General features: G+C 44.0%; 2 protein-coding genes across 3 annotated transcripts; one reads left to right on the forward strand and one right to left on the reverse strand.

Moving 5' to 3' along the window:
* The first annotated feature begins 18081 nt into the window (after positions 1–18081).
* On the forward strand, positions 18082–53779 carry LOC133450814 (TNF receptor-associated factor 2-like). 2 transcript variants are annotated; one of them, XM_061729716.1, is made up of 11 exons: positions 18082–18140; positions 18240–18479; positions 35662–35740; positions 36535–36633; positions 38299–38460; positions 41811–41885; positions 42027–42101; positions 46372–46962; positions 48725–48902; positions 48980–49128; positions 49552–53779. In XM_061729716.1, exons 2-11 carry the CDS (start codon positions 18292–18294, stop codon positions 49768–49770), a joined length of 1815 nt encoding a protein of 604 aa, XP_061585700.1. In that variant the 5' UTR covers positions 18082–18140; positions 18240–18291; the 3' UTR covers positions 49771–53779. The 2 variants fall into 2 exon arrangements, with proteins under 2 accessions (XP_061585700.1, XP_061585699.1); XM_061729715.1 differs by having other exon boundaries at positions 18086–18163.
* LOC133450815 (zinc finger BED domain-containing protein 4-like) lies at positions 29884–31604 on the reverse strand. Its single transcript, XM_061729717.1, has 2 exons — positions 30976–31604; positions 29884–30811 (listed from the first exon to the last, which is right to left on the reverse strand). The coding sequence occupies exons 1-2, from the start codon at positions 31414–31416 to the stop codon at positions 30440–30442; spliced, it is 813 nt and encodes a 270-aa protein (XP_061585701.1). The 5' UTR covers positions 31417–31604; the 3' UTR covers positions 29884–30439.
* Positions 53780–72089: the final 18310 nt, after the last annotated feature.

A 72089-nucleotide genomic window follows, 5' to 3' on the forward strand; every position in this document is an offset into this window, starting at 1 on the left:
GGTCACTTATATTATTAGCAAAAATGCCTGCCATGGAGTACTTGTGTGGAGCATTGGTCAAGAACAAGTCGATTAGTGAAGATTTATCTGGAAATTTTAGGTTGGGGTGTGTGGGACTCTCAATAAGCTGTGTATAATTCATTGAAACACAGACATCTTTGAAAGCATCAGATGAAGGTTTTAACCAATCCCAATTTAAGTCACCAGTCAAAATGACTTCACTATAGTTCAGGTCAGCTAACAGCTGGGTCAAAGAGGTGAGCGTCTCAGCAACAGCTGAGGGTGGTCTATAGCAACCCACCACAGTTAAAGAAAACCTGGTTGACACCTCAAGATTAATGGCCAGGAACTCAAACTGTTTACAGACTGATTTGGACTGCAATACATTCACAGTGAATTTAGATTTGCAATAAATTGCAACCCCGCCGCCTTTTTTGGGACGGTCGGTCCTGAAAACGTTGTATCCCTTAATAGAAATGGCTTTGTCAGAACATGATTTACTAAGCCAGGTTTCAGACAAGACAATGACGTCTGCGTCAGTTGATTTGGCCCAAATGCGGAGCATATCAATCTTTGGGAGCAAGCTACGAATATTCAGATGGATTACACCTAGCCCAGATCTATCCTTAAACTCAGTAGGGGTGTTACATGTAGCAATATCAGGGCAAGGGTTTGGCTGCAAACCAGAAATCAATAGTAAGAGTAATAGTAAGTATCGTTTTCTAATTACATTGTGATTGCTGAGTGGAACCTTTTTAGAGTGTAACATAGTTGCAAATAAAACAAGAGACTTTCCTGAATGGACAAAGTTAGTCTCCAAAACAGAGATGCAAACAAGACACAACCATTTGTCATAGTTAAAAGAATCTGTGTAAAAGAGAGATGGCGCTTGCACGGTTGGGTCTCTGAATAAAGCAACCATTTGAGAGTTTGGAACAATCAGAGGGGGGTACACCTTCCCTGGTGTACATAACCCAGGAGAGCTGCTAAAGTCCCCGAGAGTCAACGCAGCAACAAGCAAGACCAGGGGAAAACACATTATCTCTGTATAGACTTCACTCCAGAGGGAGAGAATAATGCATGAAGGTCAGTGTGTCTAGTGAGGAGGTGACTATACCTGCAGGGCTGGTAGAGGCTAGCAGTTGCAGGGCTGGTTGAGACCAACTACGGCCGGTAGCCTGGAAGAAGCCAGCTGGCTGCTGAAGGCCGGAGGCCTGGTGGAGGCCGGCTGCTGTAGAGCTGGAGGCTGGTAGCCTGGTGGAGGTTAGCTGTAGCAGAGCTGGAGGCTGGTAGCCTGGTGGAGGTTAGCTGTAGCAGAGCTGGAGGCTGGTAGCCTGGTGGAGATTTAGCTGTAGCAGAGCTGGAGGCTGGTAGCCTGGTGGAGATTTAGCTGTAGCAGAGTTGGAGGCTGGTAGCCTGGTGGAGATTTAGCTGTAGCAGAGCTGGAGGCTGGTAGCCTGGTGGAGGTTAGCTGTAGCAGAGCTGGAGGCTGGTAGCCTGGTGGAGATTTAGCTGTAGCAGAGCTGGAGGCTGGTAGCCTGGTGGAGATTTAGCTGTAGCAGAGCTGGAGGCTGGTAGCCTGGTGGAGATTTAGCTGTAGCAGAGCTGGAGGCTGGTAGCCTGGTGGAGGTTAGCTGTAGCAGAGCTGCTGCCGGAGCCCGGTGGTGTTGAGCTGGGATTAAAGTTTTCCAATGCCCAGGTAGACCAAGATATTATAAATGAGCAATTTAAAAACCTTAGTTAAAATAAGATAAAAAAGTTTCTAGGCCTAAAATGATGCTAACATCCAATAAAAAACTTCAGTAACAAACACACATCAGACAAAGACAAAAGAGCTGCTGCCATCTTGGATTGCTGCTGTCAGGTAGATTGGGGGTTCAGTGGGGTCATGCCAGTCGGTTCGTCTGCCACCCCGGTGCTCGTCGTACGGCGGCCTTCATCCGCAGGCGCTTCTGGTGGCCTTCCCTTGAGGCTGACACAAGGGAGTTTGTAGCTGCCTGCGATGTCTGCTCCCGCAGTAAGGCCTCTCATCAGCCCCCAGCAGGTCTCCTACGCCCCCTCCCAGTCCCCAGTCGGCCATGGTCTCATGTGGGGGTGGATTTTGTGACGGGGCTCCCCTCATCCCAAGGTAACAATACCATCCTCACCATTGTCGACCGGTTCAGTAAAGCTGTTCACCTTGTTGCCCTGCCCAAACTCCCCACAGCTGCTGAGACCGCAGAACTCCTGGTGACCCACGTCGTACGCCTCCACGGGATTCCCCAGGATATTGTCTCGGACCGTGGCCCCTAGTTCACTGCTAAGGTGTGGCGGACTTTCTGCAGTGGAATTGGGGCCACAGCCAGCTTTTTTTCGGGCTACCACCCACAGACCAATGGGCAGACGGAGCGAGCTAACCAGGTTGTGGAAGCGGCCCTACGTTGCGCTACCACCAGCAACCCTGCCTCTTGGAGCAAGTATCTACCTTGGGTGGAGTATGCCATCAACACTCTGGAAAGTTCTGCTACAGGGCTGTCTCCCTTTGAATGCTCCTTGGGTTACCAACCCCCGTTGTTCCCAAGCCAGGAGCTAGAGGTGGCGGTCCCTTCCCCCCAAGCTCATCTCCATCGTTGCCAGCGCATCTGGAGGACTGCACGGAGGGCCATGCTACGGGCCAACGAGCGGTCTCGGCGGACTGCCGATAGACGGAGGAGGCCAGCACCAGACTACAGGCCGGGTCAACAGGTGTACTTGTTGGCCCAGGACTTGCCACTTCCTGCCACCTCCCGGAAGATGGGACCCCGCTATGTTGGCCCATATACCATTGGCCGCATCATCAACCCCATGGCGGTACGCCTCCACCTTCCAGCTTCGCTCAAGGTTCACCCCGTGTTTCATGTGTCACGTCTCAAACCCGTAGTCTCCAGCGTTCTCTCTGCCCCAGTTCCCCCTCCCCCCCTGCCACGGGTCCTGGAAGGGGGTGACCTGGTCTGGGATGTTAAGGAGCTCCTTGCTGTCCGTCGTCGGGGCCGGGGCTATCAATACCTGGTGGACTGGGTAGGGTACGGCCCCGAGCACCGCACCTGGGCCCCTCGCTCGTACCTGGCGGACCCCGCCCTCCTGAAGGACTTCTATCGTGCCCACCCGGATGCCATCGGACGGTCGCCCGGTGTCTCCCGTAGGAGGGGGGGTCCTGTTAGGAGTCCTCCTCCTCTGGCTGGGAGAGCCAGCAGCACAGGTGCTGCTGATCTGCCATCAGCCCCAGCTGCCACTAATCGCCAGCCCAGGCTTAAAAGAAGAACTGGACCTTCACTCAGTGCTTGATTGTACTGAACCCATGCGGTAACTAAATCAGGCCCTTCGTGAAACTTTCTCTAGCTTTTTCAGCCCTCGAGTTTGAACCTTTGTCGTGCTTACTTTAATCCCTTTGTTTTTTGTCCCAAGGCTTTTTGTTCCTGTGTCTTCGTTGCCTCCCTGGAACCCTCCTCGACGCCTCTGTTCCCCTCGCAGCCATTCTCGTGGATCTCTGTGACCCCCCCCCCCCCCCGCTGCCAACTCACGACTGACCCTGGTCTCCTGGACCCCCAACCATCGCTCCCCCGTTTCCTCTGCTTTCCACTCCGGATCAACTCCTGAGTCAGTTTTTTCCCCCTTCAACTTAATAAACAGCCATCTGGCTCTTTATTTAAATCATCTGGTCTCCTGCCTGTTTGTGGTTGGCTACTCGGGTTCACCTCAGGTTTTGGGGTTTAACCCTACACCCTCGTCTCTGTTCATCGTGTATTGTCCATGTTTCCTGATCTCTATGGCATCCATGATCCAGCACTGGAGTCTGTTTTCTTCGGTGCAGACGACTCTGGCTTTGTCCCAGTTCATGACCTGATTCTCTCTTTTGCAGTGGTCCGTTATGGCTGACTTATGGGTCTCTTGCAGTGCCTCTTCTTTTATTGCTATTTTTCCCGTCTCCTTCTCACACTCCTTTTTGTGTTCTTTCCTTCTTGTGCTGAAGCTCCTTCCCGTTTCCCCGATGTATGTTTTATTACATGATTGACAGGGTATTTCGTATATTACATTGCATTTTTTGTTGTGATCTCTTTTGACCTTGTGGTGCACTAACAGCTGTCTGAGTTTTGTGTGGTTTGACCGGTGTGTTGATATCGTGTTTACGCATGGCTCTCTGTATTTTCTCTGTGACTCCTCTGATGAACGGTAGAGTCACCGTCCCTCTGTTCTCCGTCTCGTTGGTGGGTTTCTTCTTCTTCTTTGGTTACGTTTCTTTTTTCCTGACTTGTTCTGCTCCTTTGTTTATGGCCCATTGTGGGTATTGACGTGCTTGCTGAATGTGTTGCTCCTCCATTGCTCTGTCCTCCGGGTCCGTGATTATTGTCACGCGTTCATGTAAAGTTCTGATGACTGACATCTTGTTAGCTGTGGGGTGTTCTAATGTCCATAACAAATATTGATCGGTGTGGGTGGGTTTCCTGTGGATTTTGATATCTCCGCTGTCTGTATGGTGTATTTTTATGTCCAGAAATGCGATGGTGCTGTCTGTCTCTTCCTCATGGGTGTATTGTATGCTTCCAGTGGTGTCTATTGCATTGAGGTGGGCTGTAAGTTGCTGTGTTTGACCGGTTTTTATTTTTTCCAGGATGTCGTCCACGTACCTTTTCCACAGCGTGGGTCTGAGTGCCTCGGGTGCTGATTTGATGGCTTTTTCCTCCAAATCCTCCATAAAAAAGCTGCACATTATGGCTGACAGTGGGTCCCCCATCGCAAAGCCTTCTTTTTGTCTGTATATTTGGTTTCTGAAAGTGAAGTATGTGGATGTGGCAATAAACTGTAGTAGCTGTGTGATGTCCTGGGTGATGAGGCTGGTGCGTTTGTTGAGTGTCCTGTCCTTCTGCAGTCGGTCCTGCATTTCAATTCAATTCAATTCAATTTTATTTATATAGCGTCTAATACAACAGAGTTGTCTCTAGACGCTTTCCAGAGACCCATACCCAGAACATGACCCCCGAGCAGTTATTACATAAACAATGGCAGGTAAAAACTCCCCTAGTGGGAGAAAAACCTTAAGCCAAACAGTGGCAAGGAAAAACTCCCCTTTAGGAGGGAAGAAACCTTGAGCAGGACCAGGCTCGTAAGGGGGGACCCTCCTGCCGAGGGCCAGACTGGTGGGTCAGGGACGGCAACAGCACAGCAGGCAGGTGGAAGCAGCAACGGGATGACCAGGGGTGGGGACCGCAGGCCAGCACACAGCTCCCAAAGCTCCGGCCCAATCATCAAGTCCCAGGTTGGGGTGCAGGGTCGGGGAAAGGTTGAAAAGGGGGCAGGGCCAGGGAGAGGAGTCTTGAGGGACGAACCTTCTCCCCCGCCCAAAAGGGGCCGTTACCCTGCCCCCCTCACTCCCACACTACAGGTTCCGGTGTCCGGCAAAGGATGCTGCAACATGGACAAAAGAGAGAAAAGGGAGGAGAAAGGGGGGCCAGCACAAGAAACTACAGGAGCGACTCTGACACACTAAAGTTTACACTACTTAAAGATTTACCAACACCAGCTAGAGGTTTACTATACACTAACTATAGGCTTTACTAAACAGAAATGTTTTAAGTTTAGTTTTAAAGGTGGAGGTGGTGTCAGCCTCCTTAACCCAGATTGGAAGTTGGTTCCATAGTAGTGGTGCCTGATAGCAGAACGCCCGCCCTCCAAATCTACATTTGGATACTCTAGGAACTACGAGTAAACCTGCACTCTGAGAACGGAGAGCTCTGACAGGAACATAAGGCACTATCAGGTCTTGCAAATAATGCGGAGCTAAGCCGTTTTGGGCTTTATACGCAAGTAATAAAATTTTAAATTGGATTCTGAATTTTACGGGTAACCAATGGAGCGACGCTAACACTGGAGAGACGTGGTCTCTCCTGCTAATTCCTGTCAGTACTCGTGCTGCTGCATTTTGGATCAGCTGGAGCCTATTCAGCAAATTACTTGGACATCCTGCTAACAACACATTACAGTAATCTAGTCTAGAAGATACAAACGCATTAACTAGTTTTTCTGCATCACTCTGCGAGAGGATTTTCCTAATCTTTGCAATATTACGGAGATGGAAAAAGGCTATTTTACAAACCTGATTAACATATGGTTTAAACGACAAATCCTGATCGAAAATAACACCAAGGTTTCTCACAGTTGCACTGGAAGCCATCGCAACACCATCTAATCCCTTCCTAAGATGCTCTGGACCAAGAATGATAACCTCTGTTTTATCTGAATTTAGAAGCAAGAAATTTCTGGACATCCAGTCGTTGATGTCCCTAAGACATGCCTGACGTTTAACTAATGGTTCTGTTTCATCCGGCTTCATAGACAAGTAGAGCTGCGTATCATCAGCATAACAATGAAAGTGTATGCCGTGATTCTGGATTATACTTCCCAATGGCTGCATGTATAAACTGAACAAGATTGGCCCTAGCACTGAACCCTGCGGAACACCATAACAGACCCTTGACTGTTCTGAAGAAACCTCATGTACATGAACAAACTGGAACCTGTCAGATAGATATGATTTTATGGTCCAAATGTTGATGACTCCTCGTTTTTTCACTCTTTTTTCACCTCACTTTCTGCTCACCTAGACAACACAGTCATCATCGGAGGAGACTTCAACATGGTTCTGGACCCTGGAGTGGACAGGCTCAGTAATGCAGGCGGACACAGGAGTTGGCAGTCAGCAAGTATTGTTAAGCAATACATGAATGATCTGGGTCTTTGCGATATATGGCGCTCTTTACACCCAACCCTTAGGAACTACACTTTTTTCTCAGCCGTTCATCACTCATACTCTAGGTTAGATTATTTTTTAGTCAGTAGCTCTCTGATGAGAGATATCTCAGAATCACAAATTCACCCAATCATTATTAGCGATCACGCACCTGTTTCTTTCACTCTGGGGAAGAGGGGGAGCGTATCATCAAGAATGGGATATATTTTTACAAAATAACGACCAGCCGGAAATATCAGCGAGCGTTCTATGGGAAGCAGGAAAAGCAGTAATGCGAGGCAAAATAATTTCCTTTTCCTTAAATAAGAAAAAAAAAGACAACTTAAAAACAAAAGAATTAGAATGTGAAATAAAGACGCTAGAGGAGGCCTTCCAGACCTCTGCAGACGAACGTATCCTTAACAGAATAAGGAAAACTAAAATAGAATTAAATAAAATAATTGACGCAAAAACACAGTTTCTAGTACAAAGGCTTCGCCTGGAAAACTTTGCACATGCTAACAGATAGGGAAAATACTTAGCCAATCAACTAAAAATAAACAAAGAAAAAACAACCATAACATCCATTAAGGACCAGTCAGGGGAAGTTACACATGATCCCTGTTTAATAAATTCAGTCTTTAGAGACTTTTACTATAAATTATACTCGTCACAAATTGAACCATCTGATCAATCCATTAATGAGTTTCTTGGAGACATTAATCTGCCGAAGTTACATCAGGAACAGGTTACGAATTTAGACTCACCGCTCTCAATAGGAGAACTCCATGAAGCTCTTCAACATATGCCCAATAATAAAGCTCCGGGCCCAGATGGTTTCCCAGCTGAATTCTGGAGCATATTAGCACCAACATTTTATAAAATGATTCTAAATGCTAGGGAGAATAAAAGCTTACCCTTAAATATGAACTCTGCTAATATTAGTCTTTTATTAAAACCGGACAAAGATCCCTTGCTCCCATCGAGCTACCGCCCAATTTCATTGATAAATGTAGACCTTAAAATAATTAGCAAGGCCCTTACTGAACGTCTGAAAAGAGTCACCCCTTCTATTATACATCCGGATCAAACAGGCTTCATTAAAGGTAGACATTCCTCTACTAATATTCGCAGATTATTAAATATTATAGACTATTCGAGTATCAATAAACAGGAGACTACTATTATATCCTTAGACGCGGAAAAAGCATTTGATAAGGTAAATTGGAAGTTTCTATTGGCAACTTTGCATAAATTTGGATTTGGCGAATCTTTCATTGACTGGATAAAAATATTATACAGCTCTCCCAAGGCACGTGTAAGGACAAATGATCAAATCTCTACAAGTTTTACCTTGCAAAGAGGCACTAGACAGGGTTGCCCTCTCTCTCCCTCATTATTAGCAATATTTATTGAACCTTTAGCAGCAGCTATTAGACAAAATCAAAATATTAAAGGTATACAATGCAAAATATTAGAGCACAAAATAAGTCTTTATGCGGATGACGTACTCCTCTTCCTCCAGAACTCACGATCTTCACTATCACAGACAATTGCACTTATAGAGGGATTTTCATCTCTGTCTGATTATTCTATTAATTGGTCTAAATCCACTGTTTTGTGTGTTAACTGCAATTTTAGGAATATAACCAATACTCAATTACAATCAGGGAACATTAGATATTTAGGCATAAACATCTCCCCTAGGCTGTCAGAGTTAATAAAATTAAATCATGTTCAGCTTATAAAGAAAATAGAAGATGATCTTTCCAGATGGAGCTCTCTCCCCATTTCACTCATGGGTAGAATAGCCACCATTAAAATGATGGTTTTACCAAAAGTAAATTATTTTTTCTCAATGATACCATGCAAACCCCCTCTTTCTTGGTTTAAATCGTTGGACTCATATGTTTCAAAATTTCTGTGGAAAAATAAAACACCACGTATTAGTTTAAAGACATTGCAAAAATCCAAAGAATATGGAGGTTTAGAGTTACCTAATTTTCAGTATTACTTCATAGCCAATAAATTACAGTATATTGTAAAATGGTCAAAAGATCATCCTTTAGATAGTCAATGGCTGGACTCAGAGCAAGTGTTTTGTAATGAACTAGAAATCTCAGAGTTACCATTCATTAGTCAAAGTATCAAACATCATCAATGTTTCAAAAGCATTAATATTAGCACAACTTTATCAGCTTGGTGGGAATTTCTTAAAGTAGCTAAAATTTCACTTTTTCCATGTGACCGTACACCCATATGGAACAACCCAGACATCGTGAAAAATGATAAAAAGATGGTTAATTTCGTTCAATGGAGAGATCAAGGAATACGGTATTTACAGCACGTAATTGTAGGAGGACAGTTTGTACCTTTCAATACACTTATTGTTCAATACGGAGTAAGCAGGAATACATTTTTAGAGTATCAACAACTTAAGGCCATAATAAATAAAACATACAAAATTAGCCAATTAGATTTACAACTTCCCGCTAAGATAATAGATTTATTGAATCTAAGCACTTTAAAGTTGTTATCAAAACTCTACAGGTTAGTGTCTAAACTGGACGATTCAGTCTCTCTCCCGATCTCCAAGTGGGAGGCGGATCTCTCTCTGAATACCGACCAGTTTTCTTGGTCACAAATATGCTTAAATACGTTTGACTAAATACGTTTGAATTAAATACGTATGACTAAAAACCCAAACTTACAACTTATACAGTACAAAGTTCTTCATAGAATACATTATACTGGACAAAGGATGTTCCAGATGAGCTTTGTCACCTCTAATATCTGTTCACAGTGCACAGAGAACACTCCTGATAATTAGATGCATGCTTTATGGTTCTGTACACCGGTACAGAGGTTCTGGAAGGAGATTTGTGAGGATTTATCCACATGGATCAACCACAGAATCCCAGTGTGCCCCACGGTATGTATATTAGGTCACCTGGGAGACACTCAAATAGAACCTAATTGGACACACCGGGTTCTCACTGCCTTATGTATCGCAAAGAAAACCATTCTAGTAAATTGGAAACAAAAATCCAGTTTATGTATCAACCATTTTAGGAATCTTTTATCAGATCATATTAGTAGTGAGATAATGTCTGCCTCCACTGAACAACATTTGGCTGAATTGCACTCTCTGTGGTCCCCGATTATTGGCTTTGTTACCTAGTGGGGGCGGGGGGGTGGTGATCTCGTAGCCCTTGGGGTTGGGGGTCGGCTTGGGGGGTCTGGGGCGCGGGCCTCCGGTGGCCCCTGGGGGGCGGTGGGGGGGGCCGCGGGGCCCTGTCCCTGGCCGGTGGGGGCCTTGGGGGCCTATGGGGGCCTATGGGGGGTTGCCTCATGGCGATGGGGGGGGTGGCTGGGGGGGCTCGGGCGGGGGGCTGTGGCTTGGGCGTCTCCGGGTCTCCCGGGGGGGGCTGGGCCGTGGACGTGGGGGTCCCACTCGGAGGGCCCGGCCCTGCCTGGGTGGGGGGTGGCTGTCTGCGCTGGGGGGGCATTGCTGCCTTGGTCCTCCGTCGCTGGGCGGGGGCCAAGTGCCCCTGCGAATGTGGGGACTCCGTGACCCTTGGGGTGTCCGCCGGGGTGGCCTCGGGGGGGGGGTGGGGCCGGGCCCGGGGATCGGGCCTCCCCTGACCGGGGGGTGCACGGGCGGGCACGGCGGCGGGGTGGCACCATTCCCAGGTGTCTATGTCTTATGTTGTATTATGATGAATGGGAGGATGTTGGACCGTTTCCCCCTCCGTCTGGGGGCTCCGGCGGCGCCGGGGGCGCCCGTGGAGGTACGGTGGGGCCGGGGCCCGGCTCGGAGGGCCGGCCCCCGTCTACTGGATGGCCGGTGGGGGGGCGCGGGTGTCTTATCAGGGCCGGCTTTGCTGGTCCTGCTTCCTGGCTTCGGCCTCCGCTCCCCCTCCTTCCCCCCCTACACGATTCATACGCACATAGGCGAAGGGCGGGGGGTCCGGGTCGTGGGGGGCACTGTCCCGCGTGGCCCGGCACTCCCCGCCTCACGGTTTTAACAGCAAAATAGACACTGCACATTCAACACTTAATAAATACATTTGACAAGGACACGTAGTTCGGGAGGGGGGGGGGTCGGTGTCAAATCGATACTTGGCCCTCCCCCCTCCCTGTTTTTATGGCATTAATCACATGCACTCAACACCAGGGGCGGGAGGGGGTCCCACATCACCCGCGTTCCCTCACCGGCCTGGGATAGGTGGGTCGGGATACCCGGGCCTGGCGGGGCTCGCCGTGCAGCCTGGGGCGCCTTCTGGCGGTGCTGGACCCCCCCGGGGAGGGGGAAACGGTGTGTGATTGTGTGTCTGTGTCGGTGAGAATGCGGTATGGAAGGGTCCTGCCATGGAGGATTTGGGCCTCCATTGGCAGGACATCAAAACTTAATAATTTATCATTATTATATTATACAAAGATGGTTATTATTATTATTATTATTATTATTATTATTATTATTATTATTATTATTATGTATAGTATATCATATTATTATTAGTATAGATATCGGATAGGTGAATGGACGAATGAATGGGATGCCTGGGTCTAGGGCCCTCCGTTGTCGGGCCTGCACGGGTGTCGCCTTGTTGGGGGGTTCCCTCTCTCCGGGCCCGTCTCCGGTCCCCCCCGCTGCCTCTGCGGCGGGGCGCCCCTCTGGTCTTGGAGGGCCACTTTCGTGGGGGGCGGGTGCGCCTGCCCGCGTCGGCGGCCGGGGCGGCTCTGTCTCTCCGGGCAGGCTGGCCCCCTGCCGGGTGGGGGTCGTTGGCCTGAAGGGTGAGGGCCTCCTGGCCGCGTGTCCGGCCCGGACCGGGTGGCCGGGGATTGCCTGGGTCGCGGTCCGCGGGGGGGGGGGGGGGGGGCCTCGCAGGCGGTGGGTTGCCTCCCTCCTACTTCTCCCCTCTGTGGGGTAGCCGGTGGCCTGGGTTCCGGGCTCTTCCGTGTCGGCCTCTGGTCTCGCGGGTGGCGGGGTTGCTCCCCCCCCTCCCCCACTATAGATACACTTCAGGTGGAACTTTGTTTGGTTTATTACACACACACACACACACACACACACACACACACACACACACACACACACACACACACACACACACACACACACACACACACACACACACACATAGTCACTTAGTCACACGCATATACACACACACACACACACACACACACACACACACACACACACACACACACACATGATCATATACATACACACACACACACATAGACATACACACTGGCTTGTTCACCTGCATGCTGGCTCTCTAGTTTTTGGGTTTAGGTAGCGGTAGCGATAGCTTAGCTTAGACATGCGTTTCCGTGTGTTCCTGCTTCCTGGATTGGCAGTGGATGTCGTCACCCCCCCCCCGGAAAAAAAAATAAAAAATCACTGGGTTTGTATGTGTATGTTTATGTATGTGTACGCATATGTATGCGTATATATATGTATATATATTAAATATAGTAATAATGCACATATATATACTTTTGTCTACCGTCATGGTATCAATCATTAATATGTGTGCAGACAAGGAAGTAAAAAAAAAAAAAAAAGATAGATATGATTTAAACCAACATAGAGCTGTCCCTTTAATCCCAACATTAATTCATTCGTGACTCGAACCAGTGCTGTCTCTGTGCTATGATGCATTCTGAACCCTGACCGAAAGACTTCAAACAGATCATTTCTATACAAATAGTCACATAACTGGCTTGAAACTGCCTTTTCCAGAATTAGATACAAATGGAAGGTTGGAAATTGGTCTATAATTAGCTAAGGTGTCAGGGTCAAGAGAAGGTTTTTTAAGTAAAGGTTTAATTACTGCGACTTTGAAAACCTGTGGTACATATCCTAAACTTAGGGATAGGTTAATTTGGTCCAGTATTGTCGTACCAATGAGAGAAAAAATATGTTTGAATAGTCGAGTCGGGATGGGGTCTAACATACATGTGGTTGACTTAGCTCTATTAACGAGTGAAGTCAGCTCAGGGAGGTCTATCCCGCTCCATCCCAGTTACTGTCGTAGTGTCCTTGGGCAAGACACCTTACCCAGCTTGCCCCGTGTGAATGTGTATGAATGTGTGTGAATGTTGGTGGTGGTCGGAGGGGCCGTTTGGCGCGGAATGGCAGCCACGCTTCTGTCAGTCTGCCCCAGGGCAGCTGTGGCTACAAAACGTAGCTTACCACCACCAGTAAGGATGTGTATGAATGAATAATGGTCTAAGTGTAGCACTTTGAGATTCAGTGAATGGAAAGTGCGTTACAAGTTAAATGCATTATTATTATTATTATTATTGGATAAAAACAGTCTAGAGACAAGTCAGAGCCTAGGGAAGTCGCTAAAGCTGAAGAAACACCTACAACCGGCTGGTTGATTTCTTCTCTAATTCTCGTGATTTTACTGTTAAAGAAGCTCATAAAGTCTTCACTACTGACAGCTGCAGGAATGCACGGCTCAACAGAGTTGTGACTTTGTCAGCCTGGCTACAGTGCTGAACAGAAAACGTGGGTTACTTTTGTTATCCTCTATCAACGTTGAATAATACGCTGTTCTGGCTTTGCGAATGGCTTTTTTATATACTATTAGAATATCTTTCCATTCACGATAAGAGTCTACAGACCTACAAGAGTACCACTTCCTTTCCATTTTGCGCACGTTTTGTTTCAACATGCGGATATCTGAATTATACCAGGGAGTTAAGCTCCTGTGGCTAGAAACCCTCCTTTTCAAAGGAGCAACTTCCTCTAAAGCTGAATGCAACAAATCAGCAGTGTTACTAGCAAGGAAATCAACATCTGCAGAGGTAGAACCCAGGTCACTGGCCTCGACTACATCACTATTTCGCACTGTCGTAAGATAAGCAATGGCCTCCCTAAATTTAACAATAACTGCATCAGACAAACATCTGCTAAAATAATACCTCCTATTTTGCACTTCAACATCAACAAAATTAAATTCAAACGTTATTAAGTAATGGTCGGATAAAAGGGAGACCATCAGACCATCAGTTTCAACACCGTAGGTGAGAACGAGATCGAGAGTATGATTAAAACAGTGCGTCGGTTTATCCACTTTTTGTGAGATACCCATTGATTCTAGAAGAGAATCGAAGGCTAATTTAAGATTATCGCTTTCAACATCCATATGAATGTTAAAATCACCCACTATGATGAATTTATCTGTGCTGATCAATAATCCAGAAAGGAAATCTGAAAATTCAGACAAAAACTCTAGATAAGCGCCAGCACGGGGCCGATACACTACCACTAACACAACTGGCTTCTCTGATTTCCAGCTCGGAAATTTCAGACCAAGCATGAGGCTTTCAAATGTATTATAATTGCACTTAGGTTCAATTTTTGTTTGGAGACCGGAGTTATAAATTGCTACGACTCCTCCGCCTCGGCCCGTGCTTCTAGGAATGTGATGATTAAAGTAGCCGGGCGGAATTGATTCATTCAAACTAACATACTCTTCCTCCTGTAACCATGTTTCTGTTAAGCAGAAAATATCACTCCTGCTCTCTGTAATTATATCATTTACTAACAGAGACTTAGAGCTCAATGATCGTATATTTAGTAATCTGCATCTAATTTTTCGGTCTGTAATTGGTACCATATGTACATTGGTTTTAATTTTTACAAGGTTATTTTGGTTAACGCCTCCAAATCGCCGCCCCTGGTGAACTTTTGGAGGGCGGGGGACTGCAACCACTTCTATTTTGCTAGGCACCTGGCCAGAGTCGCCAATATCATGTAATCCTACAGTTTTAGAGTCGCTAATTACATAATGCAATCCTACAGTCTTATTGGCAAGCGTTGGTCCTCGAGAGACAGCAGAGAAGTGTGTTAAACTGCAGCTCTGCATCCTGGCCTGGACTCTGCATTGTCAGGGGGAGTGTCTAATAACATTGGCCAGATTTCTAGACATAAGAGCTGCACCATCCCGGGTGGGATGAATGCCGTCCCTTCTGATCAGACCAGGCTTTCCCCAGAATGTCTCCCAGTTGTTTTTTTTCTGAACACCACTGAGACAACCAGCGGCGGAGCGAGAGCATGCGACTAAACATGTCATCGCTGGTCAGATTGGGGAGGGGACCAGAAAAACCTACGGAGTCCGACATACTTTTGGCATAGTTACACACCGAGACAATATTTTATAATAATATTTTAATATATTTTAGTTACTTCCGACTGGCGAAGACGGGAGTCATTAGCTCCGACATTGATGATAACTTTACCATATTTACGATTACCCTTTGCCAGCAGCTTCAAATTTGCTTCTATGTCGCCCGCTCTGGCCCCCGGGATGCACCTAACTAAGGTCTCTGGAGTCGGCCTCACATGTCTCACAATAGAGTCTCCAATGCCAAGGGTCGGTTTCTCAACAGGTGTGTCGCTGAGTGGAGAAAAACGGTTAGACACATGAAGCGGGTGGTGGTGTTCCATGAGCCCTTTAAGACTACGCTTCCTCCGAACCGTCACCCACTGGTCCTGACTGGCCGGCTGCTCGGGAGCTGCAGGGGAGCAGCTACGCTCAGCTGCTACGGGCCGGTCCGCCGCTAGCTTAGCCTGGTTAGCTGAGGAGGCTCTCGGACTATGGTTTAGTTGGCCGAACCGGACCTCTAACTGATTGAGCCTTGCCTCCAGTCCTGCAAATAAGCTACACTTTAAGCACTTACCGTCTTCACTAAAGGAGGCAGAGGAATAGCTAAACATTTCACACACTGAGCAGCAAAGAGGTGAAACGGTGGGAGACGGAGAGCCTATGCTAAGATGCTAACGGAGGCTAACGGACAGAAAATGTATCGGTGATTGGTGACAGTGAAAGTTACGGAAGAGAAAATGAGCGAGTGTTGAAATAAAGACAGTAATGTACCAGATATAGTGCTATTTTACCAGAAAACAATCTAAGTTTAGACAAAAAAGTCGGGAGAGATCAGAGCCTGCAAACGCCGTGAGACGGCAGCAGACTGCAACACCAGGAAGTGACGCGATGCGTGACGCAATACGTTACCCAATCAGCAGTCAGGGAAAGACTTGTGCTCCATGATTTTCAATGTTGCTTGTACTGGTGTTTTGGTGAAAAGTGAAATTACGTCGTGTGATATGAGTATTTCCTCCTGGCCCACCTTGATGTTCTTAAGTTCTTTTGCCAGTTCTTTTGAGTTTTTGCAGTGTTGTTCTGTTTGTCCTAACATGGGTTTAATTATTTCTGCAATTGCTTTTGATAAGTTGTATGTGACGGATCCTATACTGTCCACTATTGGGCGTAGTGGTGTTCCTGCTTTGTGGATTTTCGGTGTGCCGTATATGCACGGTGGGATGTTTGCTGTGGGTATGAGATGGTTGTATGTTTGCTTGTTTATTTTGTTATCAGTTAGTAGGGGTTTTAACAGCGCCTTGAGTTTATTTTTCTTTTCTTCTGTTGGGTCTTTCTTGAGGATTTCGTAGGTGTTGGTGTCATTTATCATGTCTTGCATTTGCTTCTCATATTTTTCTGTGTCCATAATCACTGTGGTTCTTCCTTTGTCGGCCGGCTAAATGGTGATTTCCTTGTTTTTTGTTAATGAACTGATGGCTCTTGCTTCCTTCTTTTGTGATGTTACTGGGTGGTGGTCGCGCGGTTTTTAAAATGCCTGCTACCTCGACCTGTCAAATCTGACAGGTTGGTTACGCCCTCATAGTAACAACAGCTGATAAGACGTGTCACATTTACGGTGGCCGACAAGGGCCAAACGCACTGCAACGGCCTAATGCGTCTCAGTTAAGGAACACGGCTTCAATTACAGAAACGATTCAAATTCACAAACTCAAAACGAGGTACAAAAAGAGGAACGTGGTGCAAATGAAAAAAACTGCTGCAAAAAACAAAGACAAATGCAGCATCATCAAACGTGCTGCAAATAGAGAAACGATGCAAAGCACAAAACCATATAAAACAAGAAACCCTCTTCAAAAGAAAAGCGCTTCATAACCCGTCACTACAACCGGAAGTGCTCCAAACCTGCAGGGGGCGCTCTCGGCGTAACAGCTCAATGGACAGAAACACGGGATGTAGAGAGAGACCGAACAGCTGACTGTAACGTTAAAATATAATAACGTCTGCCTGCGCCTGCCTGCTGTGACGACATCTCGGCGCGTCCAATAGGAGAGAAGGTGGTGGAGGGTGAAAAAAACTTGCAGGTTGTAGATCAGAGACAATCAACATGGAAGAATATGATGAAATGATCTTGGCTGTGAGTCTGTGTGAGGAGCTGTGGGTACGAGACTGCAGGCCTATCGTGACCTCAACAAAAAGAGACAAAAGTGTAGAGAAACCCCCCACAATTTGGGAAAACCAGGTGTGTTTAAAAGTGGTAGAAAACTTTTGGTAGTGGTAGTGAGCTTTTGCAAACCGAGCTGTAGCTACTGTATGTCCAAACGAGTGGAGAAACTGACTTTTTTTTTTACTTTTTCTGACAAAAGAAACCAGTCAAAGCTACGACGGAGTATTAGGGCCAAACTAAGACAAAAAAAAAAATGGAAATTACGAAAATAAAGTCATAATAAAATGAGAATAAAGTCGTAAAATTACCAGAATAAAGTCATAATGTTGTGAGAATAAAGTCGTAATATTACGAGAATAAAGTCGTAATATTACGAGAATAAAGTCGTAATATTTTGAGAATAAAGTTGTAATATTTTGAGAATAAAGTCGTAATATTACGAGAATAAAGTCGTAATATTAAATATATTATAAATACATAAATATAACTTCACAAGATGCTCAATATTCCTCATTTTAACACAGGGAGAAGATGCTCTTCCTGTTAGAGTTTTCATAAATTAACACTTTATTCTCGTAATATTACAACTTTATTTTCATAAATTACCACTTTATTCTTGTAATATTACGACTTTATTCTCATAAATTACCACTTTATTCTTGTAATATTACGACTTTATTCTCGTAATGTTACGACTTTATTCTCGTAATGTTACGACTTTTTTCTCGTAATATTACGACTTTATTCTATTACGACTTTATTCTCGCACCATTATGACTTTATTCTCGTAATTTTACGACTTTATTCTCATTATATTATGACTTTATTCTCGTAATTTCCAATTTTCTTTTGTCTTAGTTTGGCCCTAATACTCCGTCGTACAAAGCAGCTGTTGACTATTGACATTTCTATAGGGTCTGACTTTATAAGTTGTACTGTTGTCCAGTACTTTTTGTTCACACTTTCACCACCTGAGCACGCCCGCCTAAGCCCCGGATCTCCTGACATCCTAGATCCGCCCCCAAAAGCTTTTATTTTGGAGGAGCCGATGACTCTACTTCCGTTGTGCTGCCAGTCCGCACAGCCAAGCATCTGCTGTGTGCATGTGAGGAGCAGATATCGTTATGGGTTCGTAACATAAGCATTGTACATGCTGTAATAAATCCGTTAAAGAGCAATGAGTCATTGCTGGCGGTCGTTTCAGGTGTTAGCAGTGTCGCCCCCCCCTGAGCCCCCGGGACCGGTCAGGGGGAATCATGGCTGCGCAGGAGCAGAGTCCAGCATCATCCCTGGAAGACAACAAACCGGGCTTTCCAAAGAAAATTCTGGCCAACAATCTTGAAGACAAGCATTTGTGCAACTCGTGTCAGAAAATCCTGCGAAGACCATTGCAAGCCCAATGCGGTCACCGCTTTTGTTCGTTTTGTTTCAGCAGAATCGTGAGGTGAGTAGTGTCGTGGATGAATGTGGTGAGTATTCACAGCCTGTCACCCATTCACATCTGTTTCACATTTCAACGCGGCCCCGTTCTTTCACGCATACAACGCTGAATACGGTTAGAATTAAGGCGCCCGTAGGCCAGTGTCGTGCCAAAAAGTGATTCCTGCCAGAATCTGATTTGTGGCCGCGGGAGCGCGCACAGCAGCCGCGGGAGCGCGCACAGCAACCCGTTGAGCGACAGCGCTAAAAAATTGTTGAGATTATGAAGCTCAACAATGAGATCAAGTCATATTTAGGCAGAAACAACTTTTCATTACCTGTATTTGGCCTTCAATCCATTTTTGGCAGGTGAAAATGCCTATTTTGTGTTGTAATGGTCCTTTAAAAGAGTTAAAAGCAATCCTGTGAGCTCTAGTGTTTATATTATGAAGCTCAAGAATGACATCAAATCATATTTAGGTACAACAATCTTTCATTAACTGTATTTGGCCTTCAATCAATTTTTGGCAGGTAAAAAGACCCATTTTCAGGGAGAAATCAGATTCGGGCACAACACCGGTTTGACGTGCAGGTAAACCTGGCCCCCTGCAGCCCAGGCTGGTGCAGGTAAACCTGCCCCCTGCAGCCCAGGCTGGTGCAGGTAAACCTGCCCCCTGCAGCCCGGGTTGGTGCAGGTAAACCTGCCCCCTGCAGCCCGGGTTGGGGCAGGTAATCCTGCCCCCTGCAGCCCAGGCTGGTGCAGGTAAACCTACCCCCCTGCAGCCCAGGCTGGTGCAGGTAAACCTACCCCCCTGCAGCCCAGGCTGGTGCAGGTAAACCTACCCCCCTGCAGCCCAGGCTGTTGCAGGTAAACCTGCCCCCCTGCAGCCCGGGTTGGTGCAGGTAAACCTCGCCCCTGCAGCCCAGGCTGGTGCAGGTAAACCTGCCCCCTGCAGCCCAGGCTGGTGCAGGTAAACCTGGCCCCTGCAGCCCAGGCTGGTGCAGGTAAACCTGGCCCCTGCAGCCCGGGTTGGTGCAGGTAAACCTGCCCCTCTGCAGCCCGGGTTAACCTCGGGTGCTGGGTAAACCCTAAATCTGATATTCATACGTCTATACTCTTGTAATGAGTGACAGACCAGGCGGAGACGGCTCGTAGTTTCTACTTGCCAGTTTATTACCGGGCAGGAAAACGAACAGGTTCTCAGTCAAAACCCAACGGCAGACTCTCCCTCCAACGTCTCGGGCAGAACTTAAAACAATACCAAAAAAGAACACCAGAAGAAGATAAACCCGGGGTTCTGCCCCACCTCTCACCCAGTGATAACTGGGATAGACTTCACTGTAAAGCATTGAATAGGATACTGAAAATGGAAACATTTATTAATTATCATAACTTACCTTTTGACAACTGTCCAAAACCTAAAAATAAAATTCAAATTGAAATAATGACCAATTTGTAGATATGGATCAATTTCCCCTCCATCTTAAGACCTGAACATTTGTAGGCATTCCCCCCCAAGTAGTGACTACCATATACAGTTGTGCGAAAAGGTGATTGCCCCCTTCTTGAGTTATTAGTTTTTTGCATGTTTGTCACACTTAAATGTTTCAGATCATCAAGCTAATTTAAATAGTAGACTAAGCTAACACAAGTAAGCACAAAATGCAGTTTTTGAATGAAGGTTTTTATTATTAACCTACATGGCCCTGTGTGAAAAAGTGATTGCGCGCGCGCTGTCACACCTGTTCTCAATCAAGAAATCACTTAAAGCAGCAAAATGTAACTTTCAGCTTTTGTTGAGTTTGGCGGCTCCTTTGGACAAAAGTGGTAGTGCTTTACCAGAAAGAACACTACGTTTCCCATGAGCACCAGCGCGTACTGCCGGAAAACTCCTGTCCCCGTCGCTGCATTTGTTTTGATAGTACGTTCACATGCAGCGATTCAACCTGGTTGCAGATCGGTTGCAGACATCGTTCCGACTTTTAAACTGCATGTAAACACCTCAACCTGGTCAAGTCGGATTCATCAACCAGTTTGGAGCACCTAGATAAGCCAGTCGCAACCAGGTTGTTAACGCCATGTATACGGGGAAATAGATATTGCAGTCTGTGCATGCTCGAGAATTTCCCCCGGGTGGGGTTTTCCCCCGGGGGAGGGGATTCACCCGGAAGTGAAAGGAGACGACGCATGCTCAGTAGTTGAAAAGGAGGCGGCGCGTGTTTAATTCTTTTCATCATCAACACTAAAAGGTACATAATGCAGGAAATGTAGGCTGCTGTAGCCTCGTCGAGGTGCTCGGACGCCGTCTTTCTTTCTTGTTGTTGGTAAGAAGAGGTCAACCGGAAGTGGCTCTTTGTTGAAATGGTTACCTTGGATACAGCGCCACCTAGCGTCACGGAGTCAGCCATGCTCTGGTTACAGTGGCTTATTCAATCTGATTCAGTCTGATCTCAGAACAGCATGTGTAATCAGACAAGTGATCCAATCTTCTGCATGTCATTATGTGATAAGATCTGCAACCAGGTTGAATCGCTGCATGTGTACGTACATGAAATAAGACGGGACAGACTTTAAAAACTACTTTTCTGTTTTCAGCGGTCGTTTGCAGGATGGATAGCGAAGACAATATAAACAATATAATATGACGATGTTGAAAATCACTAAATTCAACTTGGTTTTATTAGTGAAGTCACCCCCGCCCCCTTGTCCTGTTTCAGCCAGATAATGCGCCCCAAACTACAAACTCATACGCTAGTCCAACATAGTTACTGACAAAATAAAAAAATACTTTATAACCTGTGAATAACTGAATGCCCATTCCTTATATTTTGCAGATCAGCCCTGTACAATTTTACAGTTCTCAGGAAAAATACTAGAAATGTTCTATACATTTTCTTTGCATTGCATTATTTCCTCTAGTGCTGTAATTCTATTCAATTGTATTATTATTTTATAAAGCTTCCTCATTGCGAATTACACAATGTTATGATCACTATTATTATTCTATGTGTCTGTTGTTGATATTGTCAGTAATTTTACAATTACCAAAACCACGCCAGCGAGTGAACGCCGGGCCAATGTTTATTCTTGTCCGGGCATTTAGCTTGTTACTCTCCCACTTTCTTTTTTCCGCCTCCTCCGATAAAACTTTTATTTTCTTCTGATTTTTCGCTGCTTCGGCCATGATACCAGCTTCTGCTGAGCTCTGCGCTCCACGTCCCGCCCAGCTTTTGTCTCGACTACGAATCGGGAAGAAGGGGGAAGTGATGTATGCCGTAAAGCAGTCAAAGCCGTAAAAATTTGTAGTTTTTTAGTGTGGAAGGGTTCCTACCATGCTCCTCAAAGTTACATAGTGCCAGTGAAGGTGATACAGACCCCTCAGACCATGACAGAGGTTCATTAAACCTGTTGGAAGTTGATGTACCATCAATGTACCAACAATGATGATGATGAAATATTAGATTAAGCTGGAAAAGTTACATAGTGCTGCTTTAAATAGGACCTGCCTGACAAAGTGAAGTAGACCAAAAGGTCCTCAAAAGCTAGACATAATGCTGCCATCCAAAGACATTCAGGAACACATGAGAAGCAAAGTAATTGAGTTTTATCAGTCTGGAAAAGGTTCCAAAGCCATTTCTAAAGCTTTGAGACTCCAGCGAACCACAGTGAGAGCCTTTATCCACAAATGGAGAAAACATGGAACAGTGGTGAACCTTCCCAGGAGGCCGGCCGACCAAAATGTTCCCAAGAGCAGCGACGGCTCATCCAAGAGTCACAAAAGACCCCAGAACAACATCCAGAGACCTGCAGGCCTCACCTGCCTCAGTTAAGGTCATTGTTCATGACTCCACCATCAGAAAGAGACGGGGCAGAAATGGCTGCATGGCAGAGTTCCAAGACAAAAACCACTGCTGAGCAAAAAGAACATAAAGACTCGTCTCAGTTTTGCCTGAAAACATCTTGATGATCCCCATTGGGGGAAATACTCTGTGGACTGACGAGACAAAAGTTGAACTTTTTGGAAGGTGTATGTCCCATTACATCTGGCGTAAAAGTAACACGGCATTTCAGAAAAGGAACATCCTAGCAACAGTAAAACATGGTGGTACCTGGAAGACTTGCTGTGGTAAATGGAACCATGAATTCTGCTGTCAACCAAAACATCCTGAAGGAGAATGTCCAGCCATCTGTTGGTGACCCCAAGCTGAAGCCACTCTGGTTCTGCAGCAGGACAATGATCCAAAACACAGCAGCAATCTCTGAATGGCTGAAGAAAACTAAATGAAGACTTTGGAGTGGCCTAGTCAAAGTCCCGACCTGAATCCCATTGAGATGCTGAGGCATCACCTTAAAAAGGAGGTACATGCTCCAGAACCCTCCAATGTGGCTGAATTACAACAATTCTGCAAAGATGAGTGGGCCAAAATTCCTCCACAGCCTGTAAAAGACTAATTGCCAGTTATAGCAAATGCTTGATTGCAGTTGTTGCTGCTGAGGGCCCAACCAGTTATTAGGTTTAGGGGGAATCACTTTTTCCCACAGGGCTATTTAGGTTTGGACTTTTCTTTCCCCTTGGTAATAAAAACCTTCATTTAAAAATGGCATTTTCTGTTTACTTGTGTTATCTTTGTTTAATATTTAAATTTGTTTGATGATCTGAAACATTTAAGTGTGACAAACATGCAAACACATAAGAAATCTGGAAGGGGGCAAGCACTTTTTCACACAACTGTAAAATACTGTTTGCTGCAAAACCCTAACCCCAACCCCCACATATGCCTTTGGGTGCAATTGTGGATAATTAGCATGGAGACCTATAATATTGTGACCCTTGGATAATCAACATAGGACGCAGGAGACCAAAAGTATCTTTATTGAGTTTACTGGATCACAGTGGCATGGTAGGCAGACAGACAAAGAGGAAATCACATGACATGGATCTTCCTTATATCACTTCCAGGCTAGCTCCCTCTAGATACACTGTCAGGATACTACATCCCTCCCCTCTTAGGTCTGCCGACAACACTCACTGCAAGAGAAAATAAGACAAATTAAGCAACATTGTACATTTATTAAGGCTTGTAATAATCAGGAGGGCGCCGCTCTCTAAGGGAGCGCCTTAAGGGTGGTGTTACTTGTTCCTGTATTACAGATGGGGACCCGCTCCCCAGCATCGGTGGGTCCCTCTCAGAGTCTTCCACCTGGGTTGGAGAGTCAGAGGCTCGGACCTCAGGGTACACTTGTTCTGGCATCACAGAAGATGGAGTGCTCACAACCTGAGGTGTACTAGGATCTATATCGGGAATGCCACTTAGCTCTCGCCTCCTGATTTGGTCAACATGTCTCCTTACAACCTGTCCATTTCCGATGAGGACTGTGCTGGTAGGGGCCCCGTGCAGCTCTCAATTGTTCCAGGGATCCATTTGGGGCCAAATCCATATTTTTTTGTAAAAACTAGATTCCCGGGGGAAAAACTCCTGAGCTTGGTGTGTATGTCATGATGAACTTTTTGTTTCCACTGTTTCTTTTCCACCTTAGACTTCAAGTCTGGGAGTAACAGGTCAAAGGCAGACCTTGGCCTCCGTGACATCAGCATTTCAGCCGGGGACAAGCCTGTGGTAGAGTGTGGAGTGATTCTGTAACTAAACAGGAATCTAGACACTTTTGCTTCCAAGCTCTCCTTTCCTCCTTGCATCCTCTTCATCCCCTCCTTAAAGGTCCGAACAGCTCTCTCAGCCAATCCGTTCGATGATGGATGAAAAGGGGCTGACGTTACATGCTTTATCCCGTTTTTAGTCATGAAATCAGCAAACTCAGCACTAGTAAAGCAGGTAGCATTATCGCTCACCAACATCTTTGGCAGTCCATGGACACTGAAACTTTGTCTGAGCTTTTCAATGGTTCCATGAGTGGTTGCTGTATTCCCCGGATAAACATCCATCCATTTAGAATGGGAATCAACCAGCACCAGAAACATCTTGCCCAAAAATGGACCAGCATAATCCACATGGAGTCGAGTCCAGGGCTTCTCTGGCCATTCCCAGGGATGTAAGGGTGCTATAGAGGGAGACATGGCATTTTGTTGACATGTAGCACACTGATGTACTTCCCTCTCTACATCCTGATCCATCTGGGGCCACCAGACATATGATCGGGCCAGTCCCTTCATTATAGACATGCCTGGATGGGACTGATGCAGCAACTTTAACAGTGTTTTTCGCCCTTGCTGAGGAATTATGACTCGAGCACCCCACAGAACACATCCATCTCGCACACTAAGCTCTAAGCGTCGAGTGAAGTAAGGCATGCATTCAGGCTCCACTATAGGAGGCCATCCTTGTAACACATATCCATGCACACGTGACAGTGTCACATCCTTAGCTGTCCAATGTCTTACTTGTTCTGTGGTCACTGGTGCATCATCCATTCCATCCAGCATCAACACAAGATCCTCCTCTTCCTCAGCAGGGACTGTTTCTGGCAAGGGAAGTCTACTGAGGGCATCTGCATTCATATGCTGCTTTCCAGGCCTGTATACAATGTGATACTCATTAGCTCTGAGCCATACAGACCAACGTTGCACTCGTGGAGACACCATCTGAGGAACAGGTTTAGTTTCACTGAACAAGGAGATCAGGGGCTTGTGATCCGTTACAATTGTAAAGTTATGGCCATAAAAGTATTTGTGGAACCTTTTTATGCCAAAAATCACAGCCAAACCCTCTTTATCCAGCTGCGAATATTTCTTCTCTGCGGGGGCCAAAGTTCTAGATACAAACCCAATGGGTTTCTCAATTCCCTTTTCCATGCTGTGGGACAACACTGCCCCCACTCCATAGGGTGAGGCATCGCAGGCTAAGATTAAAGGCCTCTCTCCAGAATAATGCACCAAGACATCAGCTGACTTCAACAACTCTTTGGACCTCCTGAAGGCTTCCTCTTGACGGTCCCCCCAGCTCCAAACCACATCTTTCTTCAGCAAATGATGTAAAGGGGCTAGCAATGTGGAGATATTGGGAAGAAAGCGATTATAATAATTCAACAAGCCCAGGTAGGCCTTGAGCTCTGTCACTGAAGTTGGGGTGGGAGCATCAACAACAGCTTTTACCTTGGCTTCCACAGTGTGAACTCCTTTAGCATCCACTTTATGTCCCAGATACTGAACCTCATCAGCCAGCAAAGTGCATTTGCTTCTCTTTAATCTGAGACCAGCATCTTCTAACCGGTTTAACACCTCCTCCAGAGATCTGAGATGCAATTCTCTGGTTGCCCCGGTAACCAGGATATCATCCAGATACACAGCAACTTGGGGTATGCCCTGGAGAACCCCCTCCATGGTTCTCTGGAAGATGGCAGGAGCTGAAGATACACCAAATGGTAGTCTGTTATATGTAAACATTCCACGATGAGTATTTACAGTTAAGTACTTCTTAGACTTATCCTCCATTTGGATTTGTTGATATGCATGACTCATGTCAAGTTTGGTGAACTGTTGCCCTCCAGCTAACACTGCCATCAAATCCTCTACTTTAGGTATGGGGTACTGTTCCAGGGTGGAGACTCGGTTTACAGTCAATTTATAATCTCCACAAAGTCTACAGTCACCATCAGGTTTTAGCAAAGGAACCACAGGAGCTGCCCATTCAGAATACTTAACAGGAGCAATGATGTTTTCTTTTAACAATCTGTCAATCTCCACATCAACTTTGGGCTTCATAGCATAGGGAACAGATCTGGGTCTATAAAAGCGGGGAACAGCATCAGCAGGTACATGAATATTAGCTTTGAAACCTTTTAAAGTTCCCGAACTCCTCTTTAAATACTCCCTCATGCTTTTGTAGCACTTGCTCCAGGGTCAGGGGCTGGGAGTAGTGTGCATTATGCACTGGCTCCAGGTGCAGGGACTGTGGGTGATGTGCCTGGTACTTTATTTCAGCCCAGTCCAGTTTAACATGCTTCATCCACCATCTTCCCAGTAAGTTTGGACCCGTGCCTTTAACTACTATGATGGGCAACATCTTTTCCTGTTGTTTGTAGTTCACTTTCACATACGTTTTCCCCAGCACCTTTTATCTTTTGCTTTGTATATGTTCTCAACTTAAGTCGAGTTTTTTTCAAGGGAGGGGCGTTTTTCACATTTTCTTTAAAAGTTTTCATGTTCAGTATGGTGAGACTACATCCAGTATCCACTTCAAATATCACTGGTTCCTCATTTAGAGTCATGCATACTTTGTAGGGTGGCACACCCTCCTCTTCATCCTCACCCAGGACACTGTATAATGAGAATGCCTGCCCCTCCTCATCACTCCCCTCTGCCACTCTGGGAGAACAATAATGCACTTTTCTCTCCTGAGTGAAAGGTCTTCCTCTTCCTCTGGGTCTTATGTCAGTTCTCTTTTCAGCATTTAACTTATTCTTATTTCGACATGCTCGGGCTATGTGTCCAGTCATCCCACATGCATGACATTTTTCCTTTTTGAACCGACAGTCTTCAGGTGCATGATTACCTTTGCAGCGATAACACTCTCTATCCTTTTCTGCACTCCCCTGGCTCTCTCTCTTCTGCCCCATGCTTCCTCCGGCCCTCACTGCATTACAGGACATGGCTCCTGCTTTTGCCTGCAAATCCTGCACATTTTTGTTGGCAGATTCCATGGCTTGTGCTAGAGACAGGGCACTTTCAAATGTGAGATTGGTCTCTGACAGTAATCTTCTCTGGATTCGGTCATCATTTATTCCACATACCAGCCTGTCCCGTAACATTTGTGAAAGGGTCACTCCATAATTACAATCTTGTGCCAGTTTCCTTAACTCAGCCACATATTCAGCCACAGATTCAGTGGGTCTTCTCATACGTGAATCAAATTTAAACCTCTGGACAATTTCACTTGGTTTGGGGTTAAACTGGCTCTTTAATAAAGCTACTAATTGTGCAAAAGTCTTATCTCCAGGTTTTGCAGGACTTAGGAGGTTTCTCATCAAACTGTAAGTTTGTTCTCCCACCACACTGAGCAATATGGACTTCATTTTATCTTCATCAGTGATATAATTTGCAGTAAAGAAGTGTTTCATTATTTCACAGTATTCCTCCCAAGCTTGCTCTTTTGAATCAAATGGTGGCAGCGATCCTATTGTTGCCATCTCACCTGCATATGTCTTCCCTCCTTCCACCAAAGCCTTTTTCCACCTGGAGTCCAATCATCCAATCAAGCACTCCCACAGTAGCCAGGGAGCAGGGCAAAAAAAGCACAAAAAACACTCCTCCAGTTCATCCTCGTCGCCAATATAATATTGTGACCCTTGGATAATCAACATAGGACGCAGGAGACCAAAAGTATCTTTCTTTAGTTTACTGGATCACAGTGGCATGGTAGGCAGACAGACAAAGAGGAAATCACATGACATGGATCTTCCTTATATCACTTTAAGGCTAGCTCCCTCTAGATACACTGTCAGGATACTACAAGACCCATATGTACCAATGATATGTTGTCACCACCTGAAGGCTAAACCGGATTTTCCTTGTTTATCTACATCTGGACCTGCAAGTGTAAAATAACAGATGAGCCCACAATTCTCTTGTCAAAAAATCAGAATAATTTGTATTTACTCATTCCCTGATGAAAGTAGTTCTAACAAGGTCTTTCAGCACCACTAAAGTGGCCTTCCTTGCAGTTTCTAATAGCACCAACAGTTAAATAAGAGTGTGTTACGAACAGTATGTTATCATATTGCCTTTGCGCAAGCCACTCGTGTAAGTATATGATCAAATTATCAAAATACCTTTTGGAAACAAAATCAGGGAGCACACCCTGTAAAGTTGTCTGTTCAAATGGTCTTGATTTTTGCCTTTTTTATAAAAAAGATCAATATTTTAAGATTCAGTTGGCAGACACTTTTATCCAAAGAGATAATTACAAATAATGAATTCACTAAGGTTACAATAGGAAAGGACAGGTTGTAGTAGTGTGATGTACTATGTCAGTGTAGGGGAGTTGTAAGGGATCAAGCAAAACACTATAGACAGAAAGGTGAGCAGAGATGCCCAGACTTCCTTCACCCCAGACACTTCCTGCAGCTCTTCCTGCAGCTCTTCCTGCAGCTCTTCCTCCAGCTCTTCCTCCAGCTCTTCCTCCATCTCTTCCTCCAGCTCTTCCTCCATCTCTTCCTCCAGCTCTTCCGAGGGGAGTCCGAGGTGTTCCCAGGCCAGCCGAGAGACATAGATTCTCCAGCGTGTCCTGGGTTTTCCCCGGGAACTCCTCCTGGAGGGACATGCCTGGAACACCTCCCTAGGGAGGAGGGACATGCCTGGAACTCCTCCCTAGGGAGGAGGGACATGCCTGGAACTCCTCCCTGGGGAGGAGGGACATGCCTGGAACTCCTCCCTGGGGAGGAGGGACATGCCTGGAACTCCTCCCTGGGGAGGAGGGACATGCCTGGAACACCTCCCTAGGGCTGAGGGACATGCCTGGAACACCTCCCTAGGGCGGAGGGACATGCCTGGAACACCTCCCTAGGGAGGAGGGACATGCCTGGAACACCTCCCTAGGGCGGAGGGACATGCCTGGAACACCTCCCTAGGGAGGAGGGACATGCCTGGAACACCTCCCTAGGGAGGAGGGACATGCCTGGAACACCTCCCTAGGGAGGAGGGACATGCCTGGAACACCTCCCTAGGGAGGAGGGACATGCCTGGAACACCTCCCTAGGGAGGCGTCCAGGAGGATCCGGTACAGATGTCCAAGCCACCTCAGCTGACTCCTCTCGATGTGAAGGAGCAGCGGCTCGACTCCGAGCTCCTCCCGGGTGACCGAACTCCTCACCCTATCTCTAAGGGAGCGTCCAGCCACCCTGTGGAGGAAACTCATCTCTAAGGGAGGAAACTCATCTCTAAGGGAGCGTCCAGCCACCCTGCGGAGGAAACTCCTCTCGGCCGCTTGTATCCGCGATAGGGCTGAACGATATGGACAAAATTTCATATCTCGATATTCATGCCAGATATCTCGATATCGATACGATACGATATGACTACGGTTTTGGTGAAAACCAAGCATTTTTCAGAAAAATAAAAACATCAGAAATCAAAAGAGTGCAGTTTTATTGATTAGAACTCACTGCCAGTCATCAACATTAACATAAAGTCACTCAATAATAAATAATATTCAAAATATTTAACTGTAGCTCCGCTTTAACGAAAAATAACCAATGCAGTAGCTGGTGGAAGGTGAAACATTGAAAGTGCATTCAAGTGCAACATCTTATATTCTTTGTAGGGCTGGGCGATATATCGAGATTTTAATATATATCGATATATTTTCAAACACGATATGGTACGAGACAATATCGTTTATATCGATTTAAATTTTTTTTTTTTTTTTTTTTTTTTTTTTTTTTACATTTTCTTTTTAATGATTTTGATATAGCTTATTTTGTGACAAATTGACTTGAATGTTTTATTTGAGATTTGCACAAATGTTTTGTTATTTTCACAACTGTCAACCTCAGTGGAAAAGTCTGCCTGTTACTGTCTACATTGTATTAATTGCACAGTGTATTTTAATTTAATTGTTATGCAGGAAAGGGATATTTGTTTTATTTTATTCAAGAAGCATTTTTATTCTATATATGCAGGCAGTTTATTTTTATTTCATTTGTTTTCTACATTTTGATATTGTGCAGACCTCTGTTAACAAAGGTACCTGTGTGGCATTTGGCACGAGGCTTTGTATTAAAACTGACTGTTTTTTTAAGGGTTTGCCTCAGAAAAAAATGAAGCTAACAGAGATGCTATGCTATAATGCTTTGGGGGAAACCCCAATTAAGGCACAGAAAAAATATCGAGATATATATCGAGTATCGCCATTTAGCTAGAAAATATCGAGATATGACTTTTGGTCCATATCGCCCAGCCCTAATTCTTTGTATGACAACATAACAGTATGCAGAAAATGCATAACAGAACAGAAGTAGTTACAGCACAGTAGTTACAGATTCTTTGCCAGGAACACTAGTTTGTTAACCATGTCTGGCTTCAGACAGGACCTCTCACAACTCACAATGTTTCCTGATGCACTAAAAATTCTCTCTGAGGGAGAGCTAGTGGCCTGCATGCACAAGTATTTTCTTGCCATGTTGCTGAGCTGGGGAAAGTTGACTTTGTGAGTTCTCCACCACAGAAGGGGGTCCTCTTCATTGTCAATGGTGGAGGACAGCAGGTAGGCACTCAGCTCAGCTTCTATGGCAGCAGTGTGATCGATTGGTACTGTGGCACTTGCAGTGGATTTTTTGAAGAAGCTTGCCAACGACTTTTTAGCCATCTTGGTGGGTGGGGGTGAAACTTCTTCCACCCTGGTGGACTCAACAGAATAGGAAAAAAAGAAGAATAAAAAAATAATTAGTTTATATTATAATACAATATCATAATATATGAATTATCATCACTGTATGAATAACACAATTCAACTAAATTTAAATGAAAAGGAACTGTTCTCATTTAATCCATTCTAAGCATTATTTTTACCTTGTGTTCCATAATTGTCTTCATCTCTGACACCAGTCTGGCTCTGATGTTGGGGACGTCATTAACACTGATGTACTGTGTCTTGTATCTTGGATCTAAGAAGGATGCCATATCCAGGAGCTCTTGTGTGACTCTGTCTTCATACTTGCTATTCATGTACTCCAACATTTTCTTTTTTAAGGACTTGGTCATATCAGTATCATCCTCCTCTGGTGCCAAGATGGTTGTGTTAAACAGGTTGAGTACTGGCTTGATGTGTGAAACACTAACATAATCCTCCCCTGACAGAGCATCCGTGAATTCAAGCAGTGGTCCCAGTGCCTTGCTGACTGACTCCAGCACATCCAGATCTTGATGTCCAAGAATTAGGTGCCGGGTGTTTCTGTCCTCTGAGAGGACCTCATGGAGTGCTTTCTGCTGCTCCAGAATCCTGTTAATCATGAGCACCCTAGACCCCCATCTAGTTTGACACTAGGGATGTCACGATGACAGATTTTCTTGGTACGATTATTGTCAGAGAAATAATCACGATTTAACGATTATCACGATTATTATGTATTAATTAATTTCACACTATGAATGTGTAAAATCACATGAACACTCCTTAGAGATCTTTAAATGTCATTTATTTTCCATGCCAAATATTAGCAACAAAGTAACCAAAAAGTACAACATTAATGACAAAATACCATTGGAATTAAACAAAAATCACTTCTGTGTTAATCATCCACAGCAGGATTTCCCTTTTGGGTAATAACATTTCAAATGCTACATGCAAACTGTAAACTGTATTACAAAAATGTTTCTGAACATTTCTTTTGGACCTGAGAAGAGAATTTTTAAACAGGAAAAAACATCTAGCTAGCTTTTGACTTATAGCTGCCCTCTGAAACATAAATAATACTGTAACAGTGAAAATAAACAAGACCACATCTGAAATTAAATACAAGCTAGCTATGTATTTCCTTTTGGAACAAAAAAAGGGGTGAAAGGCTGCAGGACAGGAGCCACCTGCAGAAGACTTGCTTCAAGTCCTTTCAGTTCAGGTTAAAGTGCAGGAATGTCAGCTACGTGCTTACGTCGGGGGCTGGGGGCGGGGCTGGGGACGGTGTTACTGAACAACCAAAGCAGAATAAACACGGAAGAGCGCCGTTTTTAAACAACGGAGCGTTGAAGACGGCGGTTAAGTTAGCAGACTCTTTTATTTTTACATCCATTTATTTAATAATGGATGTAAAAAAGAAGCAGCAGTGGTCTACGGTACAATCCACCAACAGAGCCCGCAACGGAGCGCAGCCTCGCGTCCGAGCCTGCTACCAGCCCTTCCCCGCGGGCCGGGGATTTTTTATTAAATAAATGGATTTATTTTGGCAATGTTTACACACTGGAAAGCCATCGTCAACGATAACCCCTTCCTCATTTTTGCGGTACCCATAATAATCCCACACAGCTGATTTTATCCGCTTTTTGGGGGGGAATAACTCTTCATCCATACTTCACTTCAGCTGCTCCGCTTCCGCTTGTGTAACTTTATTTTCGTTCCGTGCGAGTTGCGCTGATCTGTCTATGGTTCCGGGTCCCGGCGTAATCTTTGGAAAGTGACGATGTTTAGGAGTCTTCACGAATAATTAATCGTGCCGTTTAAAATCGCGGTTAATAGTGAAAACAAGTAATCGTGACATCCCTATTTGACACTCAGTTATGAGTCCATGGACTGGAAGGTTGAGGCGCTTCTGGGCTTGATCAAGTGCCACTCTCTTTTTCCAGCTGTGTGAGAAGTGGCACACTAACTTTTTGCAGACACCTGTTGCACGGATGATCCGGTTGTCACCTTTCACTGCGTTTTCTAGAAAAAATAGATGTACAAAATAATTAGCGAGTATACTACAATAGCTAAATAACCACATATTAATGCAAATTGTTCCCCCTCTCTCTCTCTCTCTCACCCTCATCCCCTCTGGTCCGTGTACTTCGCGGCCATCCGTTTTTTGTTTTGAAATGACAAAATAAAAATAGAGAAATAATCAAAAATAATCAATTTCCCATCTTTTGTTTTGATAATAAAAAACGGAAAACAGAAAACGGATCGTTATCCATTATCCGTTATCCGATTTCATTAATGTGTTTGAAATCACACATCAATGAAATTGGGAATTAAAACAGCGAGTGGAAAACTCTTTTCTCTATTTCCTATTCGTTTCGTTAAGTACATGTTATTGATTGGACGCTGCAGCTGAACGGACTGTCACAACATCACTGCAGTTTCATGATGGAGTGAAGACAGATTACAGATTAAACTCATGTTTCACTCCCAGGTTTCATATTTGATTTATTTTCTGTTTCAACATTTAAAAATCTAAAACTGTTAATTTTCAATCTGATCAACAAAAGAACCAGAAACAACTTTATTAATTTATTACTGCGCATGTGCAATCCCCCCATTTGTCCAATCCTTGTTTTCAGTATCCTTGGAAACGAATAGGAAATAGAGAAAAGAGTTTTCCACTCGCTGTTTTAATTCCCAATTTTGATTTTCAAACACATCAATGAAATCAAAAAAGATTATTTTGGTTTATTTCTCTATTTTTATTTTGTAATTTCAAAAAAAAAAAAACGGATGGCCGCAAATACACGGACCCCCTCCCCCCCCCCCACACACACACACACACCTCTCTCTCCCTTTCTCAAAGTTATTAAAATAAAAATAGCAAAACGTACCTATTGCCAGGTGTAGCCTGTGTCCAAAGCACTGAAGACGCTTCCAGCCATTCAGCTCCAAAGCCTTTATCATGTTTGATGCGTTATCAGTCGTCACGCAAACCTGTTGGTCCTCCTTCAAGTCCCAGTCTGCTAACGCACCTCTCATCTCCTGCGCTATATTATCCCCTGTATGCTCCCCGGGGAAGAAGGACGTCTGCAGACAGCGGGTCTTGAGTTCGAAGTTTTTAGTTATAAAATGGAGCGTTAAACTGATGTAAGGTTCGGTTGTCCGGCTCGACCACAGGTCCGTGGTTGTGGCGAAATTATCTATTTCGCGGAGCTCGGATTCAACATTCATTTTACATTCATTATAGAGTTTTGGTATGGCCACTTGACTGAAATGTGTTCGGGATGGTATTTTATAACGCTTATCCAGGGTGTGGACCATGTTTTTAAAGCCTTCTTTTGACACGGTGTACACGGGTACCATGTCTTTTGCTAAGTGATATGTAATTGACTCTGTAATGGCTTTGTGTCTGCTGGACGTCGACTCGTATGGTGTAACACTACCAAGCGCATCAGCAATCATAGTTTGCTTGGGCCTCTTAAGGGATGACTGAGAGGTCCCCGGTGTTTGTTTTAATGTCATACACTCATCGTGCAGCACACGGTGGTGTTGTTTCAAGTGGTGAAACAAGTTGGTTGTGTTCCCTTGCTTCGTCGCAATTTTCACCAAGCACGACTTGCACAACACCTCGCGCTGGTCGACATCATCCTTTCTAAAACCAAAATACCTCCAAATAATGGAGGAGGATTTATGTTTTGGCACAAAATTAGATTCTGCACCGCCACCGGCCGCATTATCTTTCGCACTCATGTCTCTTTTCTTCCGTTTTGATTTCTCCGCTCTTCTCCGCTCTCCTGTGTGTGTGGCTGTGTGCGTCTCAGTCGACGTCTCCCTCCCTCCCACCCTGCTATGTTTTGCATTGGTTGGATTCAGCTGTCGATCAACAGCAAGCATGAAATAAGCTTTGTGGTTGGCTGGCCGTAGTGGTGCGTTCAAGGGCAATCTTAAAAGTAATGTTTATGGAGACTGCTCGAGCTGTACAAGCAGGGCGAAATATATTGTTTATATCGTTGCTTTTCCGTTATTAATGTCTTGAATATTCATATTTCGATATAGATACGATAACGGTATATCGTATATCAGAGAAACCCAGTTAACGACAGTCATTATGGCATACACGTAGATCGGAAGTAAAGAGAGCAGAGTGAGGAAGGTGCCAGTCTCTGCCAGCATGACTTAAGAGCTGGCACTTACTAGAAGAGTAAAGTTTACAGCCTAATCTCAAAAGTACAGATTGAGCACAAACTGGTAGCTGGTCCCATAATATAGCTTTACTTTATGATGCACATTTTAATGTTTCATTGCTTGAGAGTTTAGGCATCTTTTCCAAATACAAACAATATATCAGTGAAGCGAAGAGACGACCACACCAGTGTGATTAACACTACAGCAAATCATTTTGCTGAATACTGAATACATCAGAACCAAATAGTGGTGTGGTTGAGTGAGCTGAGTAGTACCATGTGAGTTGTCATCCACAGCAAACTGGAATCATTTGAAGTTGTTGCCCAACACCGATGTTTGTTTAAATGTGTCGTGACTTTGATTAAAATCACATCATATTTTAGAACCAAAACGCTTTTTCTAATACAGATCTTACAAAAGGGTTTCCTAGCTTTTATCTTGCCAGCAACCTGAAATCCAGAGTCCCTTACCAGCATATTTTGAGGTTTGACGGGTACTTCTCTTACCAACCAGTGGAGCTGAATGGAGTTGTGAGATGTGGTTGCACGCTTTAGGCAAAACCAGAGATTATGTTTTCATACTCACTGATTTCTATTGTCAAATCTGAATTTGACTGGAATCTAATTTAATAGTGAAATAGTATGTGTATTAATGTATTTTCCACTCCTTCTAAGTGCTGGACCACAGAAATGCAGTGCTTGCATCAAAGAAGACTTGTTTGAAGAGCCCACCTCAATTCTCAAGCAAGGTGGTGTAAGTACACTTTTTCTTTTCTAGAATTTTCCATCACTACATGACAAATGCTACATTACATGAAGCTTTCTGTAGTTTATATCAACACACACACACACACACACACACACACACACACACACACACACACACACACACACACACACACACACACACACACACACAACTTAAACACCCTGAGGATTCTTTTTCAAGGCACTACCATATTATCATCCTTTGGTGTATTGCTTTAGGTCTAATGTTATTACTAGATCAGAAAGGCCCTTCCCACCGTGACCAGCAGCTGCTCAAGGATCTTCAATTACTCAACATCTCTGAATGTTAGGTGACATTCAGCAGTTAACTGAATGTTAACTGCTGAATGATTACCTCTTGTGATTAAACCAGAAATAGATGGATTTGAGAGAGTAACCCCCAAAGGAACCAGATTCCTGCAGTTGCAATCAGCCTTTTGTTCTCTGAAAGTTTACAATTTACATTTCTTTTTTTTCCAAAGCATAAGGAGTCTGGCCAACTGTATTTGGCCTACCTGCATTGTGAGAAGTACACGCTTTGTGAATATAACATTTAAAAAGTGCTTTAGCGTCAGCACTAGTGTTACCGTCTTTGTTGAGAAAACGTAGCACAATGTTCAAATTAGTTCTCAATAGAGGGAAATATGTTTAATTCTTTTCAATAGTTCTCCTATGACCACTTATGCAGGACATACTGATCTTCAGAAAACTGATGGAGAGGATTTTGTTAAACCAAACTTACAAACCAAAACTAACAAACAACCTTCTTTTCCCATCCAGGCTTTCCCAGACAATGCAGCTCGAAGAGAAGTGGAAGCCTTGGCAGCAGTCTGCCCTAATGAAGGATGCACATGGATGGGCACTATCAAAGACTTTGAGGTAAATGGGGAAACTTATTTCCATGTTAAGCTACATCTCTAAATAGGCGTGTTTCCACTAGCAGAAGCTCAGGGTAAATGGGCCGGACAGGAACCTGTACAGGGCTGACCGCCTCCTCTGCCACTTCAGCCAGCGTGTTTCCACAATAAGAACCTTTAACTGAAAAAATAGCAGAAGAATGAAAATAAGAAGAAACATGTAAACAACAGATGCAGCTTACTTTTTTTTTATTAAACATACGGTCCTAGTGATTTAGATTAAAAGAAACCCCCCGCTGGACCTCTATATTGTTTTTATATGACAGCAAGACCTGAACCGACTCGTAAATCCATCCATCGTTTTTTTCATGTACCCTTAACTGCATCAAATATACTAATCGCAAAATATCTCTGTTCAAAATGTTTAAATGATCAGGAACATAATTCCCTGCTTTTGGAATACCCAATCAGCGGACTCCATCCACCAGGTAGCTCCTCAAGGCCGAACAATCAGCCTCTCCTACATCAGGGCAGTGTTTGCCCCTGTACAGGTTCCTGAAGGCCACATTACACTGCACATTACTAGGGGTGTAACGATACACTAATCTCACGATACGGTACGATACACGATATTGAGGTCACGATAACGATACGATATTATAGCAGTATTTTTTTAACAACCTTGAATGAGGAACATATGACTGGAAAAAATGGTCTTTTATTTGAAAGACACAAAATACAAAACAATGCTGTACGTTTGCCCTATTGTTACAGTTTGTAATGATTTATAACTGTTTAAGTTTTAAAGAGAAAGCCAGGCCAACCATTTTCCACAAACTGAACTAAAAGTAAATGTCAGGTTTGCATTATGCATCTTCATTTTTATACAAGTACAAATATTTAACCACAAACTGGATAGTTTCTCTCATGTATGATTTTACTTTTTTCTTTCTAATTTAACAACTAAAATTAAATAAATAAATAAAAGTAAATAAATACATACAATTTTACATCATAAAAAAGATTGATTCATGCTCACCTTATAAGTGTAAGAGGAGATTTATTTTTGTTAAGAAGTTTATTTTGGTAATTCAGGGTTCATTATTTTATAAATATATTCTGTATATTCTGATGTAAATCAGGGACTATAATTACACTAGTCAGTTAATATGTAGTTGTTAATATGTTTTAGATTGGGCGGAGTGATACAGCACTAGATGCTGTGTTGATGTTCTAAAATCCTACACTGTTGAGGGACATTAAAGTACACTGGAGCTCAGCAGAAGTTGCCTGTGTGTTTATCCTACTCACCACCCCAAAAAGGTTTAATTTAATAAGGTAAGGCTTAACTCTACACCAGCCTTACATAAGTAAAGGTTCAGAGCTCAAAACGGGACCACAAAACGGTACTAGTTTCTTCTGAGCGGAGTAAGATTTTGGTCCGCGGGTCGAGGTGCGGTCGCGGTCGGATGCACGTTTCTAATCGACACAATAGATTAATATTAATAACCCAATATCGACACGTATTGTGACGTTTTTGTATCGCGAAATTTCGTGGCACGATATATTGTTACACCCCTACACATTACTGAAAATGACATTTGAATGATTTGGTTTCAAGAACATCTATGTTCATTCTTTGGCGGTTAGAAATGAAAAAGAAAGTGTTGTTGTTTCTAAACTACAGGCCAACCATGAGGGCACCTGTGACTTCATGATCATCATGTGTCCTTCCTGTAAAGAACTGATGAGAGCCAATGAACAGGAACGCCACAATGAGAGAGAATGTCCAGAGAGGACACTGAACTGCAAATACTGCAAAGAACCCTTCCTTTTAAAGAACATAAAGGTTTAGTCATTATTTTCTCTTGCTTGTATATAAGTTCACTAATTGTAATGTGTTATTACAATTAGAATTAAAGCTGCAAGCAGCGATGAACGGGCCCTCGCACTCACGGCCACCGCCCCCATAAGCATATCAGAAATGACACCACCCACGACTTCCTATGTCAAACCATTCAAAAGTTATAGCAGAAAAAAGGGACAACCAATCAGAAGAAGGGGCGGGGCTAATTCAGGCCAATGAAGGTCAAGGACTCCATACAGAATCTGATGACACCACCCACGACTCTCTATGTCAAACCATTCAAAAGTTATAGCAGAAAATCGGGACAACCAATCCGAAGAAGGGGCGGGGCTAATTTTCACCAATTATGGTCAAGGACTCAATACCGAGTCCCATGACACCACCCACGACTCTTTATGTCAAACCATTCAAAAGTTATGGCAGAGAAAAGTATTCTAGGGGGCGCTGTTGAGCCGTTAGGCCACGCCCATTAATGCAAACCATGAAATATCAAATTTATCGCCAGGCCTGGCTTGCATGCAAAATTTGGTGACTTTTGGAGAACTATCAAATATGGACCAATCAGATGAAGGGGGGGCACGCTTTTTGGCGTCTAGCGTCGCCACGGTAACACTTTTGAAAGAGAAAAGTAATGCGCGTAGTCGCAGGATGGAGACGCACATTTTGATGTATAACAGATCTGGGTGCACATTACGGTTCGGGCCGTATTAATTCTCGAAGGAATGGCTCATATTGCTCCAAAATTACGCAATTAATTCAGAATGTTCAAAATGGCCGACTTCCTGTTCGGTTTCGGCCATGGCGCCAAGAGACTTTTCTTTAAGTTGCGACATGATACAGGTGTGTACCGATTTTTGTTCATGTACGTCAAACCGTATTATGGGGCTTGAGGCGCAAAGTTTTTTCTGTCTGAACCAACCAGATGAAGGGTGGGCGCGCTTTTTGGCGTCTAGCGTCGCCACGGTAACACTTTTGAAAGAGAAAAGTAATGCGTGTTGTCGCAGGATGGAGACGCACGTTTTGATGTATAACACACTTGGGGGCACGTTACGGTTCGGGCCGTATTAACTGCCGAAGGAATGGCATAAATTGCGCCAAAGTGACACGATTAATTCAAAATGGCTGACTTCCTGTTCGGTTTCGGCCATGTCGCCAGGAGACTTTTCTTTAAGTTGAGTACTGATACAGGTGTGTAGCGATTTTCGTGCATGTACGTCAGACCGTATTGTGGGGCTTGAGGCACAAAGTTTTCAAGGGGGCGCTGTTGAGCCATTTTGCCACGCCCATTAATGTAAACCATTAAATATCAAATTTTTCGCCAGGCCTGACTTGCATGCAAAATTTGGTGACTTTTTGGGCACGTTTAGGGGGGCAAAAAGGCCCTCCTTTCGTCAGAAGAAAGAAAAAAGAAAAAAAAAATTCCTACAGATACAATAGGGCCTTCGCACTGAAGGTGCTCGGGCCCTAACTAGATAAACCGAAAATATACCGTTACCGACATTGACTGCGATGGCCGACGTCAATTTTCCCATGTTGGTGAATTCTGTGTTTTGATTAAAAAAAAGAAAATAAACGTCTTCATGTCTGTTTTGACTGTGTGTGCTGATAGGCTCGTTTAATTTCCTTTTAAGACAGTGTACAGTGTGTGTGTTTAATCACGTGACTCCACCCATTCAGTGTAAACGAGAAGGGAAACTCAAGAAAATGGCTTGTTGAAACGAAGAGGTGGCTGACATAGTAGCAGACCAAACAACAGGGCTCTCAGGTCTCATGCATTGAGCGTGAGACTCACAATAACTCTAACAGCCCATCTTACAAACGAGTCAAATGTAGACTCCGCTGCTGTGCACAGTGTTTGTGTGAAATAAAATGAGTCAGGACTTGTTTGTGTTTGCACTGTTAAGTATTCATTAGGAACGAACTGCAGAACATGAAGACAACACTGTTTAGCGGCTTCTGCCGGGACGTACCATTCTTGTACAATAGTGGAGGGCTTTCTTCTTATAATGGAACATTCCCCAATCCAACACTGAGCTTTTCGGAAAATAGAATTGATTGTGATATTGATTTTAGGTCTTATCGCCCAGCCATAATTAGGGCGTTCCTCGACAACTTTCTATTGGCTCTTAATTTGGCTGTTGATTCATGACTTAAGTACAGAACTCTATCAGACAAACCCATGTACAAACACTCTTGTGCCTTTTTATATTTTAGTCAAAATTCATACGCCTTCTCTTTAGTAAAAGGTCAGGCACAGACAAACACATGGCCATGACCCACTGTTTTTACCAAGACATTTTCTGAATATATATTCTTGGTAAATCAAAGAAAGGGGGGGGGGGGGGGCATAAAATTCCAAAGCAAGATAACAACGTACACCCTTTCTACTATCACAGTAATTAATGAATTACCAGGCAGGTGCACTTATGGAAACGTTCTAGATTAATTGATCATCAGCATATGTGAACGCCTCTCTAAAGGTTGAAGTTTTGTAAGTTTGCAGGTCTGCATCCTAGTTTGACACTATGTCAAGAACAGAAGACATCAGAAGTGACCTTAGAGAAGCAACCGTTGCTGCCAATTAATCTGAGGTGTTATGAGGCCATATCCAAACAATTTGGTGTGAGAAATGTAGATATCAACTGGAAAACACTCAAGACAGTTGCCAGTGGACATCTCAACAAGTTCCCCTTAAGATCAATGCAGAAAGAAATAGCAACAAGATGTGAGACTTGACAAGCTTCAGATAGCATGTAATTTTTTCATTTTCAAAGGCCTGGCTTACTAGGAAAGTTTACCAAGCGATATTCTCTGATTCCTTAAACGAAAGTGCCTTACATTTTCATATCAACAAACTACAATATTTCTGGTGCAACAAGACCAAAGTGGAGAGGTTGGCTGTAATCTGTACAGTAGCTCCATGTTTGGTTGAAACCAATCAGTTATTAGTTACCAAAGCTCTGTACTAACTGCCCAACACGGTGGTGGGAGACTGATGATTTTACTGCCACAGGACGTGGACAGGCAAAGTATTCAGGAGTCATGAGCTCATCTGTGTGATCCCAGCCATATCAGCACACACCACCACAAGAGAATGGGTGGAAAAATAAAAAATACAATTTTAGATCACGTGTTTAATAAGACTGTAATTGTGAGCGATACTAAAATGGCACATGAATCTTTAATTTTGAGCAGTTTATCAATGATACACCTCAATAAAGTGAAAATAATAACTGACATTGGTGTTTTTAAACTCTCAAATACTTATAACTGCAAGAAAAAGGCTGAGTATTTCCATTTCATTGTAAGCTAACTTTTACCTATTTTTTCAGGCTCATGATGAAATCTGTCCAAAGTACCCGATGATTTGTGAGGGCTGTGCGAAGAAAAAGATCCCCAGAGAAAAGGTATTTCAGATATTTAAGTCCTTTTCAAAATTCTGTAGAATTGAACTCATTCACCATTTAGCTAGGGATCAAGCTTTTACAATGTATTTTGTACATCATCGGCTTCCTACATTTTTTGTTTTGTTTTGGTTTGTTTTGCAGTATGTGGAGCATATTAAGTTCTGCAGTAAATTTAAAGCACCATGCAGATTTCATGTTGTTGGCTGCGATACGTCTGTAAGTAGATATTTTTGTCATCCGTATCATTGGCTACTATAACTCTTTGATAACTTGGAAACATTGAACAAAATAATTTATTTCATTTTTATTTGAAGCAACAAGAAAAATCATAGATGTTGGGATTTTAACTATTTAATTATTAGAACATTCAGTTACTGACTCATATGTACAAACTTTGCTGCATTGTTACATTGTTAAACAGTTTTTTGAGAGTTGACTATAGAGTTGTCATGTATTAAAGCAGCACTATGTAACTTTTCCAGCTTAATCTAATATTTCATCATCATCATTGTGATGGTACATCAACTTCCAACAGGTTTAATGACACCTCTGTCATGATGTGAGGGGTCTGTATCGCCTTCACTGGCACTATGTAACTTTGAGGAGCATGGTAGGAACCCTGCCACACTAAAAAACTACACATTTTTATAGCTTTGACTGCTTTACGGCATACGTCACTTCCCCCTCCTTCCCGATTCGCAGCAAGATGAAAATGGGCGGGGCGTGGAGCGCAGAGCTCAGCAGCGTAAAGTATTTGTGAAATTGCACCAGTGACTGTTTCATTGTTTATAGACTATTACTGCACATTATAGGTGAATGAACATATAGGAGAAGAAAATATAATTGGGTATGTTAATATACTGAAATAACTGGATGGAAGAAAATGGAAGAAACTACATTTTCTGAGTTTTATTGTCCTTTTTTGAATTCGCGTGTGTGGCAACTTTCAGACAAATACTCCAAAAAACTCCAAACAACAAATTACATTACAGTTAAAGAAATATATATATGTGTGTGTGTGTGTGTGTGTGTGTGTGTGTGTGTGTGTGTGTGTGTGTGTGTGTGTGTGTGTGTGTGTGTGTGTGTGTGTGTGTGTGTGTGTGTGTGTGTGTGTGTGTGTGTGTGTGTGTGTGTGTGTGTGTGTGTGTGTGTGTGTGTGTGTAAAGCAGAAAGCAGGATTTCTGTTAAAATATTCACATCCCATAAACTGTACAATGTAATCTTTTCTCGCAGTTATTCAGTTATTATCATGAACATGCATGGGCTGCACATGTAATCCGCTTGGCTCTCTCGGTCTCTCCTCTCCTCACTCACGTCGTTTCCCTTCAATGGAGGGAAATTTGAATTAGGGCTGATAGTTTTATTTACAATCAGAAAAAGCAAACTCAAACTGATTGACGCGTTCTCTAACTATATGGAGCGTGCAGCACCTGTGGGCTGAACTACACACACGTATACACTCACTACACACAACAAAGCTTAGCGTTAGTGATGCACCGAATATTCGGTAACCGAAATTGTTCAGCCGAAGATAGCAAAAAAACACTTTCGGTGTTCGGTGGAATAAGTGGGGAAAAACTGAACAATTAATAACAGCATGTGATGACGCAATCAAACAGGGAACAGCTGGAGTGAGGGGCGAGCGGTGTTAACGCAGCAAACATGTCAGCATGTCAGATCATTACTGGGATGTGGGAAAAAAGCAGAGGACACGAGAAATGATCCAGGCTGAGTTGGATTTGGGAAACCGCTTGGTGCCAAAGACGGTCACGGGACGCACCGCGCAGGAGATCGGGAGCGCAGAGAAAAGGGCCCTCTTCTCTTTTTTCTGATTAAATGCATCCAAAATCGACAAACGGGCGAACTATGAGTAACTTCAATGAGAAATAAAACACTGAGAGAATATGGATAAAAGGAGGTGCCGGATCCAATCAAATAGGTACCGGATCTTGTTCCGGCAGGATCCGGCACAAATTAAGCAAATTAAGCCTAAGACCAACGTCTTAGGCTACCTGGTAGCCTAAGACGTTGGTTGAGCAGACCTGCGGCAGTAAGTCCTTACTAAAGAGTGGAGCTCCAACGAGCTCCACTCTTTAGTAGGGATTTCATATGGATCCAAACCGTTAATAATCATTATTTTCTCCATATACCGGTCCCTGGCTTCCTTGTTTAAGGTATCCCGTAAATTCCAGTTCCATCTTTTTTTTGCGTTCCATCTGTTCACTTGGTGAAACAGAAAAGTAGTTTTGAAAGTCCGTCCCGTCTTCATTCTCTATCAAAACAAATGCACGCGACGGGACAGGAGTTTTCCGGCAGTACGCGCTGGTGCTCATGGGAAATGTAGTGTTCTTTCTGGTAAAGCACTACCACTTTTGTCCAAAGGAGCTGCCAAACTCAACAAAAACTGAAAGTTACATTGTGCTGCTTTAAGTCCACATGTTTATAAATTCAGTGCCCACATAAAGTATTACACAAGCTAATTCACATTTACTGCTATGCTTGTATTAGGAGAGTTTAGGCTATTTGGTACTGATCAGTGGAAGGATTATATCATATTTTTCCTCTAATGTTGTATTTAATAGGAAAAACTTTCTCCTTTTCTCGTTGGATAGTTTTTCCTTTTCTGTTTTTGTGGATGCTAATACAGCCTCTGCCCAATGTCATTTGTGCCAAAGGGACAATAGAGGCCTCAAGGGTTAGCTGTGCTTATTTTGGCTTCTGATATTAATTGCTTTTCTGATCAAATGTTTAATGTAAAATTTGTATTGGCTTTCCTCAACAAATATTGAAACCTTTTTTTTAGCAGTTTTTAATTCTGGGTGACACGACAGTTTCATATTTCTGAGACAGATATCTCCCTAATTACATAAAAAGTTCAATTCCTTCATATATTAAACTGTTGAGGTTGTCACTGTCTTTATATATGTTTTTTTTTTGGTCCATGCTAGGGTTAATGGAACAAACTGTTCCACTACTCCACTACTCCCTACTACTTTTATTTTTGATATCGACTCCTATACTTGGAGTTTGGATATGGGCCAATGCTGAAATCTGATTCGAAACAGGTGTTATTTAAACTTATTTTTTTAAATTAACATCAAATTACGACTTTATTGAAAAAAGAAATCCAGGAATGTAACTTAAAGCAGAGCAACAAATATGTAGACTAAAAAGGCATTTATACTTTGACATTTCAACACATTGGTGGTTTAAAACGGATTAGTTGGTCTTCTTTTAGCCATCATGAAGTGTGTTTAGTTAGTCACATTCAGTGTGGAGAGATCAGTGTCAGACATGTTTCTGACCTGGAGAACTGTACTGTGGCTCCAATTATATTTATATAGCACTTTTTGAAACAATGTTAAAAAGCGATTAACATGGCAGCAGAGAATTAAATTCATCAACATATATACATATACATACATACATACATATATATATATATATATATATATATATATATATATATATATATATATATATATATATATATATATATATATATATATATATACATATATATATATATATATATATATACATATATATATACAGTGCATCTGAGCCTGGTGCTGAGTCTGTTCTGCGGTGCTTTGCAGGCGTCTACATATTAAAACACATTACTGCCATTTGGGGGTAGTGGGGGGGTCAAATGGTTTGGTGGTGGTGCTTCAACATTTCCCTGCTGCAAACAAGACAAACGTTTTGGTGGCTCTGATCTTTGGTGAAGTGAAATTATTGGGTTTTAAACAAATCAGTTAATCTGTCTTTTATACTTTTTACCTGTCCTTCTAGTTCTCTATTTTGTCCATATTTATCATCAGACCCAGTCAGGCTCAGGCTTAATCAAAAAGCTCTTGAGCTGCTTCATTAATAAGGACTATGTGCAGTTGGATTTTTTTTTTTTTCCAAAACAAGGCTGTCCGGGGTGGTTGCATACCCAAAAGCCTTCAAAAGAGGGCAGAGTTAGCCACCTAGTTTTGTTGAGTAAAACTAACAAATCAAGCTAAATTTAAATAATACACTGTTGAATCACTGTATTGTGAACACAATCCTAAAGTAGTGTTCATCCTTCTAACATGTTGTTTGGTATACTAAAGAAGAGTTGAGGCCAGACTCCCCAAAACTTTTGAAGCTTCTTTTCTTTTATCTGGCAACAACATTACTGTTAGTAGATTTCTTGGGCTTCTGTGGAATACTAATCCCTGATTCTTGACCGGAGTGCCCAGAAGATTCTCTGAGCCAGTTGCACGGTTAGCAACATTGCTCTTGTTAAAGTTGCTCTTTAGTTTTTCACATCTGTATGTACTCAACTACATCCATTCATTTACCATCAAATATATTCAGGACGGATACATGCATAGTTGTTAAAGACATTATTAATCTTGGCTTCATTTGTGAGTAATCTTAATGTTTAGACTCATACATTTTTGTAAACTGGGTGTCATGATCAATCATTACAATCTTTTTTTTTTTTGCTTCCAAGGTGGAGAAAGAGAATATCCATGACCATGAGCGGCAGTGTTCGTATGAGCACCTCAACCTACTTCTGCATTTCATCATGGGGATCAAGGTGAGTCTGGACAGCCTGCAGCCCCAGAGCCTGGAGGTGGCCAGCCAAAGGTTGCAGGATCTGCACCAATCCCTCAGGGAACTGGAGCTGAAGATGAGCCAGTTGGGTGGAGGTGGCCCAGCACCCATTCAGGGCGGGGGTGGCCCTGCACCCGTTCAGGGCGGGGGTGGCCCTGCACCCGTTCAGGGCGGGGGTGGCCCTGCACCCGTTCAGGGCGGGGGTGGCCTTGCACCTGTTCAGGGGGCGTGCGGCCCAACTCTGGCCACCTCTTTCACCCCGCTACCCAGTGCCATGCGTGCTGCTCTGGAGCTCCAACTCCAGATGGAAAAGACCAAGGTGGCTGAGCTGTGCAGGTGCTGCCAGGAGTTGGAGCTCAAAGTGAGCACATTTGAAAACATTGTCTGTGTCCTTAACCGGGAGATGGAGCACTCGTGCACCACCATGGAGGCCTACAACCGACAACATCGACTAGACCAGGACAAGATTGAGATCCTCAACAACAAGGTGACCACTTACCTCTGAAAATTCTTAGAGGACTTTATTCCTGAATAAATGCATAAACTATTGGTGCTTTTATACTAGTACCTACTCAGCACGACTCGACTCGCCTTGCCCTCGTTTCTTTTTAGACACCCAGATCAGAAGTAGGAGGTTGGAGTGAAGCTGCTGTGACGTATTCTGATTGTGTGATCTAAATGAAGGAGATAACAACACCAAAGATTTAGAACCTGGATGAGATGATTGTAGCAAGGCTAGTGCTACGGTTAGTGCAGGAACTCCTTTATTTCACCCAGACACACGTGCACCAGCAGAACCTTCAGCAGAGCCCTCTCCCAGCCCTCTTGCGTCGGGCCGACCACCGAGGCCGGTCGGGAGGTCGCCCTTGGCGTCAGGCCGACCACCGAGAGGGCCGCTCTCGGGACTGAGCCCAGGGTGGCCTCGGGCCAGACGGCATCCGCGGCCCTGGCCGGGGTGCGCCCAGGACCACCCCCTCCCCGACGCAGCACTGCTCCAGCAGCTGGTCCGCCTCCGGAGCTGGCGCATCCAGGACCACCTTGGCGACCGACGTCTCCGCCTCCGCCTCGGCGACCGACGTCTCCACCTCCGCCTCGGCGACCGACGTCTCCGCCTCCGCCTCGGCGACCGACGTCTCCGCCTCCGCCTCGGCGACCGACGTCTCCGCCTCTGCCTTGGCGACCGACGTCTCCGCCTCCGCCTCGGCGGCCGACGCCTCCGCCTCGGCGGCCGACGCCTCCGCGACCGACTCCTCCGCGACCGACGCCCCCGCGACCGACGTCTCGACCTCCGCCTCGGCGAACGACGCCTCCGCGACCGCGACCGACGCCTCCGCGACCGACGCCTCCGCCTCGCCGACCTCCGCCTCCGCCTCGCCGACCGACGTCTCGACCTCCGCCTCCGCGACCTCCGTCTCGAGAACTGCCGTGACAAACCTCAGGCGTGGCGCCAGGGTGGGTCGCGCTGCGGGTCCCGCCGTCGCTGTGGCCGCCTCACGAGCCGTCGCTTGGCGGCCTGCAGCCTCTGCCTCATGGCCTGTCGGCTGCTGCACCACCAGCGCCTCCAGCGCTGCGATCTGCTGCTCCCCCTGGCCCTGCAACAGGGCTGCCAGGTCCGCCAGCACCTGTGCCAGCGCCTCCAGGGTCCGCTCCCCGCATCCCTCCTCCATCCTGTCGGGCCCCACGTTGGGCGCCAGTGTAGCAAGGCTAGTGCTACGGGGGTCACCCGACAGGACAGAGGACACATGGTTTAGTGCAGGAACTCCTTTATTTCACCCAGACACACGTGCACCAGCAGAGCCCCCTCCCAACAGATCCCTTTTTAATTCTCTCCTCAGCCACCAGGTTTATGAACATCTGCACCTCAGAGTTGGATCACCAAACAGACTTTTCCGCTGCCGTTGCTGGTCGAAAAAAATGAACAAGAATCCGTCAGAGTCTCTTTCTCTGATTTCCTCCTGACTCAGACGTCTGACTCCAACCCCCCGACCAATCAGTGGCCTGTAGTGTGATGACGTCAGATACAGCCGACTCAGCAGCTTAGAACCTCGGCAGAATAGATACAGAAAAGTATCTACTCGGCACGCCTCCACCCCTAGTGGAAAAGCACAAAACCAGGGGCGTGTTAAGTCGCACTGAGTAGGTACTAGTGGAAAAGCGCCATATGTACAAGACTTTTTATAGGTGCTTCTTTTTTTTTCCCCATTTTAGCTTCTGTTTTCTTCTCATTGAATTGTGATACTTTGTTTTAGGTTCGTCAACTGGAAAGGACGGTTAGCCTGAGGGACCTGTCCATCGTGGAGATGGAGGGAAAAATTAGAGAAATGTCTGCAGCAACCTATGATGGCATCTTTATCTGGAAAATCCCAGATTTCATCAAGAAGAGGCAGGACGCTGTTGCTGGGCGCGCTCCTGCTATGTTCTCTCCTGGTATGCATTTCAGATGATGCCCAATTAACAATTTCTACTTTTTCGCTCTGGATAACGTGCATTAAAATGTCTTCCAGCATTTTATACTAGTAAATACGGCTACAAGATGTGCTTGCGGATCTACTCGAACGGTGACGGGACGGGACGTGGCACCCACCTGTCTCTGTTTTTTGTTGTGATGAGAGGACACAGCGACGCACTCCTCAAGTGGCCCTTTAATCAAAAGGTAACAGTCATTTGAATCAGATTAGAAGTAATACCACCTGCAGTATAGTAATTATTTTGTAAAAAGCTCAGGTTTAGTTTATAAGCTCACACTTGCAGTGAAATATATATATATATTTTTAGCTGACATGGTCCAGAATGCTACAACAAATAAAACACGTTTTGTATCTTAAGGTGTACTTGCATGCTTAAATTCATGTGTAGTGTGTGGAGCCTTTTACTCTCCAACTATTTCAACAGTGGCATTTTTTTAATACCTCATTCACCTTATTCACCTATAATAAATCACCAGATAATTAGATCTGACTGAGCTGATTGCTCTTCAAAAGTATTAGGATGCTGAGGCTGGAAATGTATCAGTGGATCAGCTTCAGTTTTTCTGTCAGAGCAGATAAAAGGTCACACTCCTAAAATGTGCATGCAGGTTACCCTCATGCTGCTCGACCAGAACAACAGGGAGCACATAATTGATGCGTTCCGGCCAGACGTCTCCTCATCATCCTTTCAGAGGCCGGTTAGTGACATGAACATCGCCAGTGGCTGTCCGCTCTTCTGTCCTCTTGCCAAGCTGGACTCTAAAAACTCCTACATACGTGACGACACCATCTTCATCAAGGCTATTGTAGACCTCACTGGGTTATAGGCACAATTTATTGTCATAAATCCAACTTTGCCTTTTCTTATTACTAACCTGTTTGATTTACCGACCTTACTCTCTCCTGTGGTTTGTCTACTTCATTTGGATTTAGTATGAGCTGTTTGTGACAATATGCAAGATTGAATTGTTTCTGGCCACTGGTTGGTGGTCATTAAAGGTATTGTGACATCATTTTTAACATGCTTTTAACACTATTAAAAGTCTTGGCCAACATCCCTCAAATGTGTCTAAAAGAGTGTAACAAGAAAAACTTCACTCTAGTACTCTTTTCCTGGCTTTTTATTACAGTGTTTTTTTGCGCCGTGAAAAATGCTTCCTTTCCCCCCTTTCCTGTCAATCATTGCTCCGCTCCTCCTCCAAACCTCCTCCTCCTCCAGCCATACGCTCACAGCGGCGTCGGAGAGCGACAGGCGAAGCATGCACGGAAAAGCAGGAGGGCGAACCACAGCAAACAATCATAAAAATAAAGGCATGTAAATAAAGTGTCCCCTTATCTTAAGTCCAGTCAGTGGCCGCGGGTCTTCTTAGCAGTTTTCCTCCGCTGATGAGAACAGAAGAGGCTGTAAACAGCTCCGTGTTAAGCCTGATTTATGGTTCCGCGTTAAATCGACGCAGAGCATACGCCGTAGGGTTCAGCGTACGTTGCGCGTCGCCGCGTAACCCTTCGCCGTAGGTTCTGCGTCGGTGTAACGCGGAACCATAAATCAGCCTTTATGGTGCACTGGAGAGGAGAGGAGGCAGGGAGCCGGGTGGAGGGGGCGGTGATTTAGCGGGCCGTTACGTAACGGCCCGCCAGCAAACCAGATGAGCCGTTTTTGCACAGTTATGCGGAAAATCCCAGAAAGCACACAATACACTGAATGTTAAAAGTTCGTTGTTTTTTGGGTGTAATTGATGTCAAGACACCCAACAAAACACAAAAAATCAAGAAAAATTTGTTTTTCATGTCACAATCCCTTTAACATTTGTGTGGTGGTTGTCACTGTTTTATCAATCAAACTGTGTTTTCATTCAACAAAACTGCAATTATCAACCAAAGTGACTGGAAAAGTAAGCAAAACTTACATGACCATGTTTTTCAAATGATATGATTTTCCACCATCCAGATAGAGGTGTTACTTGTATCGTGTAGAACATAATGTTTATGAAATGAAAAAACATTTATGACACTATCTTTAAAGTTATCTCGTCATGGGGTCTTGTACCACTGAATAGGCTCACCATCTTCAGTTTTACAGCATTTTACCATAAAAAGTTGACTTTGATTTTTTAAGGAAATGTTTCTTGTGAATGAAGCTCTTATCTGATGCTGGTCAAAAGGAGGGGAGGAACTTTGTAACTTTAGCATAACTGTCACAATTATTTCAAAGGACTTGAGCTGTGATAGTTATACTACATGTTAAAGTCTCCCTCCATTAAAACGTCATGAATGATATACTGTATTTTTACATACATCTTGGTGATGAACTTTACAACAAAGGAAAATTACAGGCGTCCAATATAGTGAAGTCTTTGGAACTTCATTTAAAATCTAGCTGTCAGGCTTAGTGTATTTTACCTTTTTGTATTTTTAGTTCTTCCCAGACTGTAGTTTTTTAAAGACATATTCAGGTTTGTTAGTCATGTAGATAACTCATTGCACTGACAACGTAGTTTATAACTATCTGTTTCTCGCCCATGGTCAGTACAGAGAACGGTCAACTAGAACAAATAATATTCTAAGTAAAAAAAAAAACCCAAAAGAAACCAAAACACCTAAGAAATGCAAAAACATTTTGAAGAGCTACAGGAAACTATAGTGACTCTTTTTCTACATCACTTTTACATCACTAGTTTGTTGGACTAGCTTTCATGGAAATGTTCATACTGCAACTTCCATAGCTATCATGAAGTAAGATTCATGCAAATAGTATTTTTGTCAGCTGATTTTTATTTGGCATTGTGCGTTTTATTTTTGTATTTTAATAGAAGAAAATCAAAAACTGCATATTGTAAGGCTTTGACCAGTGATACCACAGAGAAGCAGAATTAACACACAAAACAAAAGGCCTGAGTGCTTGTTATGAATCACCCATCATTTGATCTATTATTGTATTTCTTTTTTGATAATTGTTGGGTTTCAATAACAGTGTAATGTCCCTGTGGCCTTCAAAATATCGCTCAATTTTGCACATTGTTTGTGGTGAATTTGGACTTTCAAATTTGCTTACAGTTTCTTTATAACAAGTGTTTTGTGTTCTCTTGATATCATTTGTTGTGGTGAAAATTGCTTGAATTCCATGAATTCTAAGTGTCCATAGTTTGCTTGTGAGTGTGAGCTGGTCCATTTTTGTGGTTTGTTTCACAGTGAATATGTAGAAGACGAGCTGCAGTTGCCTGGTTGCCCAGGAAATATGACATATTTTATTAGAAACATATATTTGCATACAACTTCCTGTAAATTCTTGAATTACCTTTTAGATAGTAAACAGGATTTTTTTTCAATGTTTGTTCAGCTGAAGTGTCCACTGGTGAACTGGAACTGAGGAATTTTGACACATTTGATATGAACTTGATTAGAGGAGCTCTGAGTGACAGTGTGATGTTTCCAGTATGACTGGTGTCACAGAAGAGTCTCTTGCCTTTTACTACTTCTGAAGGACGTCTGGGACGTCTGGAGTGATTTCCCAGAATACTGTGCCATCTAAGGGTTTGGAACAACAAATGCATTGCTGTGCATTTAGTAAAACAGGACCAACCTAGTGTGACCGGTTGGGAGTGAGAATTCAGAGAGACACAAACCTAATGTGATAATAAGAGATGCAAAACAATTACAGGAACAAAAAAAAGGAGAAAGAAATAAGATGCAAACTCTTAACTGCTGCAAAATAATAAGATGCTACATGGCAGCAAATAACCCAAGATTTTCAAAACTTTCACAAATAAATAAAATAGCCAGACAGTACAGGGTTTTTCATTGAGATGCTACTATTGAGTTAACCTCACAACTTTGAACATGCCATAAGAATACGTGATATTTCCATGTGGGTATATTATATCAAGCGCTGACATTCAGATGTATGAATGCTAGAAGTGAAGAGTTGAAAGGATGAAAGGAGAGAAAAAGCCTCACAGACAAAGAAGTGCCTGTACTTTTTTATGTTTCATGAGACCATTGATGAATCTGCCGTGAGATTCTGATATTATCTTTTAATATTTTTGTCATCCTTCCTGAAGCCCCTTTACTCAATGTGATTAAACTCAAGTGACTAAGAATGTTTTTTCCTTTTCATAGACAAAACTAGTGCTTGTTCAAGGTATTATTTTATTAAAACCGAAGTCAGAACTACCAGCTTTTGGCGTCTTCATCCAAGCACCTCTGGCATGACTTTAAACCTCTCAAAGGATGCTGACACTTCTCTGTGCATGGGATGTTTCAGTGGGAATAATGCAGATGTCTGGTCCGGACTGCAGACCAGCATTTCATTAGATCATAATTTCATGAACAGTATAGTGAACAGAAGAACAGAAATGCAGTGCTGCAGCGCTACATGGCTGTTCATTTTTACTCTTTCTTGTAAAATATGTAATGTGATGTTGGTATGGGACCTCAGCATTATTTACAACAAAAGGGCTTCACATTTCATTCTCATCCCCTAAATGTCAAACACAGGCTTGCATACACATCCATCTGTTTCCTTCTGCTTATAGTATAAAACTGTACGTTCCAACATACAGTGTGTTGATGCCATGTCTTATTACGAGTAGCATATGTCAGATTGAAAACAAGTTGGTTTGTTATTTTTCATATCAATTCCTCTGTTTCTGGATCTCTGAAGCCCATTTTGAGATTAAGATGAAGCACTTCCATCTGTTGCAGTGACATCAGTCAACCTTGTTCTTTCTGCTGGATGCTGTGGATAGTAATTTGTGTGTTGGTAAACTATTTGTACAACAGAAGATTCAATCCATATTTATGTATTTTGTTTTATTAAAGGTTTCAAGATACCCTCTATGCAAAGATGTGCGGCGTCTCTTAATTTTGCAGTGCTGTAGAGTGATTTACAGATCTCTGTCCAAGTCCACTAGATCCAACGTTGAGTGTCACCCCTATGACGACGGAGCGTTCACAGGCACAGCAGCATCACAGCGCAGTAATGGCAGGGCGTCAACAGCTGCATCACTTTACACTGTAATAATACTCTGATGGCCTGCTAAAATATCTAATACAGCTACTTCCACACTTGATCTGAAAATGTCATATTTGCTACTCTGACTTTTCTTACATGACAACGACCAGTCCGTTCTGCCATTCACTTTTCTTTATTGATGCACAGTCATAGTGTTTTTCACTATTTATTTGTAAATTGAGAAAAAATTAGATTTGAGGTGAAAGGAGAAAGTCAATACAGGCTACATTTATTAAGTCTTTTATTAATAAAGGAAATATCCTGGAGTATTACCATCACCTCATTCCTGAAATTCAGACATAATTTCCATCAGTTTCTGATAATCTAAAAAAATTAAATCCCAGGAGGTTGTCCCTTCAGACATGTTGCCTTTTAGTTAATTAAGCATGGACTGTTGGAACAAGTAAAGTGTGTTCACACAGTCAGGTTTGATTTATCCCACCCTACTGCCTTAAAAGAAAAAAAAAAAGAGGACACACCATACTTATGTGTTTTACTACTTCCACAGAGGGGACCTTTTGTAGTTAAATATATATAAAAATCCTTCCTGTCTTTCACTTCCAAAATGAAAAACTTTGATATTCATGTACATGTAAATTGCATTGAATAAATTCTATGTGTGTGTGTTCGTGCAGCAATCTCTTGCCTATCTTCTTTTTTCAGGGTTTATTTTTGGTAGCAGAAGTCCACTGTTGATGTTCTCAAAGATGGATGTTAATGAGCTGTGGAGCTTGTCTTCTGGGAGCGAACCCACAACTTCTGTTGTAAAACAGCAGTATTGTGTGACTCCTGTGAAACAGTAGGTGACTTTCAAAAGCTACTTCTAGGAGCCACAGAGAAGCAGTACGTTTACAGGCTGGTAATACTAGATTCATAGCGGGAACAGATCCATTCTCAGTATGTCTTCTGGTACTTGTGTACTTCTGGACTTCTCTGACATCATTAGACTGAAAAACAACAATTGATGAGTGATAGCAAAAGCCTCATTTGGTGCAAATTTCTGTAGCTGGTAAGCATTGGTGGTCCTAACAACCAAAAATAGCCACTAAGACAAAAAAAACAACTGACGTAGAATCCTTAGTGTAGAACAATCCCTACTCAACATCAGAAGGTAGAGCCATCATTGTCAAAGTCTACAATCAAGACACACCTTAATGAGTGTAAATAATCACAGTTGTACAAACAACTGTTAATATTAAAGGACAGCCAAATAAGATTTCCGTAGTGTTGACAAATTACCCACATTACAGTCTTCTAGAGGCAAATGTACCAGCTGTCAGTCCAACAAGTTAAGTTTGGTTGAATTTAGGTCATGCAACAGGAAATGAAGCACACCAGCACATCCACCTCATCTACCCTTGTTTGTCTGGGATTTTATTTGCTTAATAATAAGACACTACGATAAGATGGTTTGTAAGATTTTTAAATACAATCACAAAAAATTGCTTGAAAATTATTGTTGTATGCCGAAAAAGAGGCTTTTTGATCTCAACCAAGATTTTAGAAAACGTGCTGCAGTGGATAATGTTATATTAGAAAGAAGGCACTTAGAAGTAAAGACACACAACTTCTCTCAATTATATATTTTTTTTATTGAAGATTCAAAGTAAATTTACCACATCGAGATTTAAAGATTCAATCTTTATTGTCACATGTTATTACTAAGTAACATGGGTAAAAATCTTGGTTGTGTAGGCTCATCATTGCAGTTAAAAAAGATAGAGAGACAAAAGACAAAGTGCATAGTGCATGAACAATCTACATGATACTGTAGGTGGAATAAAAAATAGAAAAATGATAAATAGTCTTGGGCCTATGTGTATAATATAAAAATCTCTATTAACCCGAACTAGGTCTTGTTCAGCAGTCTATTTGCTGACGGATAAAAACTGTTCAGGAATCTGGTGGTGCTGCTCTTTATGCACCGGTACCGTTTGCCCGGCCGTGGGTGCGGCAGTGGCTGGAACAGGCTATGGCTGGGGTGATGGATGTGCCTGATTATGTTTTGGGCCTTAGCCACACAACGTCTCTCATGAAGTTCCTGGAGAGGTGGAAGCCCCCTCCCACGATGCACTGTGCTGTTCGCACTCTGAAGTGCTTTCTGTTCTGCGGCGGTACAGTTCCCGAACCAGGCAGTGGTGCCGCTCATCAGGACGCTCTCGTCCTCTCGTCCTCACTTTGAACGTCTTCAGACGCCTCAGGCAGTAGAGCCGTTGTTGGACCTTTTTCAACACTTTTGTGGTGTGTGTAGCCCACTTCAGGTCCTTCGATATGTGAATTCCGAGGAACTTGAAGTCTTTGACCTGCTCCTTGAGTGTCCAGCTGCACATGGTCGGGTGCAGGCCTAGGTCCCTCAGCTTTGTGTCCCGTCTGGTGGGTATTATGGTGTTAAAAGCAGAACTGTAATCCACAAAGAGCGGCTGTACGCATCTCTCCTTCCCCTTCTTGTCCAGGTGGGAGAGTGCCGAATGTACGGCCAAGGACACTCCTTGTCAGGTGATCGATTTTGACGATAGGCGAATTGCCAGGGATCCAGCGTGGCAGGCAGTACAGAGCAGATGTGGTCTCTCACCAGTCTCTCAAAGCACTTGCTGACAATCGGTGTCAGAGCGACAGGTCTCCAGTCGTTGAGGCTTAGCCAACTTAGAGTGTTTTGGAATAGGGACCACAATAGAGGAATTAAAGCTGGAGGGAACCACAGCTTGGGAGAGGGAGAGGTTGAAAATGTTTGTGAACACTCCCGCCAGCTGGGCTGCACAGGCCTTGAGCACACGGCCTGGGATGCCATCCGGGCCGGCTGCTTTGTGGGTGTTGACTCGCAAGAAGGCTCTGCGTACATCCGCCTCCAAGATGACAAGAGGGCTGGTGTCCACATGTGTTGCAGGCAGTGGCTTTGTCGTACTTCCAGACTCGAACCGGGCATAGAAGGTGTTAAGCTGCCAGGGAGGGAGGCAGAGGGGGTCTCTGCAGATCTAGCTCACCCTCTGTAGTCTGTGATGGTGCGCAGCCCCTGCCATGTAGTCCTCACATCCCGCTCTCAAACTGACCCTCCAGCTTGGTCGTGTAGTCCTTCTTGGCCTTCCTGATGGTTCTCAGGAGTGCCACACGTGTGTCCCCCAGATTCCCAGCTCTGAAGGCGACGTTGCGTGCATGGAGAGCAGCTCATACATTGCTGTTAATCCACGGTTTCTCATTTGGGAAAATCCGAACTGATTTCTTTGGAACAATGTCCTCAATGCATGTACTGATGAAACACGTGACTGTATCTGCGGACTCGTTGACATTGTTCTCTACAGAGTTCCTAAACATCTCCCATTGTCTTGAAGTGCAGAGTCCGATTGTTCTGACCATATCCGTATATCCTTCTTGCAGATGGGCTCTCTTTTCAGTCTCTGTCTGTAGGCAGGCAAAAGCTGAATGGCGCTGTGGTCCGATTTTCCAAAGGGGGGGCGGAGAAGTGGCTTATAGGCATCCGGAAAGGTGGTGTAGCAGTGGTCCAGTATGCCATCACCTCGAGTGTTACAAGTGATGTGCTGGTGGAACTTGGGGAGAACCTTCTTAAGATGCGCCTTATTAAAGTCTCCTGCCACCACGAAGGCACATTCAGGCTGAGCAGTCCTTTTTCAATGTTGGCTATGTCTATACTGACTCTTGGGTGTATGTAGATACCAATAAAAATAATAGCACTGAAAGAATGTACATCATGGTTACAATATAATTGGCTAAACTGATGGGAAGGAACAAGGGTTTAGATTTAGACCCCCCCCTTCTTGGAGCCTGGATTGGTTTCTATCACTTGGCTCTCTTTCACTCCAAACATCGTGGATTTGGGCATGTATTATTAGGGCCCGAGCACCAGCAAGGCTTGTGCGAAGCCCTATTGAAATCGCAACGATTATTATTAGGACCCGAGCACCAGCAAGGCTTGTGCGAAGCCCTATTGAAATCACATCGATTATTATTATTATTAGGGCCCGAGCACCAGCAAGGCTTTTGCGTAGCCCTATTGAAATTGCAACAATTATTATTAGGGCCCGAGCACTGACAGTGCGAAGACCCTATTGTATCTGTAGGAATCGCTTTTCTCGTTTTTTTTTTCCTTGTTCCGACGAAATGAGGGCCTTTTTGCCCCCCTAAACGTGCCCCAAAAGTCACCAAATTTTGCACGCAAGCCAGGCCTGGCGAAAAATTTTATATTTAATGGTTTGCATTTATGGGCGTGGCCTAATGGCTCAACAGCGCCCCCTAGAAAACTTTGTGCCTCAAGCCCCACAATACGGTTTGATGTTCCTGCACGGAAATCGGTACGCACCTGTATCATGTCGCAACTAAGAGAAAAGTCTCTTGGCGCCATGGCCGAAACCGAACAGGAAGTCGGCCATTTTGAATTAATCGTGTAATTTTGATGCAATTTATGCCATTTCTTCAGCCCTTCTTCGCCCGAATCGTAACGTGCACCCAGGTGTGTTATACATCAAAATGTGCGTCTCGAGGGGGCGCTTTTGAGCTGGCGATGGAGTAGGACGCATTTGTTTGGGCTCCCATCGAACTTCTTTTATTTTAAGTTAATAAGCGCGCAGTACATTAAAACATCGACTAATCTGCTCTGAAAACATTTCTGAGGCTGAGAAGAAGTCTACACTTGAGTGAATGGCGAAGAATCTGAAAAAATGTCAATATACTGGAGCAGTGAACACAAGGTCCAACACCCCCGGGAGCTGCACTGCTACTAGCACCGCGGCAAGACCATCTCCACCACATCTACTGTCAGCTAACATTGAACCAGAGATGGACGCCAAGTCCCTGAAGTTGGAGATTCTTCTCTCGCTGAAAACAGAAATTTCGGCAGTGATAAAATCAGAAATGAAAAACGCACTTGTAGACGACTTCGACTTCCTTAAAAATGAGCTACAGGCATTAAAGGCAGAAGTTAAAAATAACACGGCGGCGATTCACTCTGAGATTGACCAGGTGAAAACCACAGTCCGAGACATGGAGACCAGATTGTCAGCATGGTCAGACCAGGTGGTGACTTTACAGACCACGGTGGACTCCCTGAAGACGGAGGTGGCGGAGCTTCGAGACAAATGCGAGGACATGGAGGGAAGAGCGCTGCGGTGTAACATCAGGATACTGTGCTGATAACCGGGTTAAGTAAACCCCTGCACCACATCGTTTGAGTGTATTAAATTCTCACTCTCTGGCTCTCCACAAAAACAGGTGGTTCTCATCTACCGCCCCCCCAAGGCCTCCACCACCTTCATTGCTGAACTTACAGAGCTACAGACCTCTGTCTGCCCAAAATCATCATCTATCCTCCTGCTGGCTGACTTCAACATCCATGTGGACTCCTCCAACTGCAGCTTTGCTGCTGAATTCCTGTCAGTTCTGGACTGCTTCAACATCACGCAACATGTCCAAGGCCCCACCCATGTCAAAGGTCACACTCTTAGTTTGCTCCACTGGTTCACCCCCCACCCATCTGCGTTCTCTGGATCTGGCAGTATCTGACCATCATGCTGTCCTCTTCAACATCCCGGTCTCCTTACCAGCACTGCACACCAGACTATATCTTTCAGGATCATCAAGTCAGTGAGTCCAACAGCTCTGTCTGACTTGCTCGTGGCCCACATGGCCCGGGTTCCCCCTGACACTGCACCTAAACACCTAGTCACCCACTACAACACCACTCTTTCCTGTTGCCTGGAATCTCTTGCTCCCCTCAAACACCGGTCTGTCTCCTACACCTGTCCTGCTCCCCTGTTCACCTCAGACCTCCGCCTCATGGAGACCATTGTTCGTCGGTTGGAGCAGCTGCACAAACGCACCGGCCTCACCGTCCACCGTCTGGCCTTCGAAAACCATGTGAGGTCCTACAAGGAAGAACTCTCCAGGACTAAGACTGAGTACTGCTCCACCCTCATTGGCTCACAGCAAAATCACCCCAGAACACTTTTCCCCACCATTAATCGTCTGCTCCGTCCCCCTGCTGCCCCTCCCACTGCCGATGACTGACCGTTTCTGCATATTCTTGGAGTTTTTCACATCCAAGGTGGACACTATTCACCAGCAGCTCCTCACACCTGCCCCCTCCTCCCCCAATGCGTCTCAGTCACTGGGCAGTGTGCTCCCTGAGCCTTCCCTTCCCCTCCAATGCTCTCTGTCCTGCTTCTCTCCTGTTGACACTGCTCTCATTACCAAACTGGTCACGAAAGCCAAAGCCTCTTCCTGTCCTCTGGACCCCATGCCAACAGCTCTGGTTAAAACCTGCCTCCATACCCTCTGTCCTGCTATCACTGTCATAATCAACTCATCCTTAGCTTCCGGTACAGTTCCCCCCTGTCTCAAAACCGCCTCCATCACTCTCATCTTTAAAAAGCCCGGTCTGGACCCTAATGACCTCAGCAACTTTCGGCCAATCTCCAACCTTCCTTTCCTCAGCAAGATCTTGGAAAGAGCAGTGGTGGCCCAGCTCCATCAGCATCTGTCCAACCATGAGGTCTATGAACCTCTACAGTCAGCATACAGAACCCACCATAGTACTGAGACCGCTCTAATCAGGATCACTAATGACCTCCTTATAGCTGCTGACTCAAACTCGGCATTCTCATCCTCCTCTACCTCTCTGCTGCCTTTGATACTGTTTCCCATGCTATCCTCCTCAAACGGCTCTCTGACCTCCTTGGCATCACCGGCTCAGCACTGTCATTGTTCCAGTCTTACCTCTCTAACAGAACCCAGTTAGTCACCATTCATGGCTCCTCCTCCCCCCCTGCTCCTGTCAAACACGGTGTCCCTCAGGGCTCTGTGCTTGGCCCCACCCTCTTCACCACCTACCTGCTCCCCCTCGGCCAGATCATTCACCACCATGGTCTCAACTTCCATTGTTATGCTGATGATACTGAGCTGTATCTCAGCACTTCATCATCCTCTCAGGGCAGAGATTCATCACATTCATCACCTCCAGACTGGATTATTCCAATGGAGTCCTGTCCGGGGTTCCCAGCAAAACCCTGGACAGGCTCCAGTACGTGCAGAACTCAGCTGCCAGGGTTCTCACCCACACCAAACCCTGGCAGCACATCACCCCCACCCTCATCCCCCTCCACTGGCTCCCGGCCTAAGTTTCAAATACAGTACAATATTCTCCTTCTCACCTACAGATCCCTCCATTCACTGGCCCCCCAATACTTGTCCGACCTCCTCCATCAATACACTCCATCCAGGAACCTGAGGTCTTCTGATGTCAGACTCCTCTCCATCCCCCATATGCGTTTAAAAACCTTCGGAGACAGGGCTTTCAGCGTGGCTGCGCCCACCCTCTCTCCGCCTTGAAATCCACCACTCCCCCACTCTCCACAGTTTCAAAGCACACCTCAAAACACACCTCTTCTCCTTGGCTTTCCCTGAATAGGCTATGGTCCCCTCCCTGTTTTTTGTTTTGTTCTGTTTGTTTGCCCCCCCTGTGTAAAGCGACCTTGGGTACCTTGAAAGGCGCTATATAAGTATAAGTTATTATTATTATTATTATTATTATTATTATTATTATTATTAATAATCTCCAAATCTAGACACAGATGCTATGAGCATGTGGAGAAAATTGGACGTATTCTCGCACATCAGTTACGACAAAGAACTGCCAATCAGACTATACCTGCAATCAATGGTGAACGAGGTTCAAAGTGTACAGATAGTCTCAAAATTGACTCCTGTTTTCAAAATTTCTATCAAGTATTATACATATCAGAATGTCCAACTGCACCCTCAGTGTTGGAGGATTTTTTTTAAGATCCCTACATGTTCCATCAGTAGACCCAGACATGGCTGATTTATTGGAGAAAGACTTCTCGGCCCTGGAAATATCTGCAATCAGATCTATGCAAAGCAGCAAGTCCCCAGGAGCGGACGGATATCCGACAGATTTCTTCAAAAAATTCTCAGGCCAACTTGCCCTTTTACTATTGTCACTTTTTGAAGAATCACTTTCACATAAGTCGTTACCTCTGACCATGTGCCAAGCAGTGATCTCAGTTATTCTCAAAAAAGGAAAAAACCATCTAGAGTGTAATCCATTCCTCCCGATTTATCTCCTTAACACGGACGCAAAAATCCTTGCCAAGGTTCTGGCATGCCGACTAGAAGGGGTTCTGCCTTCCATTATATCACCTGACCAAACAGGCTTAAGGCTTAAGAATCGTTACTCTTTTTTCAACATCCGACGCCTTTTTAACATCCTTTATAGCCCCTCTCCACCTGGTATGCCAGAGGTCGTCTTCTCACTTGATGCTGAAAAGGCGTTCGACCGGGTGGAGTGGGGCTTCTTTTGAGCGCACTGGAGAAGTTTGGATTTGGCAATAAATTCATATCATGGATCAGACTTTTATATACTTCTCCAGCGGCTGCACTTCGTACTAATAATGATTTGTCCCCATTCTTCGAGCTTAAACGTGGTACAACAGGTGACAGGGATGCCCCATGTCACTGCTTCTCTTTGAGGTTGCAATGGAACCACTAGCTTTAGTTCTGAGGCAAAATACGGATATCAGAAGAATTCACAGAGCAATGGAGGAGCACAAAGTCTCGCTTTATGCGGATGACATGCTACTATATATATCACAACCGCTTCCGAGTATCCCTAAGCTAATGGCCTTACTAAAAGAGTTTGGCAAACTATCTGGCTACAGGGTCAATGTTCAAAAAAGTGAGCTGATGCCTGTTGGCACTAGTAATGATGCGACATCCTTAAATTCCCTCCCCTTTAAAATTAGCCCCAAAAAATTCAAATATCTCGGCATATGGATTACAGATAAATATAAAGATCTTTATGCTGTTAACTATCAGCCCCTGTTATCAAACTTAAATCAGGATATCGAACGATGGGATCCTCTGCCTTTATCTCTAGGTGGAAGAATTAATACAGTAAAAATGAATATACTGCCCAGATTTTTATATATATTTCAGTGTCTTCCCATCTTCGTAACTAAATCTTTTTTTACTAAATTAAATAATCAGATATCAAGTTTCATTTGGAACAAAAAACCGCCCCGGATAAAAATAAGTGTACTTCAGAGACCTCGCTCAATGGGAGGAATGGCACTCCCTAATTTCTTGTATTAATATTGGGCTGTTAACATTTGAGTACTGTTATATTGGATGGATAACAATAATGATAACATTGACACTGGATAGCTAAATCTGGAGGGGGCATCTGTAAATTCTACATCTTTAAAAGCCTTACTGTGTTTTAAGTTGCCATTTCCACAGCCCATTTCTAACTTTACCTCCAACCCTGTTGTTTTGCACTCAATAAAGATCTGGAACCAATTCAGAAGATCCTTTGCACTTACAGAGCTTTCTCAGGCTGCCCCAATTACACTGAATCATATGTTTGTCCCATCGGTAATAGATGGGGTCTTTGATATGTGGTCCAGAAGAGGTATGGTATCACTGTCTGATCTGTATATTGATGGCAGCTTTGCCTCCTTTGAACAGTTGGTACAGAAATATCAAATTCCCAAATCACATTTTTATAGATATCTGCAATTCCGGAATTTTGTACTCTCAAACTTTATATGCTCTCCCTTACGTCCTCCAACTGGCCTATTGGATTACATTTTTGATTGTAAACTAGTCAGAAAACGAACCATTAGCACAATATACGAAATACTGTATTCTCATAACTTGATGCCTTTGGACCTTGTTGAATAAAATAATTCATAACTAAACTGTATATGCTGATCAACGTAATGTGTGTATGTGCTAAGCTTACTATAAGTCGACTCTGACTTCTCACTGAAAGGAGCATTCTGTACCAGGCAGGAGATAAGAGGTTTCATCCTCCTGACCTTGAAAACGCAATAAAGCCTAGTCTCACACACAGAGTGGTCCGAACTCAGCGGGGCGGGCTGAATTCTCCTTCTGCAAAGGCCAAAACTGTATTCTGAGTCTTCTGTTCTCCTTTAACTTTTCCAGCTCGATCAACAGATCCGGGGTGATAAGGTTTGATCAAAACAACCTCCTCAGGGCTTCCGGTAAGATGGCGCCGTGAGAAGACTGCAAGTCCGAATTTGGGGTACAACTTTTTTATTTACATACAAATGTTTATCATTACGAATACGAATAGTTATAACATGGACACATCTTTTTGGAAGTTATCAGAATCCGAATCAGCTTTATTGGCCAGGTTCGAACATTGTCCAACAAGGAATTTGACTCCGGTAATTTCGCTCTTTGGTATTAAAAATAAATAATATCTTACTCCATATGCAACCCGATTACTAAATATCCGACTGAGTGCTACGCACCGACTAGTGGTGTGAAGGCTGTATTGCTACTGTAGGGTGGTGTTAGCCTGTGAGTCCGAGCTCAGGGCAAAGGAAAATCTACGCACAAATCGTTTTACACACGGATCGTTTTACAGATTTGCCGCGGCAGAAGTGTGTCAAAATCCACGTGTACAAAGACAGCCAATCGAGAGCTCCCGGCTGATTTTTTGCGCACACATGAATATGAATACAGACACACAAATCTTTTTACGCATACACAAATCTGAATACAGACACACAAATCTTTTTACGCACACACAAATCTGAATAAAGACACACAAATCTTTTTAGGCACACACAAATCTGAATACAGACACACAAATCTTTTTACGCACACACAAATCTGAATACAGACACAAAAATCTTTTTACGCACACACAAATCTGAATACAGACGCAAATCTTTTTACGCACACACAGATTGAGATACGCAAACACAAATAATATTGGAACAATAATACCCCCATAGTGGACCCTCAACAACGAGTATGCCGCCGAAACAAAACCCCCGTAAGACCGAGTCAGCTGCGGGCCCAGACCCCATTGTTAGCACCGCTAGCACCGACGCAATGCTGAAGCCCTCCGATATTAAAAGCCTCCTGGCCGAGATCCGCTCCGAAATCTGTGCGTCGCGGAGCGAGATACTATCCGAGCTTAAAACGCTTCAGACAACATTGCAAGCACACGAGGTGAAGCTGCAAGAAGTCGGTGATTCACTTACCGATGTGGATGCTCGTGTGGTTGCCCTTGAGAGCCTGTGCGCTGATCTGGTGCAGGACAACGCAAAGATGAAGCTGAAGCTGGAGGACCTTGAAAACCGCTCCAGACGGAATAACATCAGGGCGATGGGAGTCCCCAGGGCGCGAAGAAGGACCCCGGTCCGCTGCGTTCATGGAGACGTTCCTGCTGGAGGTTTTTGGGAAGGAGAGCTTCGCCAGACCCCCGGTCGTAGACAGAGCCCATCGCTCGCTGGCTCCGCCGCCGAAACAGAACCAACCCCCGCGGCCGATGATTGTGAGGATACACCAATTCCAGACGAAGGAACGTATTCTACGCTTGTCGAGGGGGAAGGGCCAACTATTCTTCAGAGGAGCGAGGGTCCATTTCTATCCTGATATCAGCGCAGAATTGGCCAAGAAGAGGGCCGCATTCATCCCGGTCAAAGGCAAGCTGCGCGAGGCCGGTCTGGAGTTTGCCCTGCTGCACCCAGCCCGGCTGCAGGTCCTTCATGGTGGGAAGAAGCATTTCTTTGATTCACCTCAGGAGGTTACCGCCTTCTTACAAAAGATCCCGCAGCCGCCGGGTGACTGAAGATGTGACACTGGGACTGCCCCGCTGTTTTCCGGTACTGTAAGTAGGACTCTGGCTGTTAAGTTACTGGGAGTATGAGCCACCTAATACACTCGAGCTATTAGGTTCTGGTGGTCGCTCCTCATTTTTACCATTGAACCTTTTTTTTTTCTCTCTCTGATTATTCAAGAAGTGGTTTTACTTTGGTGTAATCCTGCCAGGCCGCAGTGTTTCTGTTTCTGGTTACGCGCGTGATCAGATGCAATGTACCCCACTCTTTGTATTTTATTTTAGTTATTTATTTTTTATTTATTTATTTATTTATTTAATTATTTATATATATATATATATATATATATATATATATATATATATATATATATATATATATATATATATATATATATATATATATTATCATTTCATTTATTATTTTATTTTACTCTTCTTAAACGGTTTCATTGCTGTTATTTATTTATTTATTTCATTTTTTTTTCTTTTCTTTTATTCACTTTTTTCTTTTTTCCTTCAGACTATGTTGCACTGTCTGATTATTCATGAAGAAGTGGTTTTACTTTGGTGTAATCTTGGCAGGCCGTGGTGTTGACACCAATGTGCAATGTACCCCACTCTTTGTATTTCATTTATCTATAAATTTATTTCTATTTTATTTATTTATTTTTTTCTTCTTAAACAGTTTCATTGCTGTTATTTATTTTTTTATTTTTTCTTACTTTTATTTACCTACTCACCTCCTTTTTTTTTTCTTTTTTTTTTTTTGCTGCATCAGCTCAATATTTTCACCTACTTCAAAGGGTTATATTGGTTGTATACTACCACTTCTCTTATAAAGAGACTTTTGAGTTTATTTCTATTTGATCTTGAGATCTTAATACTCCTTTTTACTAATGCTTACGGTCACTTTATGTCCGAATGGTCTTTTGGTACCTCTTCCTTACTTTGTGTATACGGCGCTTACCCTATGTTTCTCTCTGCACTGTGATTCATAGATAACTCAGAGCAGAAGAGTTAGGTCACGTTAACTAGTGACAGTTTAGCTGTAGGTAGGTTAATAGACGACCAGTTTACGTTAAAATTAGGCATCTCACTGGGAAGATGCTGTGGGTGGGTCGCTGGGTAGGGGCATGTTTTGCTGTACCGTTTGTGTTCATTTTATTTATTCATTTATTTATTTACCCCTCCCCTTCTCTTTCCTTCCCCACTTTCTCTCTTTACCCCCTTCTTATCCCCTTCCTGTCTCTAGCCCTTCCCGTCCACGACTCAATTTTACATCCAAACTGGCCTTTACAAACTTAACCTTATCTTGCACTATTTTTACCGTTACAATTTTGCCTAAATGAGTGTTGCAGCTAGTGAAAAAACAGGTTATTTAATTTATTTCCTGGAATGTCAGGGGGTTGAACCGTCCTGTTAAACGGAACAAAGTTCTCTCACACCTCTCACTTTTGAAAGTCGGAATAGCCTTCCTTCAGGAGACCCATCTTTGTAATTCTGATATCCCTAGGATTCGACGCAGCTGGGTTGGCCAAGTATACCATTCACAGTTTAACGTTAAGAGTCGTGGATCTGCCATCTTGATACACAAAAACATCCTGTTTGTTGTCAAGAAGGTTGAGTCTGATGCTAGAGGCCGCTTTGTTATTGTATCGGGCGAGCTTTTCGGCAAACCAGTCACTCTGGTGAATCTCTACGCGCCTAATTGGGATGATAGTCAATTATTTATCAAATTGTTCTCTACAATCCCCAATATCGACAGCCATGCATTAATAATTGGTGGAGACCTCAATTGTGCTATCAACCAAAATCTTGACAGGTCGTCGTCCAAAATAATAACCATGCCCAAGTCAGCGACAGTTATACAAGTGCCGTGTGATCAATATGGCCTCTCTGACCCCTGGAGATTTCTGTTCCCTTCAACCAAAGCCTTTTTTTTTCTCTCCGGTCCACCACTCCTTCTGCCGTATTGATTACTTTCTGCTGGATAATAATCTTCTCCCCTTAATTAAAAATTGCTCCTATGATAGTATCGTCATATCAGATCATGCCCCAGTCTCTTTTGAATTGATTATACCACACCAACCTCCTTCTTTTTCGCCCTGGAGATTTAACCCTCTCTTACTTGCGGATGACAAATTCTCACAATTTCTGACCTCCGAAATCAAGGCCTACCTGGAGTTTAACGACTCACCTGAAATCTCTAGATCAACCTTATGGGAGGCTCTCAAGGCATACATCCGAGGCCAGATTATTTCCTATTCTTCTAATAATAGGAAACGTGAGGTCGCTAAACTTAAAGAGCTATCGCAGGTGATTCTTAGATTGGACGAACAATATTCTCGATTACCTGACCCCGAGTTGTATAAGGAGAGGCTGCGCCTTCAGGCGGAATATGATTTACTATCAACTTCCAAAGAGGAACGTTTGCTGCTGAAGAGTCGCCACAAATTGTATGAGTATGGAGAAAAGGCTAGCAAGCTCCTAGCCTCCCAGGCTCGCTCTTTCACCTCATCTCGCTTGATTCCTCAAATTAAATCTCCCACAGGCACTATGTTAACCAACCATATAGACATAAATGACTGTTTTTCTAAATTCTACACAACCCTATACTCTTCAGAATGTCAGAATAATTCATTCCATACACTTACCATCGGTTGATGAAGAATTAAATTCTAAGCTTGATAATCCCCTGACTTTACCTGAAATTACCGGAGCTATCATGGCTATGCAAAGCAGTAAATCCCCAGGCCCGGACGGATTCTGTGTCGAATTCTTAAAAAAGTTTTCTACGCTACTATCTCCACTACTTCTTGCTATGTTCACTGAGTCTTTTGACTGTGGCCATCTTCAAACAACTTTAACCCAGGCTTCTATTTCCTTACTGGTCAAAAAAGATAAGGATCCAACCCCTTATGAATCTTATAGGCCCATTTCTCTCCTTAATGTAGATTTCAAGATCCTTGCCAAAGCTCTAGCTCGCCGGTTGGAGACAGTGCTACACTATTCATAGATATTTATACACCTTCCCGGTCTGACGCTCAAGAAACAATTGTTTCCTTAGATGCTGAGAAGGCTTTCGACCGGGTCGAGTGGACATATCTCTTCACTTCAATGCAGAAATTCGTTTTTTCCTCTAACTTTGTGTCCTGGGTGAGGCTGCTGTACTCATCTCCGACAGCCTCTGTCTGCTCTAATAATGTTCACTCTCCGTACTTTCAGCTACAGCGGGGCACAAGGCAGGGCTGCCCGCTCTCGCCCCTTTTATTTGTAATCGCCATCGAGCCACTAGCTGCATCCTTACGTCAGTGCCCATACTTCACCGGTATCACTCGGGGCGACACAGAGCATAAGGTCTCATTGTATGCTGATGATTTACTTCTTTACATCTCCAATCACACTCTGTTCCACATATCCTCTCTATTCTGCAGAATTTTGGTAAGCTCTCTGGTTACAAACTTAATTTCTCTAAAAGCGAATACTTCTCCATCAACACACCCGCCAACACTCTGACGGCCTCTATTCCATTTAAAGAAACGCAAAATGGATTTAAATATTTGGGAATAATGCTCACACGATCTTTCAGCGCGTTCTTCAAACATAACTTTGGCCAGCTACTAGACCGATGTAAAGAAGATTTGACAAGGTGGTCCGCTCTCCCCCTCTCCCTGGTAGGCAAGATTAATTGAATTAAGATGATTATCCTCCCCAGTTTTCTTTATTTATTCCTGAACGTTCCTATATTTATTAAGAAATCCTTTTTCAATAATCTGGACAAATTAATTCTAGGCTTTGTATGGGGCAATAAGGGTCATCGTATTAGGAAAGCTTTTCTACAGAGACCAAAAAAACTAGGAGGATTAGCCCTCCCAAACTTCCTCTTCTAATACTGGGCTAGCAACATACAGAAGATAATCTTCTGGACTGACCGTTCCGAAGCCGACGGAGCTCCTGTTTGGGTGCAGGGAGAGGAATCTTGTAGCGAGTTCTCTCTCAGCTCTATCGTTTGCTCATCCCTCCCCATCTGTGTGAAGGTCACGACCTCCAATCCCATTGTCTCTCATAACATGAAAATCTGATCCCAATTTAGGATTCTTTATGGAGTCCTTGACCCTCATTGGCCTGAATTAGCCCCGCCCCTTCTTCTGATTGGTTGTCCCTTTTTTCTGCTATAACTTTTTAATGGTTTGACATAGGAAGTCGTGGGTGGTGTCATGGGACTCTGTAATGAGTTCTTAAGCTTCATTGGCCTTAATTAGCCACGCCCCTTCTTCTGATTGGTTGTCCCGATTTTCTGCTATAACTTTGGAATGGTTTGACATAGAGAGTCGTGGGTGGTGTAATCAGATTCTGTATGGAGTGCTTGACCTTGATTGGCCTGAATTAGCCCTGCCCCTTCTTCTGATTTGTTGTCCCTTTTTTCTGTTTTAACTTTTCAATGGTTTGACATAGGAAGTCGTGGGTGGTGTGATTTCTGATATGCTTATGGGGGGCGGTGGCCGTGAGTGCGAGGGCCCGTTCATCGCTGCTTGCAGCTTTAATTAGGGCCCGAGCACCTTCAGTGCGAAGGCCCTATTGTATTTGCAGGAATTTCTATTATTATTATTATTATTAAGGCCCGAGCACCTTCAGTGCGAAGGCCCTATTGTATCTGTAGGAATTTTTTTTTTCTTTTTTCTTTCGTTCTTCTGACGAAAGGAGGGCCTTTTTGCCCCCCTAAACGTGCCCAAAAAGTCACCAAATTTTGCATGCAAGTCAGGCCTGGCGAAAAATTTGATATTTAATGGTTTACATTAATGGGCGTGGCAAAATGGCTCAACAGCGCCCCCTTGAAAACTTTGTGCCTCAAGCCCCATAATACGGTTTGACGTACATGAACGAAAATCGGTACACACCTGTATCATGTCGCAACTAAAAGAAAAGTCTCTTGGCGCCATGGCCGAAACCTAACAGGAAGTCGGCCATTTTGAACATTCTGAATTAATTGCGTAATTTTGGAGCAATATATGCCATTCCTTCGAGAATCAATTCAGCCCGAACCGTATCGTGAACCCAGATGTGTTATACATCAAAATGTGCGTCTCCATCCTGCGACTACACGCATTACTTTTTTCTTTCAAAAGTGTTACCGTGGCGACGCTAGACGCCAACAAGCGCACCCCCCCTTCATCTGATTGGTCCATATTTGATAGTTCCCCAAAAGGCACCAAATTTGGCATGCAAGCCAGGCCTGGCGATAAATTTGATGTTTCATGGTTTGCATTAATGGGCGTGGCAAAATGGCTCAACAGCGCCCCCCGGAAAACTTTGTGCCTCAAGCCCCACAATACGGTTTGACGTACATGCACGAAAATCGCTACACACCTGTATCATGGCACAACTTAAAGAAAAGTCTCTTGGAGCCATGGCTGAAACCGAACAGGATGTCGGCCATTTTAAATAAATTGTGTCATTTTGGCGAAATTTATGCCATTCCTTCGGAAGTTAATTCAGCCCGAACCGTAACGTGCACCCAAGTGTGTTATACATCAAAATGTGCGTCTACATCCTGCGACTGCCCGCATTACTTTTCTCTTTCAAAAGTGTTACCGTGGCGACGCTAGACGCCAAAAGGCGCGCCCCCCCTTCATCTGATTGGTCCATATTTGATAGTTCTCCAAAAGTCACCAAATTTTGCATGCAAGCCAGGGTTGGCGATAAATTTGATATTTCATGGTTTGCATTAATGGGCGTGGCCTAACGGCTCAACAGCGCCCCCTAGAATACTTTTATCTTCCATAACTTTTGAATGGTTTGACATAGGAAGTTGTGGGTGGTGTCATGGGACTCTGTAATGAGTCCTTAAGCTTCGTTGGCCTTAATTAGACCCGCCCCTTCTTCTGATTGGTTGTCCCGATTTTCTGCTATAACATTGGAATGGTTTGACATAGAGAGGCGTGGGTGGTGTCATCAGATTCTGTATGGAGTCCTTGACCTTCATTGGCCTGAATTAGCCCCGCCCCTTCTTCTGATTACAAATATTAAAAAAATTAGGAAAAAAAAGTTCCAGACATTTTATCGCTATGTTGGTCTCTCCTAAGCCAGTAAGTCAATGTGAAAGGAATAGCTGAGACATAGCTCAGCCAGGAAATTGCAGTCTTTGGTGCCAGAGGTCGGGAGTTCGAGCCTTGCTGTATGCCGAAATTTTTGTCAGCAATTTGTGTTCTTTTTACATCAAAATGTGCGTCTCTGTCCTGCGACGACGCACATTACTTTCCTCTTTCAAAAGTGTTACCGTGGCGACGCTAGACGCGAAAAAGCGCTCGTCCCCTTCATCTGATTGGTCCATATTTGATAGTTCTCCAAAAGTCACCAAATTTTGCATGCAAGCCAGGCCTGGTGATAAATTTGATATTTCATGGTTTGCATTAATGGGCGTTGCCTAACGGCTCAACAGCGCCCCCTAGAATACTTTTCTCTGCCATAACTTTTGAATGGTTTGACATAAAGAGTCGTGGGTGGTGTCA

The sequence above is a fragment of the Cololabis saira genome, chromosome 9 (genome assembly GCF_033807715.1).
Source record: "Cololabis saira isolate AMF1-May2022 chromosome 9, fColSai1.1, whole genome shotgun sequence".
Lineage (NCBI taxonomy): Eukaryota > Metazoa > Chordata > Actinopteri > Beloniformes > Belonidae > Cololabis > Cololabis saira.

Bases quoted from the DNA above. Each gene is read 5' to 3' on its own strand.
- LOC133450814 (XM_061729716.1), top strand. From the start codon at position 18,292: ATGGCTGCGCAGGAGCAGAGTCCAGCATCATCCCTGGAAGACAACAAA. The intron at 18,480-35,661 runs GTGAGTAGTGTC...ACTCCTTCTAAG, and splicing joins TGTTTCAGCAGAATCGTGAG to TGCTGGACCACAGAAATGCA. The intron at 35,741-36,534 runs GTAAGTACACTT...TTTCCCATCCAG, and splicing joins CAATTCTCAAGCAAGGTGGT to GCTTTCCCAGACAATGCAGC.
- LOC133450815 (XM_061729717.1), bottom strand. From the start codon at position 31,416: ATGATTAACAGGATTCTGGAGCAGCAGAAAGCACTCCATGAGGTCCTC. The intron at 30,812-30,975 runs GTAAAAATAATG...TATTCTGTTGAG, and splicing joins AGACAATTATGGAACACAAG to TCCACCAGGGTGGAAGAAGT.